Source organism: Festucalex cinctus, chromosome 6 (genome assembly GCF_051991245.1).
Source record: "Festucalex cinctus isolate MCC-2025b chromosome 6, RoL_Fcin_1.0, whole genome shotgun sequence".
NCBI lineage: Eukaryota > Metazoa > Chordata > Actinopteri > Syngnathiformes > Syngnathidae > Festucalex > Festucalex cinctus.
Window position 1 is genome coordinate 13,910,158 of NC_135416.1, and position 66,591 is coordinate 13,976,748.

The 66,591-nt window shown below is 38.4% G+C and overlaps 2 protein-coding genes across 3 annotated transcripts; both read right to left on the bottom strand.

Annotated features, from left to right (window-relative positions):
* Nucleotides 1-4,653: 4,653 nt before the first annotated feature.
* On the bottom strand, nt 4,654-28,882 carry tacr3a (tachykinin receptor 3a). Its single transcript, XM_077524091.1, has 5 exons — nt 28,277-28,882; nt 23,075-23,263; nt 22,777-22,927; nt 9,702-9,898; nt 4,654-6,843 (listed from the first exon to the last, which is right to left on the bottom strand). Exons 1-5 carry the CDS (start codon nt 28,642-28,644, stop codon nt 6,519-6,521), a joined length of 1,230 nt encoding a protein of 409 aa, XP_077380217.1. The 5' UTR covers nt 28,645-28,882; the 3' UTR covers nt 4,654-6,518.
* An 8,555-nt stretch (nt 28,883-37,437) lies between these two features.
* cnga1a (cyclic nucleotide gated channel subunit alpha 1a) lies at nt 37,438-44,747 on the bottom strand. Of its 2 annotated transcripts, none has more exons than XM_077525130.1 (8): nt 44,466-44,747; nt 43,907-43,977; nt 43,757-43,819; nt 43,581-43,643; nt 43,347-43,451; nt 43,101-43,207; nt 41,070-41,680; nt 37,438-40,994 (listed from the first exon to the last, which is right to left on the bottom strand). In XM_077525130.1, coding segments are annotated over exons 2-8 (1,878 nt in total). In that variant the 5' UTR covers nt 43,909-43,977; nt 44,466-44,747; the 3' UTR covers nt 37,438-40,067. The 2 variants fall into 2 exon arrangements, with proteins under 2 accessions (XP_077381256.1, XP_077381257.1); XM_077525131.1 differs by having other exon boundaries at nt 43,581-43,640; nt 44,466-44,745.
* Nucleotides 44,748-66,591: the final 21,844 nt, after the last annotated feature.

Below are 66,591 nucleotides of genomic sequence, written 5' to 3' on the forward strand. Positions count from 1 at the left end.
ACAATGTGTCCAGAAGCCTGATGAAGACCAATTTACCTTTTTCGGCTCACTGAGGTGATGAATGCTCACAGCGGAATGGTTCCACTGACAGAGATGGATAATGGTAAATATACAGCTGATGAAGCCTTTTTTCGCCAAATGCTTTCTCATGGACAACTTGAATTCAGAATTGTCTGCAATGATCAAAGAAAAATCCAAAGTTTAGGGTAGTAAAAAAATATTTCAGCCCATTATAATAGAGAGGTTTACAAAAGGCAGTAATTAAAAAAATATATCAGCATATATCATAGATGCACAAATTTCCTGCTCTATCTCAAAATTCAGCCGACGGGAGCAGCTCTATTGCAAGAAAAGAATGTGTCACTCTTTTTGGATGAGTGAATTCAATCACAAGTTGGATGCAACTCTTCAGTCACGGCGCATGTTCTGAACCACCATGGAAAAGTTGGTATCACGTCTTGAAGAATTGCCAATTTGGTTAACTGATGCCCCCCGAGAGGCCCAACTGAAATTATTGTCGGCTTCCTCCCAAAACAATCGTTTTCTGTACCTCTCCTCTGGTTGAGATCTAATGCTTTTGGACGCTAGCGCTCCCCTTTCTCTCTTGCCAATCCTTCCTGTGTCCTGGTTAGGCAGGCGAAGGCTGTCTCCATGGCAACGAGACGATATGCTTGATCATACCAGATGGAAAACTCATGGCATGCGCACACATTCACAGTAACATACCACACATACAATCCTATATCATCGCCTACTGTTGGCTTCCAACGTTGACTTAAAATTCAGCACATTATAGCCGGCTATAAAAAAAATCTTTAGTTGTTCAACGAAGTGATACAGCAGCATCAACAATGATGAATTAGCAGGATCAATAAGCAACCAGCTATGGTTTAAATCAAAGGTGTCAAACTCAAGACCTACTGGCAAGATCCTCTCCTGTGTGTCATTTAACAGTATATGTGGCCCATGAAAGCTTGCTACAATTTTTTTCTGACTTATGTTCAATGCTGATGAAATATGTAATAGGATCAGCCAATTCCCAAATAAAACAGGTCAGGGGACAAGAAGTGTAACTGCCTTGCACTGTGCAGTCCATAAAAAAACATTGTGAAGCTCAGCTTGTGGCTGGCAGACATCATGGCTAGCCATATATTTGAGCGGGGGAGCGACCTTTCAGATGAAGCCAAAGCAATAACAAATGCCATCTTTAGTGTTTTTATAGCATCGTAATTCACACTGCTCCAAATGTAACTACAGTATTTGTGTTATGCTTTCATAAAAACAAAGTATTTATAAGCTGTTGATGTTTCATTTTAATTGTTGTTAAATCTGTTCCTGTTTACATAGCAGATAAAGCAACATTCATCTTTTAGACCCAATGTAAAATGAACCCTTAACTGAAAACCACGAAACGAATCGAACATGACTTTTGGTGTAGCGCTACACCCCGATCATAAATGTATGTGGATTCACTGAACCAACCTCACCCCTGCGTGTAACCATGACTGTGATGTAGTCCGTGATGAAAGTGAACAAGTTTGACACTTTTGGTTGAAATGGAATTGGCTGAAAGGCATTTGACAATTGACAATTGACAAATTGACAATTGACAATTTGACAATTGACTTACTAAATGAGTGTACTATAGGTGGTGGTGAAAGTTTATTAGTCGCTATAGTTCAACAGCTTAAAAGTTTATTATACTGCAACAGTTTAATTCATTTCGTATTACTGTTCCAAAGTCTCTGCTACTATGCAGCTCTTGTTCAATCTAATCCAATAATGTAATGAAGCTGATTATTTTTTATGGTCATGAATATTCCCAAAGTGTGGTATCTCTTAATTGCCTAGTTACCTGCATGTTTTAATAACTCAAACCCTAATTTCAGCATGCATTCATATGCTGTGAGGGAATGTTCATTTATTACTTTCATTTATCTTGGAATGTTTCTCATGATGCTATACTAGTGTGAGAACACATAATACTGTATGTAACTGTAAATCTTTGTTAAATATGTATGAGGACTGCACCGCCTTTCCGCTGAATAGCTGCGTAATAAATTCACAAAAAGATTTTGGGTTTCTTACACTTTATTTACTTGTTGCTATGAGTGCAATGAAAAATGTACAATGATCAAATGTAGACTGTTGAAAAAATATGTTTTAGTAGAAAATTACTAAAGTATTTGGATGTCATTTGAAGTCATACGATTGTAAATAAAGCTTGTGATGTCATGAACACATTGTTACAGAAGATGGAACAGTATTCACGGTTCACTCTGAATAACAGCAGCAATAAAAGAATATTGATAGATGTTACTTATAATTATTAATATTTGATATTATTCAATATTAAAATTAAAAATGGATTTTATGCAACACCGAAGGCAATGCCATGATTTTTAAAATCAATTATTGCAATGCATAAAACACAATATCATCCAAGTCACAACAAAGAAGAGTTACCACAGAAAGACACACAGTATACTTTAACATTCATACAAAATCACATTTTTATTTTTTTTTAAACAAATAGTTGACAGAAATACAATAAACATTTTACTTCACATTCTGGTGCCTATACTTTCAAGAAGTCTCTAAACATTCAGAACTTATATTAAAGGGCTTAACAGCAAGAACAATAACCATTTTCCCCTTTAAACTCCTATTACAGCAGGTCTATACTGTATATTAAAGGGCTTGACCAAAGCAAGGACAATAACTCACTTTTTAATTAAATTGATTTTCTTTCCTTATTAGGGCCCGAGCAGCGACCGCTGCGAGGTCCCTATTGTTCCTGAAGGAATTCTTATTATTATTATTCTTTTTATTTGTTATTATTCTTTTCCGCAAACAATCACATTTTTGAGACACTAAACGTGAACAAAAACTCACCAAACTTTACACGCAGATCGGGCCTGGCGAAAAATTTGATATTTTAAAGTCGCCATACATGATAACAGAAAAATGGCTCTGTAGCGCCACCTACATAGCTTAAACGGATCCCTGTCCCGCTACGATTGTCCTACGGCTATGAAAATTGTGTGGCACCTGTAGCATATCCAGATGAACAAAAACCTCTTCGATATGTGTACCCTAAAATAGACAGGAAGTGAGATATGAGTATTTAAATGTCCAATTTTGGGCAATTTTTGCACATTTACAGGGGTCATACTTTTGCCCGCTTCTCCTACACGGTTAACCCGATTGACTTCAAACTTGGGATGTACCATCTCAACACCTGGGACAACACCATGGTAAAAAAATCTAAAGTTTTTGACATACTATATGACGGCGGTGGGGCATCAAATTTAGAGTTTCAAAATTCTTACTTAATGAAGCATTCCCGGCTGTACGTTTCACCTAGAGTTACCAAAATTTGAAGACATATGTAACAGGCCTCAAGGTACAAAAAACTCTTTTTGAACCATATGCTAAACCTAACAGGAAGTCCGCCATTTTGATTTACTTTGGAACGTGTTGCCATTTTTTTGGCCATTTCATAGGGGTCCTATTTTAACGAACTCCTCCTACAGAGTTTATCCGATCATCTTCAAACTTGGTGTGATTCATCTTAAGATGTTGAAGATGAAAAGTTATTGAAAGCTTTTTATTTCGCCGCACGCTGTTGTCGTGGCATGCACTTGTTTGCAAAGGAAAAAAATTCTTCTTAATGAAGAATTCTCAGTTGTACGAAGCAGCTAGAGCTACGAAAATTTGTAGACATATGTAACAGCCCAGAATGTACAAAAAAGTCTCTTGCTGCTTTGTGCTAAACCCAACAGGAAGTCCCGCAGGGGCCGGGCATCACATTTTGAGCTAAAAAACTCCTCTTTAACGAAGCATTCCCGGTTGTACGTTTCACCTAGCGCTATGATAATTTGGAGGCATACATAAGAGCCCACGATGTACAAAAAAGTCTCTTGGAACCATCTGCTAAACCAAACAGGAAGTCCGCCATTTTGATTTACGTCGGCATTTGTAGCCATTTTTTGTGGTCTTTCATAGGGGTCATATTTTCACGAACTCCTCGTACAAAATTCATCCGACCGTCTTCAAACTTGGTGTGTTTCATCTTAAGATGTTTAAGATGCAAAGTTATCGAAAGTTTTTTATTTTGTCACATGCTGTTGCCATAGCGATGCATTGTTTGCCAAGTAAAGTGCTGCTTATTTTTTTTTGGTCTATACATGTGTGAAAACTCATGAAACTTTAGACACACATCAGACTTGTCATGAACATGAATTTTTAGAGATTTCTTGTGCAATTTGCAATAAATCGCGCCCTCTATACATTTTTATGGAGCATTTCCGATTGGATGATTCAAGCGCGAAATAACTAAAGATGACTTGACTTGACCTAGATTTGTGAAAACTCAGAGGCATACCTATTAGTCTAAGACCTACAAAAAGTATTCTGTAGCCGTATGCTAAACCTAAAAGGAAGTCCGCCATTTTGAATTTATTTTGGGAATTGCACACCATATTTTGCGTTTTGATTAAACTTTGCACACACAAGGCTTGTCAAAAACATTTTAGATGGTCCTTGTCCTATTTGACAGTACCCCAACGTGCCAGTACCTCGACGTGCAAGTACCCCAACGTGGCCCGGGTTGCGAGGGCCCTTTATAGCTGCTCGCAGCTCTAGTTTTAACATGAATTTTCATCTATTTACAGCAGTGAAAGAAAGGAAAGCTACAGCATCAAAGGATACACACAGTATAATAGAATGATGTTTGTGTGAAGTTCAGGTTGTTTACTTCTTTTTATTTTTACGAAAAAATACATATTTCATCTTATACTTCTTCATTTACATGTAAAGAGCACTGTTCATGAATTCTGCAGACAACAGCAGTGACCCGACATTCATTTCCTCAGAGAAACACAGTATAGTTCCACACGTACAAAAAGTTCACAGTTAATACAATTGGAAAACAAACTTTGACATACTTACATACAATATTTACAATCATTGTTTTAATTGTGTAAAATTCAAGCCCAAAACAAATAATTGCAAGCAGGGGGCTGAGACGTTCCCAAAATAACGCTACACTTAACCTTTTGATGTTAATTAGTGTTCAAGGATTTTGCCGAGCAGGAGTTCACTGTTGCAGGGGACAATCAATCTGATTAGAGCGAAACTTTATGCAGTAAATTGCAGTATCATTTGAGCGACGAATTAAGAAGATTATGAAAATGTAATACACAAACACTTTGAATTGTACGTATAGACAGCGTATCATGCATGTGTATAGAATTTTCACATGCATGTTTCTTCATGTCATTTTGAAGCACGGCAGGGAAAATACTCATTTCGCAAGAATAATACTTTTTTTTTTTTTTTTTTGATTAAATTGGAAGTCAAGTCAAAAGAATTCCTTACAATATGTTATATGAGCTCCCACTAATTTTAACATGGTATTCTGATTAATTTGTGGAATATGATTTAAATAGCCAAATCTTCCTGCTTAACTCATTCACTCCCAGCCATTTTCACATAAGCAGTCCCGTTCGCTCCCGGCTGTTTTACTGGATTTTGACTGATTTTGCAAGGCCCACAGAATATTGTGTTCAATTGCTATAAAAGCATGGAACCTATCAAAAGGAAGATTAACGTCTCTTCTTTCATCAGGAAAAAAAAAAAAAGTATGTTTCTATCTGTTTCCGTTTTGCACCAATTAGCATTAGAAGAGAGCTAAGTTTCATCAGTTTTCACAAATCTATTCAAAATTGTAAGTAATTGAGCTTTTTTTCTACATGGCCCTGGTTGATCTCCTTTGCTCTGCTGCCACCTGCTGGCCGTTTGTGTAATAACTACCATTTCTGCAACCGTTCTTTGCAGTTGAGAGGCTGCATCAAAGCCTTCTGTATGCTCTAGCATAAAAAACAAAAACAAAAAAAACGTATAAATACGTCTTTGGGACACTTAGAACATTAACTCTTTGACTGCCAGGCGTTATAAAAAAAAACAAAAAAAATCCACAGTGCTAGCCGCTTTTGAGCATTTTAACTCATCTTTCAAGGCAAAATGAATATTGTTTGCCTTTACTACATATACAATGTGGCTACTCAATGAAAGATCGCATTCCATTCATTGGAATTTTACTAATCATCATGAAACGTCTTTGGCAGTCAAAGAGTTTTAAAAAAAAAAACGTATTTATACGTCATTGGGAGTAAATGAGTTAATATGCATCTCAGGGGGCGGCCATTTTGCTACTTGCTGTCGACTGAAAAATACAGTACAGTGCCTATGGTTCCACTTGTGAACGTCACATGATCAAAAAGAGAAGACAGAGCCTTGACGGTCGTTACCTGACCCCTTTGGTACTGTGATGTTATTTTCAGTCGACAGCCGCGCAAGGCAAAATGGCTGCCCCCTGAGATGGATAAAAACAGGTGGATTTTTCTGCTTAATTCATTTTCCACTAACACAATATTAATCAGGATACAAAGGACAATCAGCTTTTGAATTTGGGGGAGGGCGGGGTTCGTATATACGAGAAATTACAATACCACTCAAGAGAATTGCTCAGCTTGAGGATTCGGGGTGCCGCCATTTTGTGTTTTTATGCTTCCAATGCTGCAAGAGGCAGGCGTGTGGCGAGACGTGATGTAGCTTCTCTTCCTAGACGACAGGGACCACCTCCTTCCGGGTCCGCCGCCATCACCGTCGGCGGGATCGTAAACCACAACCATGGTGGTGTCCATTCTGGACAGCGTGTACATGCTGCTGCTCTGCCGGGTCGGGTGCTGCCGGGTCGAGCGAAGTTCCAACTCGTCGTAGCTGGACACCTTGATGAAAGGGCACCAGCGAAAAGCTCGCTTGAACCCAGCACGAAACCTGATGCGGTATCAGAGAGCAGAGAAAGCAAAACAAGTGTCACAAGGCGGGAGACTGATCAGAGAGTGGGAGAAAATGACAACACGAAGATAAAACTTCATGTGTGGCTGTTATGTATGATAATGTATTCTGCGGTCAATGACTATTGAGCAGGGCTCTGGCAAGATTTCAACTGAGATGCATAAGTAAGGAGGTTTAAATTGTTTTATTGTGCCCCCTGGAAAGATTTGCAGTTATATATCGATTTTTTATGTAAACACTGAAGCACCACTTTTGCTGTGACCAAACCAAGACAAATGTGGGGAGAAACTTTAGCTTGCCTATACAATGTAGTCCATTGATTCCGAACCAGTCTTGTGTGAGAGGTCATCAGGTGTTTGACTGGGAATGATCTAATTCAAATTTCAGTTTTAAGTGAGCGCAGGGGCGGAGAGGTGTGGTGGAACGTCAATTCCTGGCCAAATTGGCCACACATTAAGCCAATGTTTACATTTAATTGTACAAAAAAATAACTGTTTTATAATGAGATGCTGTCTGTGTCAGCTCAAACGTGGAAATGGAGTGGAGTACACTGACTTAATAAAACCCACAGAAAGCAGAACTTCTCCTTCTGAACATCCTATGAAGAATGCAAAAATAACAAACGCTATTGTTGTTTTTCCATGTTACAAAGATTTTATACATTGTATTAATTACAGATTTGTTGTTGGACAATGGCTGAATTGACACATATTTTTTTATTGTTATTTTTTGATCTGATGAAAATCAAACATCCCATCCCAAATTATTCACAAGTTATTCAGTCCTTAAACATTCAGTGAAAACTAGTCATTTACACTTACTACTTATTTGGAGCACTACTTTTTAACCTTTGCTTGTGTCCCATTATTTTATAGGGCTGTAACAATAAGGGCAATATCGTTATATCGTGATATTAAAACTGCACAATATCGTCGTCGTCATGTTCACGATATTTGAAAGGAACACACCTGTTAAAAAAAAAAAAAGTCAGGTTGATTTCCATTTATGCAGTTCTAGCACCCTCTGGTGGTGAGTTTTTTAGTGCTATTTAATTTTAATTTGTGATGTTTTGGTCCTTCTATGTTTAAAATCTATGCTAATTGTCAGATGAAGGAGAATGTAATATGCCTGTGAACCGATTCAATATGTGGAGGAACTCAAGTAAGCACCTCAATATTGTAATTAGAGATTGTAGGTGGTTTATATGCATTCCTGTTATGTACAAAAGCACAATATTGTGCTTTTTTTTTGGTATGCGCTCTTTTTTTGTAACAATATTGTGACCTTTTTAAAATATCACCAACCTCACCACAATATCGTGATAATTATCGTATCGTGAGCTTCATATCGTGATAATATCGTATATTGTGATGTTTGGATATCATTACATCTCTATTATTTTAAAGTAACAGTACTCTTACTTGAGTACAATTTTTGGCTACCCAACTCTGGTGACAGGCTCAACAATTAAATGTTCTTCCACAAGACGGCAGAAGTTACATCATGTTCCTGTGTCATGGTGATATTTTTATTTGTCAACTGTAAAATATTTGCCTTGGCTCAATAATGGTAATTTTACACTTTGTGACTCACTATGGCTCATCTGACCATGGAAGACTTGAACATTAGCTGCACTTTAGATGTTATCGCTAAACATATCACAAGTTCAACTTTTAAAATGAAGCACTTTTGCCAAAATATTTGTTTTCTGACCATTTAAGGCCCCGTACATCACTTCTGTGTTTGGCAAGCATCAGACTCAAGTCTGTGTGTAGAACAGCAGTAGACAATTGTACAGTCAGGGACACATAAAAACAAGCTAAAGTTGCATTTATTATGTGGAATCGAACGACCACACGTCACGTTTGTTTGTCATATCGTGCATTATTTACATACATGTGCAAACTACAACTAAAACTTAAACTTAGCCCATGTGATAATCATGCAATCCTCGAGGGCTTCCTCGCTAAATAAGCAACGATTTGTTATTTTTATCTAATTTGGACAGCAGTAAAATCGCACTGAATGTATGTAGCTTGAAAGAGTGCTTAAAATTAGCTAGCTGTAAAAATCAGTAATAATACAGTCATTCGTTAATTCGCTCACAAGAAAAGTAAATGTAAAATTAAAAATGTTAAATGCCTGTATGTAAATTTATATTAATTCAGATACATATAAGGTAATTTTTTTCACCTTAAATTTAGATTAATTGTGATTAAGGGTTAATGAGACATGTTTTACCAACTTTTGCAGGACATTTCATTTCTCAGAATACATTTCAAGGACCTTTGCCAAAAAAAGAAAAAAAAAATCTGGCATGTTTATGATACTTATGTAAATATATTCTGACATAAATGACAGTTTGTATAAAGGGAGAAGGGTGAATTATTGGCTTTGGCGGTGGTCTACGCTCTGCTGAGTGCCCTTCTCCTTTCCGAGTCAATGCTCCCAGACAATCCAACCAGATATAATACACTTAGCCCTTTCACTTTTCATTAGGATGCAATGATTAAAATCTAAAAATATTGATCGTCAAAGGACATATGAAGCTATATGTAACATAATCTTTTTGTGAAGCATATGATCTTAGTTCTTGCATTACTGTTGTGTAACAAAATCCAAATGCATGCGCGTGAGATAACCACACAACTGTACATCCCATCTCCCAATCTGTATTTTGCTATGTATTTCCTTAAGAGAAAAAAAAAATGTTCAAAAGGCTATCCAAGACGGAAATACATTTATGGTTTGTGTGGAATACTGTTGTAAAAAATAAATAAAACATCTGCACATAATTGCCGGAAACATTTACTTTGCAACTTTACACTGTAACTCACCTGCTGTTCAGGCAGCAGTAGATAATGGGATTGTACATGGTGGAGCTCATGGCCAGCCACAGCACAGACAGGTAAACTTGTTGGATGGACTTCCACTTGATCAGATGCTTGTTGAGGCCCGTTACAATGAAGTAGATATGATAGGGCAGCCAGCAGAGGGCGAAGGTTACCAGGACGATAATCATCATCTTCACCACCTGGTTTAAAAAAATAAAATGATAAAAATAATTTAAATTGTACTTCTCACTTTACTAAACAGAGATAACTGCTTAAATGTAACTAAAAAAAAAAAAAAAAAAGAAAAGAAAAAAAAACACTACTGCTATATTGTGTTATTGTTTTGCATCACTACAACCTGCTGCTGCACAACCCATACTGGATCCAGATCACCTCCCACGACCTATGTGTTAACAAGGCCATGTTTTCTGCTCCAACATTCAATCATGCGGCCGGCGCTCTGACACTCTCTTTCAACAAGTCTCTTCTCTGGATCGCAACTGTTTGATGCCTGGCAAAACACTCTCGGTGAATACCGTGGGCTTCCTCAGAAGCAGGCTACCGGAGACAAAACAGACATCGGCAGGTCCCTCCTGAAATGTAAACTCATGCAGAAACTTGAGCAGAAACTGACGCACCCGCCATTTTGACAAATGCTCACGACATTAAAACAACCAAAAAAAAAAAAAAAAAAGAAAAGCAGCTTGTGAGCCCTGAGGTGGTGGATCGACAGCTCCAAAGAAGTCAGTAAATTTTTAATGGAAAAGAAATGAAGACTTAAGAGTCAAGGATGCAGTTGCCAAAAGTCACATTGTTTTTTCATTCCAAAGCGACACCAATTAACGTGCTTTAAATCTTTGAACATATTAAAGAGTGATGCACCAATGCAGATATCAGTATCCGTGTCAAAGCAGTATTGCTGTCCCCTCAATTATACTTACAAATTTTAGATAGAAAAGTACACATGGACAGTATTTACAGTGTTACCTGTTGGCTGTAATAAAAGGTAAAAGTAAAACTACAACCCATGTGATGCTGAAGAATTTATTTCTATTTATTTTTCCACCCTGGCGCTGATGCTGCTCCCTCTACATTGTTCAAGTGTACTCCCAAGTACTTATTGCACAATGTCAATCTCTTTCCATAGCTTGAGTGGTGGTCCTGGTCCGCTTGAAGTCAAAAACTAGCTCTGTGCTCTGCAAAATGGATGATGAACTCGGCTCGGGCAGCAATGGAGGTGGCTGTCAAGCATGGTCTACTATCTTTACGGCTTTTATATAGTGGCTCTTAATGTTCGAACTGAACTACCACATAACTGAAATTCCTTGCATTAGAAGATACACTAAATTAAATTTAAATAGATTAAAACAAAACACATTTTCGTCACAATTGCAAGACAATATCAAGTATCACAGCCACAGGTAAGAGTAAAACACAAATGCAGTACACCAAACCGCAGTTGTTACTGCTAATGACTTTTTAATGCTTTTGAGGTGACAATTGCAGTGAAAACCAAGCGAGTCGGAACACAGATCAAGAACAAGTGCAAACCAACTGGACATGTAATGCTTCACAATCCACTGGATAGCGATAAGTCAATGAAACGTTTTGACACATTGCAAAAATGTATTGATACTTTGTCAAATCTGTGTCACTGAATACTGACACCTGCTAGACATTAAAAATCCCTACAGGCAAACGAGTTGACAGCCTCAACTGACACTGATTTGATGACGTTGTATAATGCAGTAGTGTTATTTTTCTTTCTTAAAGAGGCAGAGGAGGTTAGAGGCAGGCAAAGTTGTTAACGGGAGATTAACATCAGGAAGAGTGTTGAAGAGTCTTGCGTGAGAGCATAGAATAGAGCATAGAATGATTGAGCAAGGAGATGACAAAATGGTGGCTCATTGCTGATTTCAAGCACCTGCACTCCCAGGCGAACAGAGTGGCGAATGAGGTGGGCGGGGCTTACTGGCAGAGTTTGGCAGTGGAGATGTGAATGGAAAAACCCGCAAAATCCCGACTCTCTTTATCCTGTGGTCTGAGGTGTGTTAAGACCGGATTTGCCCTTGAAAAGGGTTGGTCTGTAATCTTAAATGTTAAAAACATGTTCATTATTTCCGACGAAAAATCTTCATGTGTTATGGAATTGACATCTACATCGGTTTCACTTTGGCAGAGGTAATAATAACAAGCATATAATATCAAGAAAATCATCAGAGTCATTGCTGTAGCAAACCCAAATAACTGCTTGTGAATTCATCCAGTCACTTACTGGACTATTCTGGTTGTCTACAATGTTTTGCCTTTCATCTGAGCTGTCTTCATCAGTTCACTGTCTACTATGCACAATTAGTCTGGAAAGCTGTCATCTTGTGTTAACGCACAGGTGTCACACTCCGGCTCTCGTGGTCGAGAGTCCTGCATGTTTTAAAATATGTTTCCCTCTTCCAACACACCTGATTCAAATGATGAGGGTCATTATCAGCCTCCTGCAGAGCTTGCTTATGAACTGTACATAGAACAGTAGGAAAACACTTTTTGTTCCCCTTGTTGGGTGCCGGGAACATATTAAATACAAAATCAGTATAAGTGCTCCCCTGCTTAGTACCACGAGTCCCCATGTAATCCGTGTTATGAGGTATGTGGAGGTTGGAAAATGTATGACATTAGTCCTCATATTAATACTATCCCAATCATATCTTCTCTCATCAGTGCAATATGGGAAACAGTCAAATGTATTCAACAAGATAATAATTCATTCAACCTGTCAGTCTGCGCAGAAAATGATGAAAGGATTGCAAAGAGTTTCAAAGGACCTGGCAATTGAAGATCAATTTCACTTTTATTCTGTCTAAATACATTTATATTTCAATTAGGGAGGCAACTGAACATCATCCATAACAGTTTATGAAAACTATTACCATACAAATTGCATATCTATCTTTCTGTGACACAATTTTTGTCTTTGCCATAACCTGTCTCTAATATTAGACCATACAGGGCATCAAAAAGAATCACACAATGAAAATGTTAATGATACAAAGAAGAAAACAAAAGGCAGCTAATTTTCCAAATCACTGACCATTTCATCTCAAACATTGGACTTTTGGTTGCATGGCCACCAAGCGTGTATTTTCACACGCTGGAACGTGAACAAATTCTGCACATGTACTTCCAAATGTCAATCACTTATGATCGGATTTAGTGGAAATGAGGCGGAAAATCTTATTTCACAGAGCTTGCATTTGTTATTATCATTAAATAGTTTATTTGTGATGAGCCATGCACTTTTGCACAGAGCCGATAAGTACAATTAATCATTATAAACAGCACACGAAAAATTATGTGCATAATAAATAATATAAATCATCTGGGTGCTATAAAGAAATGCCATTTAAGCATAACGATGGCCAATTTTATTTTGTTTGTTTCTGGTGTAGCTTTTGTACAGGATCAGTGACTGTCGTCCTTTCAGCAATATTTAATCTATTGTTGATTCCAGACCTGACACAATTGACATATTAAATTAACCCCGTGTCTCTAAAAACAATATTGTGGGTCATGTTGTAGCATTTAAGTTAGCAAGTACCACAGGAAAAAGTTGTGACATGCAGAAAAAAAATGTCCACATTTCTATCATGCATAATTGATGAAGTTGAATGGAAATATTATTTCAAAATTTTTGAGAAATAAAATCTGAAAAATATAGCGTCGCTGCAACAACAGCTACAAGCTTTTGGGCATATGTTCTCTACAAGGAACGTTTCATATTATAATCTAACCATGTTTCTTGACCTGTCTGGCACATCCTTGGTCTTCATTATGCTGTTGTTCACCGGTGTTCCCAACAAACCGCTTCACCGCATTTATAGTGAGAGTAAATTACACACAAGTGGACTGTGGTTACTAATGAGGTAACTTATGAAAGCAATTGATTGCACTGACTTGTATTGAGCAGGATCAGTGCAGGGGCTGAATACAAATGTGCAGCACAATTTTCAGGTTGATGTTGGCCTAAAAACTGTTTCAATCGGTTTCATTCCACTTCACAATTATGTGCTATTTTGTCTTATTCATTCAATATTCACAAAAATAAATGAAAACCCCCTATATAGCTTGGACATAATTTGAATTCCTGTATAATAATAATAATAATAATAATAATAATAATAATAATAATAATAATAATAATAATAATAATAATAATAATAATAAATCCTAATTATTTCATATAAATCTTTTTTTAAAGTAGTGAAAATAGTTACTTTGCCTGGTAACGAGTTACTTTTATTATGAAGTAATTCAATTACTAACTCAGTTACTTTTTAAGCAAGTCATGAGTAACTAAGGCTAATTACTTTTTTTAAAGTAACGTTCCCAACATTGTCTATCACACAAAATCTCAACAAAATACACTGAAGTCTGTGATTGTAAGGTCACAAAATGTGTGAATATGTTTTCAACATTGTAGCTTTAATTGTCTTTCAAAGGAGGAAGCAGTATTACACAGAGTAGCTGACATGGATTATTATTTTTTTATATTATTATTATTTTTATTTCATTCATTAAAAAAAAAGAAAAAAAAAAGAAATGATCACAGTACACGACACGCTACTCCAACATACAGCATCTTATGATAATGATGTCTTTAATACTGTTTATTTCATCTAAATTGAAATGAGGGGAAAACATATTAGAACCATACTGATTTGCTTTGTTGAATAAAACTAATGAAACTCAAATGCTAATGAGCTTTTTAATGCAGAAAAAGGATCCAGAGTTACAATGTAATTGACCAAAACAGTCTCAGGGCTTTCTCCACAGCTAGATTTATGTTCGTTCATTATACCAATAAATGACCACCCATTAATTATCTCGCAGCCAGAATGAGTCCCGCCATCTACAGTCTATTTGCAACGTGATACAGCGCGGAGAGACCGTTATAATGATACCTAAGTGGGCGGAGAGAAACAGGGGTAATGAAAATAAAATAGAATTTAAAAATAATTTTGTTATAATCCTTTGGGCTGAGATATCTTAGTCACTTTTTATTAGGTGAACTTCAGCCACATGTTGCAGTTATGGTGAGTGAGGATTTTAATGTATATTGAGTGCTTCAGTTGTAGTGGCTGGACTATGCTGTCTTTATTTCACATCATGCATTCAAACGTTTCTTTTTTTTTCTTATTATTTTTCGTCCAGATTCAACAGGGCCGAGTTGGCATTGTTGTACTTCATTCCGATTGCATCTATTTATAGTGTCAAGTCTTTCAACAAATGTACCTCATGTCCAAAGCACCCTTGGTAGCGCACTACTGCTTGCAATTCTCAAGTGATTATTCGTCTTTGTGAGGGTCGCTCTTCTGTTTGGGAACCACCAGAGGTTGGACAAGGAAGGTGAAGTTAAATGTTATATGTTCCTGCTTGGTGCTCTGCCAGGCACTGAGCTAAATTATATCATCCTGCTGATTGCACTAAACGATGATGTTTTTGGAGGAATATTATCATGTCTAGGGTCACGCCAGGGTTAAGTTTGAGTTCATGACCTGTTAAGTTGGGTTCAAGACCGTGAGGTCAAGTGTCTGTTATGTACTGAGGTAACAAGTGTCTGTTTTGAACTGATATAACTAGCATCTTGTTTCAACTGGTTTTAGGCTATGTGATGTTATGTGATGTCAAGAATCTTTAATACCTTTACCTGGTCAACAGCCGTTCAAATAATTCTATATCAGTCATGTTACCCACATGTCTAGCCACAACCAATCAGATCGATTCCTTGTCTATATAAGCCTCCTGAGAATTGTGTGTCTTTGTCGGATTATTACTTCTGTTACCACTGTCTCTCTGTACAACTCTTTTTGTTTCTTGTCTAGTCAAGTTTGTTCCATGCCTCTCGATGTGAATAAATAGTTAAAATCTTATTTGTGTCTGCGCTTTGGGATCCAACCTTCAGCACATCACACTGTAGGTCCAGTGAGCAAAGGATTGTTTTACTTGACAAATGTTTATAGTATTACCTGGCTGTTTTCAAGCGCTTTGACCTTGCATGTAAAAAAAAAAGTGAAAGAATTTACAGCACACTAGGCCTATGTTAAGACATAATGGGGTTGTAATTCAACCATTCATATGAATTAATGAGCCGTGGAAGCTTTCGCATCAAATGACCAGATTCAAAGTTCACAAGATTTGAATATAATTTCTCTCTTCTCTGTTTGGCATTTCTTTTTTTATTGGTTATTTATGATGCCACCACAGAAGAGTACCAGGAATACGTTACGGGAAATGTGATGACGATAGAGACATAAACGCATCATACGTGATAGGAAACCGGTACACTTGTCTCTTTCTGGTTGCTACATTATGAGCTAATAGTGTGTAAAACTGACATAAAAATCCTCCATACGTGTTCATAAATAAAGTATTATTTACATAAACAAAGCATCTGTACAGTGGTGCCAATGCCGGCGGATCCTGATTTTTGTTTTTATTGTTTTTCAGCTCAAGGCTCCCTGAGTGTCTTTGCCAATACGGTTGACTGGTTTGGGTGCTCGAGTAGTGTCATGGAGATGCACCTGGCGGAGTGACAATTTGGTGGCAGAAAGTCGATTTAAACTTTACGCCTGCTCAGACTACGTCTCTCGAGTACCAGCGCAGTTAGACAGCTGGTGGAATGCGAAAAATGTTAGTATGCACAGGTGGGTAGTAATGAGTTACTCAGTTACATGTATTTCAGTAATTTTTATTGAAGACAAATATACTTCCAAGAGTAGTTTTACCACACAGTGTGGGAGCATTTCTGCGGACACGTTGCTTATGTACAGGAAATGCAGCCCTGATTGAGTCCTGGCATACATGAAGAGAAAGAATTAACTGAAATATGACGTCTTGGTGCTTTCGCTTTCAGAAACTGCCACCTATGGTGATTATACTGGGAGGCAGCGCCGAGCGAGTTACGCCACAATTTGTGAATGGATTGTGCATGTTTGGGCTAAAGTGAAACAAATAAATCAGACTTTATGTTCAAGCAGTTACTTAGTACTTGAGTATTCTTTTCAGCAAATACTTTTTTACTTGTACTTGAGTGGTTTTTATTTTTTTTATTCTTATGATTTTTAAGTTTACTAGAATAATATTATTTTGAAGGAACGCTACTCTTACTTGAGTACAATTTTCACAATTTTGGGTACAACTCTACCCACCTCTCTTTGTATGATTTATGTATGCTTTGATTGGTCATGATTGAAGTCTGTTGTGACCATTCCCATAGTTTCGCAGATCTAACGGCCTGTCATCGTTTGCGAAATTACCATCATTGTGGTCTAAATTGCCTCCATGCAAAGGTATGCCAAGCTTTGCACAGGCTTTAGGATGATCACAAAAATAGAGCCGAGGGAGTCAGTACAATTTTTTTTTTTTTTAGGGCAATTGCAATGGTCCCTGTGCAACCCCTCCTTGAGAATTCACGTAATTGCCACCAAATTTGAACCAGGTATACTAGAAAGCATTTTCATCGCAGCGTGTTGCTTGGCGCAAATGTTTGATAACTCACCATCAAAAACAGTCTCTGACAGCTTGCCTCCGACAACTTTCGATCTCGACCGATGCGGTGTATGATGACGGCCCCGCACTGAGTCCATCCAATCATTTTCCATAAGAGGTGAGGAGATGATGAGAGGATGTTGCAATAGTTCAGATGATCACATCTCCAAATTGCATATAACAAGCCCAATTCTGAATGATATGGAGGGGGTCCAAAACTACCTGAAATTTACTAGCTTGTGCCTCCTTAATTGCTACAAAAATACGGAAGATAATTGATGAATGTGAAATTGGTTAGTGCCAATCATGAAAAAATATATTTTTTTAAAGTCCGAAAGGCCCGTGCCCTGAAATGAACAGGAAGTCAGACATTTAGTTTTTTTAACATTTCATATGCATGTTTGTAGAGAATCTCCATTATTTGTTTCTAAGTCACAACAGTAAGAAAACGATCACAGGCAATACAAATGATTAAATGTGGCATTGACTGACCCTTAAAAGTTGCTTCTTCAGCAACTGATTGCCCATAAACACCGAGCCTCAAGACAGGACTCCCTTGTCTAGTCATTATCCAAGAGCAGCAGGTCCAAAAATGCTCATGGGCTGCATCGCAATACTGCCACCGTCCAACACAGCATCAATTCACAATCTAACCAAGGAAACTAACCAAGTTGGTGTCTCACCAACACTCAAATATCCTCAAGGGGAAAGGTCAGCCCTGTGTTGCCTACAACAAGCAGTCCTAGACTTATAACATCATTAGTGCTGCACTCTGGGTTGACATTTGAAATACCAAGCCCTGGGCAAGGGTTGTGTTAGGTCTGTCTACCAGTGAAGATGATGAGAAATCACAGCCAGCAATAAATCGGTGACCAGCCACCTCACTGACCTGCCACATTCTCCCAAGAAGCGTGTGATGGAGGCAAAACGCAGGAACTCTATTTTTATAGACTACATTGGTAAAACAGGAGCACTTTCTGCCTGAATTTGTCCCTCCATCTACTTCATCAAGTGACCTTTGCTTCCGTAATCATCTTGTCAACTGAATTACTTCATGTAGTGAGTGGTTTACAGATGTGATTGCCTCAGGTAACATGATTAGCTCTCACCACTCTATAGCACAAATCTATCGAATAGCTTTTGGCCAAGTAGTATTTTTGTGCAACAATGCAGAAGTGATTATCGAAAATGTGCAATGACTGGGAGTACGTAACGATATAGAATTCATGTGAAATGTTGAAAATGTCTGTAGTTAGAGTACAGTTTCACTTTAGTGGTATTATAAAACAATCCTAATACGATTTTTAATTTACAAGCATGGCACATGCTCCTTTGTGTCTTGAAATTTTCTGAAACAATTAAAAAAAATGTGTATCCACGAGCAATAATAATAATAATAATAATAATAATAATAATTTTTACAGACAAAATGTCATGTTGAGCAGGTCGCGGAAATGGCTCTTGTAGTGCAAATTGTTGTCATCTCAGGTGCTTTCTTTAGCCTCTTCTCAGGGCATATTTTAACCTTGCTCTCGCAAGATGAATTCTGAAGCGCATATCCATCTGGATATTGCCAAGTTAGGCATACTGTATTTATTTCTGCTCAACAACTCGAACGGTAAAAACAGCAGACGTGGCCGAGAGTACAACACGCAACTTACAACAGAAGAAGTAAAATTGAATACGACAGGCAACGCACCACTTCCTGTGGTCGTCTATAAAATAAAAGCTTCCTTTTTACACAGGAAGTAAGAGAGTGATAAAACAAATGCGTAACAAACACAATGTCTATTTTCAGAAATTAATGCCTCAAGTTGAGGGAACGAGCATCTTGATAGGTGGGCACACGTCCCTAATGGCCAGCATTGAAGGTGCATATGTGATTATTATTATTATAATTGTTGTAGTCGTTATATTTTAGTTGTTAGAATCACAAAAACAAGAAATTACTGCTTTTACTGATAGAAAAGCACAATTAGTTGGTCGAACTGTACCAAGTCAATAGACATAATGAAGTGGTGAGCAAAGTAGGAGCAGCAAAAGCTTTTAAAAAAATAATAAAATAAAATAAAATAAAAAATAAAAAAAAGACTATATAATCTATCTTCACGATTCCTGCTGGTATTTTACAGTCAGAGTGCTCTTTATTTTGCTCATCTTGGCTTGAAGCATCTTTTAACCTGTGCCTTCCTCTCATTTGTGGTCATGTTGCACAGTGCCGTTTTTTTGTCATGAATGTCATGTTGGATTTTTTTTTTTTGTCCTGCAGGCTGAAGTCAGAGTCGGTTACAAAAGCAAGAGCTGCCTCGGGCAAGACTCTCAAGCATAATAAAACCAGCTGACCTAAAGCAAATGTACACCTGACTTTTGGACAAAACAAAACACGACACACACTGCGAAATGTTCAACATCAAAAATGAAAATGCCCACTCAGTGACCTGCACTGAAATCTCTAATGCTATTGTTCAAAGCCAACACTGCAGATGAACTATTGCACTGCTTTTCCCACTAAATAATAAATGCATTTCTTTGCTGTTTTGTCCTGGAAATGATTTATTGTTTGTGTTTAATCCAATTGAATCTCTTTTGACAGCTTGCCTGAGGGGATTGAGTTACATGCACAATATGATAGTCTGCTACAAATTTACCAGGTTTTGCTCAACACACAGTTGAGTGTTGAACGTTTACATACTTCTGTCAATGTTACTTTAACACCGGGTAGTGTGGATGCAGATGGACACTTTGTCGGTGTTCAAATGAACATCACAGGTGTTCATTCAAACCATCATATTTGCAGTGAATCAAAATGACGTTTACCACATCTGCCTCGCAGTCAGCAAATCCTGATTTCGAAACTTGAATATTGACCTCCTATATGGTATACTTCCGCTTCCTCCTATATTCCAGAAGTCAGGTTAATTGAAAACTCTGAGGTCCAAACTATAGGTGTGTCTTTATGTCATGTACCTTGTAATTGCTGTTGTCTGGTCCAGGGTCTAATTGGCCTCTCTCAATTTGAGATAACTCAATCGATAGATGGACACATTAATTAGCACTACTTCAAAAAAGGTACACTTAAAAACGGCAGCTGGAGCCCAGGAAAAAAAATATAATTAGTGGCCACTTTAAATTATATTGTATCTGTGTTATCACCAAGTTGTCAATCAACAGACTTAAAAGCGAGTTATCTTAATAGACATTAACATGGCGTAAAGCTGTTAATTACATCTCGTAGGAGTCTGGCATGCCATTATGAGAAGATCAATATTTTAACAGAGAAATTAAATTAACAACACCTGAGAATTAAACTGACACGCCGAGGGAGTAAGAGTCACATGTTGTCCTTGGCTGCTTCAGGCTTTTCCCAAATCTGAGTGGGAACAAAATGTGACTTGTATGAAGAAATAAGTGTCAAAACGCTGAGCAGAATTTAACAACGACTTGCTTGTGGAAGATGCTGCATGTTTTGACATTTAGTTTCTGATACAATTGACTGATTAAGATTGCTACTGACGATGAGTTTAGAACAGAGGTACGCAAGTCCGGTCCTCGAGAACCCCTATCCAGCCTGTTTTCTATGTTTCTCTCCACCAACACACCTGATTCATGATCAGGATCGTTATCAGGTTTCTGCACAGCTTGCTGATGAGCTGTTCATTGGATTCTGCTACATTGGCAGGAGGGAGACATGGAAAACAGGCTGGATAGAGGATCTCCATGACCAGACTTTGGTCCCTCTGGTTTAGAGTGTGTTATCCACTATTCTCAAGTCATACTTTTTTCTTTTTTTTTTGTCTTGAGGAGGCAGGAGAGCCATTTTCTGCAACAGAGTGAGTGCGCTGAATGCAATTAGTCCACCATCTTAACTCATTGACTGCCATTGACGGAAAAAGACGTCAAATAATGCATTTTTGCTGGGCTGGCAGTGAATGTGTTAAACACAATGTGCCAATATATTTTGTGATTATATTGCAGCATCTTTTTTTCCTTTTTTTTTTTTTTTTTTTTTTTTTAAGGCAAATGTTTAAAAATCCATCAATTTTGGTTACATCTCATCTTAAGTCATTGACTGCCATTGACGGAAAAAAACGTCAAATAATGCATTTTTGCTGGGCTGGCAGTGAATGTGTTAATTGATTTAAATTGTCTTCCCTATCTGAATGTGCAGCTTCAGTAAGTGAGGGAGACAGTTGAGAGGAACAAAGCCACACTCATGTAGGATTTTAAACACACTAGTGGAAGTTGATGGAGAACATGAAAGGGAAATATTCCACAGTACACAAAAGAGTCACGTAATTATGAGAAAAGATCACAAATGCCCACCATGCAGAACCAGCTGCTATGGTGAGCCCAGAATGAGGACAGGCTAACATTTTTGGCCAAGCTGTGTAAATGTTACCTGGCTGTCCCAATTGCAAGCACACCAAGAGAGGTGTTTTTTTTTTTCTCTCTCTCTAGCTGGAAATAATGAACAGCGGCTGAATACTTCACAAATCCTGCAAGTCCTGCAACCCCTAGTTGCTATGTCTATGCAGTTAAATGGCGTACATGTTCTTAACCTTTTTTTTTTTTTTTTTTTTTTTTTTTTACCTTGGGGCCCAACTGGCCCATTCAGAAATTGTGATTTACGTTGACTTATTGTTTGTATTTAATAACTAAATTAAATCTAGTTGAGGTTTATAAAATCCCAACCAAATCGCATGATACAACTTTACCGGATCAAGAAGATGTTTTGCAATGAAAAATAAATTTAAGAGATGATTTAAAAAAAAAATAAAATAAAAAATAAATCCTAAAAAATTTCACACGTCACACACACATACCTCAAGTTGTAAAAAAAAGACAAGCAAAGCTTTGTTAAATTTTGTATTTATCCTCTTTGTTTTCTTCTATGCTCTTATGATATACTCATTCTGGTTGACTGTTAACATGTTTTTTTTTTTTAAAAAACATCTTGTGTGTGCTGACAGTCCGTGCTTGTGTGACGTATTGTTTAAGTGACGTCAAAGTCGGGCAGTATTTGGCTAATTGTTGCTGTTGAAGCTTGGCATGCATCTAAATGAGCTTGAAAAGGCACCTCTCCATTTTTGTAGGCGTGTTCTTATTTTAATTCAATGAGGCAGTGTGGACAGATTTTTTTGATATACGGGGAAGGGGAACTATTCGGTTTTAAAAATACCCTGCTACATGTGTACAAAGCGTCAATTGAATTCTACCTGCGGCCCACAGTTGCAAAACTGAAATTACTTTGCATCCCACTAGATGGCGCTCGCGGCCCAATGGTTATGAATCACTGGCGTAGACTCAAAGAATATAAGGAAGCTCAATCTGTAGTAAAGTTTTGCATATATGCAAATAACTTTTGGTGTCTGTTGCCCTTTACACGTTTGAAAGCATCTCAGAAAAGGAAGCGACTAATTCTAATGATTAAATCATCACTAATCTCCACATGTTGACAATTACCCTGCAACCTCGTGAGTCACACTATCAGAATTTCTTCATATATGGTACACATTTCTCCTTCAAGCATGCTCACCTTTCTTTTAGCTCGCAGCTGTCCATGATAGTTGTCAGACGAATCTCCAGGGATTGCCCCTCCCCACAGAGTGACCCCCACGATAGAGTAGGTGATGCCCATCACTACCAAAGGCAGCACGTAGACCAGCGCTGTCACTATGATGTGGTACCTTCAGGGACATTTTTTAACAAAAAGGAATGTCAACGTACAGCTGCGTTCTAACATTTAGCAACATAGTGTTGTGTTTTTTCCTTTTGATTTTCTAAACGAACGTCACCATGTTAATGTCTCAGGCTGAATAAAAAACGTTGCTCACATGACGGGGTCGTCCTCCATGCGAGGCCATGCCACGTAGCACAAGGTCCTGCGAGGCAGCACTCGAATTCTGGAGAAATAGCAGAGGGGAAAGGCCAGAACCACGGCCAGACTCCAAATGCAGGCGATGACTCCGGTGGTGGCCTTGGCTGACAGACGCGGCTTTAGTGGGTGGATAATGGCCATGTACCTATGGGGTCAATAGTCACAAGATTTAGTGACTCATAGGATAATTAATACTTGACATGCATTTCTTCAATAATTGGTCTTTATGTGGGAATAGACAGCTTCATTTGATCTGAAGCTGTTTAATGGATTTATCAGAGCCTCCAAAATAAAACGAACCTTCAAAGCAAACCAGGCCACGCATGCCTTCATGGACTTTAGCCATAGTGTCACACAAAAGTAATTAATTTGACACAATGGTCACAACACACAGGGTCCCTGTTCGTAGAGTTCACCCACTTGAATTCCGTACAGGCAACATGGGTTCATTTCACACTCAGTGACGATGTGACTGCGAGTGTAAGTGGATGTCAGCTTCTATATGTGTCCCTTGAATGTTTGGTAAACAGCCCCAGATATGGTCCCAAAGTCATCTTAGATAGGCTCCAGTTCACTGTGACCCTGAACAGGATAGGATATAGGGGGAAGAAAATGGATGGATGGTTGCACATAATGCCGGCTTCCTTTTGTGTGATGTAAAAATGTGACCATGACTCTCCAGAATATCAAGCACATTTGTCTGCTCGTTTTTAACAAATGAGCGCTATTCACAGGGTTTAGGGGCTCTTCAATGTTCACAAATATTTTTTCTTATACATTATCATTTAGGACATAAAAGGGAAATGTGCAGTTTTCAAACATCAAAGACATCTTTTAATTTTCAATCTCCAAAATGACATTTCATGTAAACAAACTGCCCGTTCTGATGCCTTTTCAGTCAAAAATGTGTCTTTACGAATGACCTTTGAGAATTCTACTTGATTTCCAATTGCCCAGGCTGACATTTGTTAATTGAGTCTTCATAAAAGGCCACTGACCTGCTTTCACCTCGGTGTCTGGAAAGCAAATATAATCTATTTACCAGTAATTAAAGAGTCATGTCAGAGTGCATGTCAAAGCACTGTGAGATACTTTTATTGCACACCAACCACATGAAGATTATTAAGAATATCTTGAAAAAGAAGTCAACCCCCAAGAAATGTCTTGGCAATAATACAATATCTTCTATGCAGCCCTACTAGTCTAACTATGGTATTCCGGTTCATATTGTGTTAGTGGAATGTGAGTTAAGCAGTAAAATCCAGCCATTTCTATTAATATCAGAAGGCGGCGCGTGACATCACAGTTGATCGGGACTCAGGTAACAACCAATCATGGCTTCATTTTCCTTCATAACTCATATTCCACAAATGTAATATTAATCTGAATGTCATGTTTAGACTAATGGGCTCACACATAACATATTTTCAAGAAATGTTTAAGACTGACTTCCCCTTTAAAAACTACGAAAAGACACAAATGCACTCACACAATCACTTGAAGAATTGTTGGAACACAAAATACAGTAATTCCAAAACAAAAGACATCCCAGAGGCAGATTAATGACCCCTGTCATCTTTAAATCTCAACCTGACATCTTCATCATGCCAGCGACACAGAGTGCTTTAGGAAAGCATCCCATTTGAAAGCCTGTCACTGCACCGTGATAATAACAACTCACAAGCACTTTATCATTGTCTGGTGTTTAAATAGCAGCAGTTACAGGGAAGAGCGAGGGAAGATGGTCGCCCTCCAGTCAACCTTACTTCACAAGATCACGGACTTGAAGAGTTAGGGACGGGCAGCTAATAGGCAACTAACGATTCAATAAACACTGAGCCATGCCGTCGACATAAATTTCTATTTAAGATTTTTCATGTTTTATTCTGAGATTTCCCCCCATTTTACTTGTATAGGCCTACTACAGGTTTATCAGCGTTTTTTGAAGATTTTTTTTCCCCTAATTAAAATTTTTTTTTTTTTTAAATTAAAAAAAAATAACAAGTTTGCCTATCCCCAAGTTAGAAAATGCCAGTTTTGAACTTATGTTGCAGTTTTATTTATGTACGTATTTATTTAATTTCTTTTACTCTTCTTTTTTTTTGATCTGTTGAAAACACAAGCACATCTGATAATCTCCACAGTCCAAATAAAGCAAAAAATGCCAGTTCCCACAACCTTATTAATGTTCTAGTTTAGGGATGGGCCTAATATTCGAGGAATCAATTAACTGATCATTAAGCGCTCTATAACATGGATTTTATGCAAAATGGAGTATACTATTGTGTGTCTATGCAACATGACATTCATGCTATGGCACAACTCTCTAGAGTAGCAAGTTGAGTTAGAGTACTTAAAGGGGCTGTCTGCCGGTTTCACTCAGGAAAATGCACTTCTCAATTCATAGATATGGGCTTTTCATAACGTGTGGGGGTGATTTTGTCCTAAACCCCCTCACCCCCAGCCTGTATTTTGCCATTTTGTGTTTGTTTTGTAAACAGCGGGCCGTTTATGTGGAAAGACAGTGTTTACACCCCTCCAGCCAAACGCAGGGGGGGGGGCTTATTATTACGGATTTTTTTTTTTTTTCCACGTGTGAATGAGTGAGTGAAAAAAAAAAATCATGCTTGCATGCTTTCAAATTGGCGCGGGAGTGACGTCACGCAGCTGGCACGTTTGCGACACGCCACCCCCCGCTCTGTGATTGGCTGGAGTGGTGTAAACACTGGCTTTCCAAAGAAACGGCCCGCTGTTTGCCAAACAAACACAAAATGGCAAAATACAGGCTGGGGGTGTGGGGGTTTAGGACAAAATCACCCCCACACGTTATGAAAAGCCCATATCTATAAATTGAGAAGTAGTTTGTTTGTTTGTCTGTATTTAAAAACTGCATTTTCCTGAGTGAAACCGGCAGACAGCCCCTTTAACAAAAGCCACTAACTAAGCTAATTCTAATCAATATCATACTAGCATACCTGTTTACTATGATGCAAATGGGCTTAGATTTGTGTTCTATATTGCACAAATACAGGCGAGCAGGCCAAACACATCCAGGCATGCTAGATGAGCTGTCTGAGCAATTGGGCGCACAAACTGTGACTGCACCCCTGAGCTAAGTTTGGGTGGGGTTCGGCATCGACCTCAACAGCATACAAACTAGCATCTGTGCAACAACTAGCTTCGATTTATTTGACTGGCTGGCTGATTCCACAGCAATGTTACTGACTCAGAAGGAAGCAGACATGATGCTCTTTTTTTTTTTTTTTTTTTTTTTTTTAATCAAAGATACAGCCACATAAAGGTGAAAGCAAGGACAAACTGATGGCTGATCATGAACTGTGGCCTTGTGCCATTTCAAGAGAGTGGAGAGCGAGGTCCAAAAATAAGCATAACCTGGGGTTACATCTACACACGCAGGTCACGCGGAAGTTCTTTCCCTTTATTTTATTGATGGAATCGGAAAGACACGACAACACAGGAGACCGTATACATGGAAGCTGCACAAATCAAAGTGAGCTTGCCTGTAGGAAACAGATTGTTCCCTCTGTGTGTGTCAAGGAGGACAACGTCTCACGCCATATCCCATCAGTGACGCACACAAAAACGCACATTCTCACTATGATAATGAAGTCATCATCTTCGTATTGAAACATGTCGGATGACGCGATAACGCTATTCATGCCGAGTGGAAAGCGAGTCTGATAGCGATCGCCACATGACCTGAAGCCACAGAACATAATGGCCAATGAGGATGGGCATAATAATTGATTAATTGGATGATTGATTGTTGAGCATTATGTTGACTTGATTGTGTGCGATGGATGGCAAAAGGGAGTGCACTACTTGGCAGCAGCGAACTGACGTGCTGCTGATTCATTCTCTACTTCTTTGCGAGCTAAAAAAGAACATGCCATCGCTTTAGGTATAGGAACTTCATAACATTTATTTAATCAGTCCCGGCAAGGGCACATATAAACAACCATTCACACCTATGGACAATTTATTCTTCAATTAACCTATCATGCATGTTTTTTCGAATGTGGGAGGAAACTGGACTGGACTACCAATAACAAAACCCACACAAGCATGGGAACAACTTGCAAATCGCCTACAAGAAGGCCGTCACCAAACTGTGAGGTAGATGTGCTAATCAGTCACTCATGCACTGTGCCGCCTACTCCTAAGTTAATCATGGAAACTGAGTGAATGCCCATCCCTTGTTCACACGCAGTCAGTCAGTGCCGACTATGAATTAGTGCCAGCGAAATGTAAAAATAATTGTGATGGACGGCCTCATATGGCAAGTGAGAAGGCGGTCAGTCACACTTGAAACTGGCTCCCCTGCATGATAAGCACTATAGGCTACAATAGGCATGAGCAACCCCACCGTAGCTCACACATCTAGTATGAGAACAAATTGTAAAACACATTTGCCAGACACCCTCCAAAGAGCAGCTTTCATGCAATTTGAGTTTTTCTTTTAAGCTCAAGATTCCATTTTAGAGCCTCTGTTGATGAAAAGCAGCAAAGCCCAGGGGAAGAATGGGTGAAGAAGATATTGAGAATTCATGCTGAGATTGAATTGACACAATTTGGTTCTTTCTTTCTTTTTTCCCCCCCTTGACACACTTTGGAGTTTGAAGTATTTATGTGCTGCTGTGATCTTGCCTCTGATGGGCTCACTTTCATATGGACAATAGAATTCCTCCACTGTTGGATGGCAATACCCCTACACAAGACTGTCATAATATTAGGTACACATGCACAACTTCCATCCATCCATCCATTTTCTTGACCGCTTATTCCTCACAAGGGTCACGGGGGCTGCTGGCGCCTATCTCAGCTGGCTCTGGGCAGTAGGCGGGGGACACCCTGGACTGGTTGCCAACCAATCGCAGGGCACACAGAGACGACATGCACAACTTAATAAGTTATTTATTTATTTTTTTACAAAGCTATTGAGAGAGATAATTTGGTTACAATTAATTGCACCCTAAATAAAGGGGCAAATAAACACCTCTCAGTACGATGCACCAATCTCCAACCACAATAATAAACATATACGTATTTATATATATATATGCATTATTATGAAACTGTTGTTTTGAACCTCTACTGAATATTATGAACGACTGGCGATACTATGACGAGCACGCACCTGTCCACGGCGATCGCAGTCATTGAGTAAATGCTGGCGAACACGGACGTGACGGGGAAGAAGTTGTGGAATTTGCAGTAAGCCTCCCCAAAGTACCACTCCCCGTGCGTGGCGTAGACGAAGTTGATCAAAGTGTTGAAGGCGGCCATGGAGGCGTCGGAGAAGGCCAAGTTGAGCAGAAAGTAGTTGGTCACCGTCCTCATGCGCTTGTGTGCCAAAATGATCCAAATGACGATGAGGTTGCCGAACACGGCCACGGCCAGCACCGAGCTGTAGGCGACAGACCAGAGTGCGACGCGCCACGGCGGCTGCACAAACTGGTTCGTGTAGTTTGATGTAAGGTTCGAGCCATTTTGGGAAGCTGCCATTCTTGTCTCCTTTCCTCCCGAAGGGAAAAAAAAAAAAAAAAAAGGCGGATGATGGAGCTACCAAGAAAGACGCACGGCAAAGTGGGACTGGAGAGGTTTAGGTACCGCATCCATAATAACGAAACATCGTCCTCCCATTTGATTGCTGTCTCCCGGATAATTTCTTGTCCAAACGCGGCCGTTCCGGACGTGTAAGTGTGCGTAAATGCCTGTTGAATTGGACTGTGAGAGCAGCAGCAGTTGACGCCGTGCGCACTCGCTGACGCACGAGTGGAGTGGGCACACAAACCGGTGGAGATTGATCGACACTTGTGGTTGTTTTAAACTTCATGAATAATAATTGCAAGCAGGACTGCATGCGCGTTATCACTCAGCGTTGTCTTTAGTTTGTTTTCAGCCCACCTAATCTCGTGTGGGCGCAGCCATACAGGATATTGAAATATTCCAGGTGTGTGTGTTGCTTCACCCCTTGGCTGCAATATCAGATGAATAGTATGGATACAAAAAAAATCAAACTCTCCTTTTTAGAAGGCTGGCCATGTCAACACAAACACAAGGATTTTGGAGGCACAAACAAATTGCTATTTTTGTTATACATCCATCTGGTCAGGATGTGTGTGGGCCCCCATGGGCACTGATGACAAATTGTGGCCACCCTCCATTTAAGCCATAGATGGTACAATAGTTACAATAAACCTTAAAGGCAGGGCACTATATAAATACAGGATATATTCACATGAACTCTTTCTCAATCTACACCTCTGGGCTTCTGTTAAAGTGTGGTGGTGATTTTTTCAGAGGGGGCGGGGGGTGTCTGCAGAGAGGCCGGGCGAATTTGTCGGCTGCATGACGTCACTCTCGCGGAAACTTGACTTTTGTGTGAGTGAGTGAGTGAGTGAGTGAGTGAGTGAGTGAGTGAGTGAGTGAGTGAGTGAGAAAAAAACACTCACTCACTTTTGTGCGAGTACGTGAAACAAAACTCGGTGCGTGCTGTCAAGTTGCCGCGGGAGTGATGTCATGCAGCCGACAAATTTGCCCGCCCCGTCTGGCGACAGTGAGTGACACGCCCCGCCACCCCCCGCTCTGCGATTGGCTGGAGGGGTAAACAACTGTCTGTCCACAGAAACGTTCCGTTGTTGACAAAACAAACACAAAATGGCAAAATACAGGCTTTAGGAAAAAATCACCACCACACATTAACAAAAGCCCAGAGGTGTAGATTGAGAAGGAGTTCATGTGTATATATCCTGTATTTATAACCCTAACGCTAAACCTGCACGAGAACCAAAACAGAAAAATTGCCACTACATCACCGTTTTCGTTATTTTCAGTTGAAAACATTCGCTTATTCCCTCTTGAGGTTGAAAATGCCACCCTGCTGCTTTTGACCCTTTTCAATCTCAACCACTGGTGAGTCACAATGACCTGTCTTTGCCTTTGTGTTTCAAAAAGTAGCACAACTCCATTATGCTTTCACGCTACATCATGGCTTGCTGGGCACTGGGCAGTACTTTTATTTTACTGAACCGCAGGTCTGAGTAAAAAAAAAAAAGCAGCAGGCAGGATGGACGTCATCTTCATGAATAAGAGTCATGAATTGCTGCACACGGTGTAGCACAGGTGGCATAGTAACTGTTGCTTCCATTCAAAAACACAAAGGAAGCAGTGAACCACAATTTAATTGATGAGGTTTGTGCTGTGTGCCAATCATCACTGCATTCTGAAAAACAGTCACTACCTGCAGTCAATATTCGGGTTTAGGACAAAATTCTGGTTTCTGAAAGATTCAGAATAACCAGAGAAATTCGTTACATGGTAATGTGATCAACGCCCGTCTCTAAACCGCGACACATGGACAGCGCTATGACGCAAATACATGTCATTTCCGCTTTATTATGTATCATCGATAAGACATTATTTTCATATCACTCACCACATTAATAAAGAAGTCGTTTTCTCCTTGCTCCAGAAGTTTATTATTGCACTGCTTTCACCATTTTTGTTTATTTCTGCTTGTGTATTTCTATTCTATTACATGGCAGAATAATATTAGCTCATTTAAACGTCTCTTTCCTTGGATTGCTTTTATTGTAGTACCAGAATACAGGAGTGTGGGTATCAGTGGTCACACAGATGCTGCAGCATCAATAAATATCTCAACCTTCTCATTCCACTTCACAAAGAGATAAAGGAGCTCAGGATGAGGCTTGAATTCGCACACAACCACATTATCTCCATAGGAGAAAAAAAATATTAAATGGACTGAGCTTAAATAGCTCCTATGGTGCTCAAAGCACTTTACACTGCGTCAAAAATCACTTCGTTCATCAGTTGAAACACTCACCAAAGAAGTGGCAACAGTTGCTTGAGAAAACTATTATCTTTGCTGTATACATAAAACTACTTTGTATTTGCATTTATGAAGCTTGCATTACAATCAGATTTTCTCCAGCATGCCAGAAATCGAACTAAATAACCTTGGAACAGAAATCAAGAACTTAATCTTCCAGACAGTACTGCTATTTCTCTCCACAAAACTGCTCATCCACTTGAATAAAATTCTTTTTAATGAGTTCTGTCCAAGGTATCTGAAGCTATAAAATTAAAATATTATCAGCCACCATACTCCAGTATTTCTCACTATTAGTACTGAATCCACTATTATAATAAATGTTGTTTTCATTCAAAACCTTCAGCTTGGTTTATGGTTGACACATGTATATTCAGTGTGGAAATAAGATGTGCAGATTCAGGAAAACACAAGTTTTGCAGCATTTATACCGTACTGTGTGTGGCTTGCATCCACTATTAACCTATATAAAAAACACACACTGTTGTCAGTAGTAGCGCTTGCTTTTCCGCCATGCTTTTCACCGTCAACGTCTAATTTTTGTGGGTGCGCGATGCTGAAAATTTAGACCATGGGGACGCTGCGTGGACAGGTGTGGTGGCACCAGAGCTGTGCATAAACCGTTAGGCATAAACCAAGCTCCAGATTTTACAACTCTTAATCAGAGAGACTGGACATCCTTTGTAAAACTGAACGATTCATCCAAAATTTCAAATACAGGCAGTAGAATAAAAAAATCAAACAGAATATCCATCCAAGTTCCAAGCAATACACAAACATAATGTACTCTCGAATAATCCACATCAGCAAACAAATAAAGACCTACAGAATTCACAAGCACAATTCAAAAGTCCCATTCCAGTTTTTAAAAAATGTGTATTTGGACAAGCTATTATCTGATTAATATAAAAAAAAAATATTCAACATGTAAATGAACTTTGCTCTGATTGTGCTACAGTTGTCCTTCCTCTGATTGCTAGCTGCTGATATGTGGCCATTTTGTGGCCATCATGTCTCTTCATGTACAAAAGGAATATGCAATATTACCAGCTATACACAATGTGAAACTACTCAAAATCCATCCCAGCTGTCAATGGGCAAGTAGACATGGTTCACCCTGATCTGGCCACCAGCCAATCGCAGCACTCAAAATGCAAACGAAATACAATACATTTTCCAGATATACTATAGCAAAGAGTGCTTTGCAACAAGATCTTATTTGACTAGTCAAATAACTTAGATACAGGTGCCATGAATTCACCAATAACTCTTCATGAGTTCTACAAAGGCTCACTTCTAAAGCTAAATAATACATCACAAGGACCCAATGGGTTTGCGGTTGCATTTTATAAACACTTCTGGCGCATTTCACAGCCCCTGCTGTACTGACTTCTATAAGAAATACAAACTACTCTACATCTTTATCAATTCCATCGATCCATACCTCTGCTCTGCCAACCTTAATAGGGTTGCGAGCCTGCTCCTTGAACTCTTTTCACTGGGTACATATAAACAAACAACCATTCACACTCACATCGCAGAATCATGCATACTCTGTTTTGAATCCACATCCTCAGAAATCTGAGGCAAACGTGCGATTTCATTTTCACAAATTCCACCACATACAAAGACCCAACTCAACTTGAGCTATTATTATCACTAATAATACGGTTTTAAAAATCCTCAATATACCTCTAACCACTAGATTAGAAACCATCATCCACTCTCAAACACATCTCAATCAAACAAGATTTATCAAAAATACAGATAGCATTTGAAGATTAATTAAAACCAGAAATCTATCGCACCACTCTAATAAAGACTAGGGCTGAAAAAAAACCTTTAAACTGGCACACAACTACACAATGACGACATAGGTACAACAAAAAAATAAATAAATAAAATAAAAATTGTAAACATGCAGTTGTTGAACACAGACCACTCCATAACAGTCCCAAATGCTCACTGGAATACAAACTCCAGTATAAGATAATACACAGAACACTCTATACAAAATTTACAAAATGAGACTGGCAATCACAGACACCTGCTCACATTGCATAATATATTCAAAAGATGATTACTTTCACAACTGCTGGAACTGCCAATCTGTTTACTCTTTTTTTTTTTTTTTTGATTCTGTAATTTAAATACTTGTCACCATTGCAAGATCCCTCAAAACTTATTTGATTGGGAGGCATCTCAAATAAGAAAAAATTCTACCAAATACATACTGATACAAGAATAGCTTGCTCCATTCTTGAAATGTTGTCACGGAAAAAACATCACATGAATTGGAAATAAATAATTAAAATGAAAAAAAAAAACAAAAAAAACAATAAACAACAACCACTGGACAAAGCTCCTATCAGAATCCATATTGTAGAAACCTACAAAAAACAATCACTTAAAAATCTAAAAAATAGCAGAATGGTAACATTGTACTTTGAAAATTAAATATCACAGTTATACCATGAAAGATAACAGAGAGATAATACATTATATTGTGCTGATATTTTATACCAGCCCTACTATTCTACGAGTACACATAATTCATCCTAATGGCAATCATAAAAGTATTATCATCTACTCTAACCATTAAAAAGCTGTCATGGTAGCCTCTTTCATACAGTGATCCTGCACATCAGAGTCGAATAAGTAGATGCAATATTTTTCAGTTAGGTTTTGTGGATTCAGCTCTATATGTCTATCATTGTGAATGAGGCTAGTGTCCAGCTGCCTTGTCTCATTTTTATCTTCAAATCTGTTTGTAAACTTTAGTTAATCAGTTGTTTGCATGTTTGTTTGTAAGCAGAAATATAAGGGTTTCAATTTGATCAAAAAACAAAACTTACTTTTTTATGGAAGACAAAGATGAATGAAACAAGTGATACTTCAAACATTCTGTGGCTTAACAAGTGTTACGATCCAATGAAGTATCAAAGTAAGTCAGAACATTGTGAAAGCAGCCCACTTCATATCACAGAGGCTGTGCTTAACACATTCATTGCCAGACCAGCAAAAAAATTTGACGTCTTTTTCCGTCAATGGCAGTGAATGAGTTAACCTTTTCCTGACTGGCCCGATTGCCATCAGGTAATTATTGTTGTTTTCTCATTGAAATGTCACCACTTCCCTGTATGAAATGTCAGAGAAGTAGCTGCAGTGCTGTCATCAGCTCTTTTCCCGGAAGCTTTTATGGCGTGCGTCACAACGTAGGTTGCACTTCTTGATGAGTGCAGCTGGACCAAGGCCATCCATTGATTGGCCAACCAAAAAGTATTACCTCTCAATTATTTTTCAATTAGTCAGGACAGTGGACATTAACATCAGAAGATGATGTTCCTATTAATGAGCTATGTGAAGGCATTTTGTGGCAGTACAGTTCTTTCACTTCAGAGTGCAGTGGGACGTTTTGGTGCTCAGACGTGATGTCCCTGTTTGTCTGCGCGTGTGTGAGGTGAGACATAATTGAAGACCACGTTGCAGCGAAGCGTCGGACAGAACATTTAATTAAACACATAATTTCATAGGTTAACCTTGTGACGAATGTGTTTCCACTGATATGGAATGCGAGCACCTCATTACACCGTAACTTTGGCACCAACGGGAGCACAGTATGCAAATTAACAATCAGTTTGTTGCCACCACGAAGTGTCACGATTCGGCGTGGTGCAGAGGCGACAAAAGCAGGTGAACACCAGCCAAGAAGGTGCCTGTGGAATATTTATTTCACAGAAATAAAAGGCAAACAAGGGCGCTGGACATACAACTGAGATGCTTGGAGCACGAGGCATGTTACATGTGACTAACTTTGACATTGACCTGAGCACCAAATGAACAGAAAGAGGAAACTAGAAGATACACGGGACTAATGATCAACGGGTAAGCAAAATATGAGTCAGGAAGGAGCTGAACATGCAGCGTACCAAAAAAAAAAAAAAAAAAAAACTCAATGTGCCATCAAATCCAGTGAACACAAGTAAGGGAACCTCATGAGATTTATTCTTATGTTTCACCACTGTCTTTATAATTGAACTGCCATGCGTGTAATTTCTTTTTCGCTCACAGGCAGATGGAGCCTCTCTTGGAAAGAGCTGCGCTGGCCGTGCAATGGCCCGAACATCTCTGAAAATTGCCTGTGAGTATCTTAAGCCCCATTGCATGTCGTTTTTCTACTATTACATACAAATTACTTTTGATAATGTGATGTCAACCACTTGTTTGATATCGCTCTTACTCATGTCTTACTGTCATGGCAACACTTTTTTTTTTTTAAATGCCCAGTTTCAGATATATTTGCATGAATGATGTTCCACTCCCTGAAATTTCACATTCAATTATACCAGCTGGAGTCCAGTCATTCGTCTTAAAGGCCTGCTATTCTCACAAGCCATCATGAAGGTGCATTTGTGAACCATTAACAGAGGAAATAGGACTTTTGAGAGTGCCAATCAAGAAAATTTGTGATTCAGTGAAGTGTCTTTGCTGATACGTGCTGCATTGATTGCTTACAGATGAACATGTTTTATTTTTATGTCTGCTTCTTTTCCCCTGCACTCTTTTATAAAATTTGTATAATGTTTTTCTTGCAGCACATTCTTTGACTGAAAATATGCTTTAATAATAATACTTGACTTCTGTTCAACATAATTTTTGTCAGAAATTGTTTAATTGTTGATAAATGAATTTGAGGACACACCAATGCATCAAATCTTATTGCAGTGATTTTTGGATACCAAGCAAATATGAAAAAAGAGTAACAAACAAACAAACAAACAAACAAATAAATAAATAAATAAATAAATAAATAAATAAATAAATAAATAAATAAATAAATAGAAGAAGAAGAAGAAGAAGAAGAAGAAGAAGAAGAAGAAGAAGAAGAAGAAGAAGAAGAAGAAGAAATATGCTAATTTTAATTAGGCATTTTATGGCCACCTATCTTTAAGACCCATGTTAATGGCCAGATGAAGGGGAAGGTAACACGTTTGGGTTCTCCACAAATTATGACCTCAGCTAAATATAATTATATAGGCGAGACATTCAATATAAAATGACTGGCGAAGCTAGTTTCGTTATTGCTGCTTTTATATACAAAAACGCAATATTGTGCTTTTTTTCGGTCTTTTTTTGTACAATATCGTCAGTTTTGATACAGTATTGTCAGCTTTTTCTATATTGACAACCTCCACAAAATCGTGATATCGTATTGTGAGGTTCATATTGTGACGTTTGGATATCGTTACATCCGATTCCCTAGTTTTTCTGTGTTTACAAAATACTTAAATACTATGCAAGTATTTTGGAATAATTTGTTGGCCATGGTAAGCATTGGTTTGATATAAAGATATGGTCAATGGAGTTGTTCAAATATGAAAAATGTGGGGCTTGCTTCAGGCGTACGGGGTACCGAGCCTCCTCATACGGTGTTCAGAGTTTGGTTCGCGTTGCCGGCAGTAAGTCGGATTCGTTTCCAGTGAGGGATGGACTCCGCCAGGGCTGCCCTTTATCACCGATTCCGTTCGTAATTTTTATGAACAGAATTTCTAGGCGCAGCCGAGGTATTGAAGGGGTCCGGTTTGGAGGAGCTGGTTGAAGTGGCTGGGGAGAGGGAAGTCTGGGCTTCCCTCCTAAAGCTGCTGCCCCCGCGACCTGACCTCGGATAAGCGATAGAAGATGGATGGATGGACAATCATAACAACATCACAATAAACACAATTAATAGAGAAATGTATACATATTAAACTCTTGCCATCAGAAACAAAGCAAATTGCTAATAAGCTAGATGCTAAAACAAAATGCTCTGACTGTTCTGGTTTATTTATACTTTGAATGTGAGTCTGCTCATGTTCCATAACTATACTACTCTTGTTTCCTTTACACCACTGTAAAGGCGGCTCCTTCTTTGGACTGGATGTCACAACATAGCCACAAAAAAAGCTAAACCCATGACCACAGTTGATCCTTTTCTGCTAAAATATTTATCCGCAAATATTTTGGTTACATTCCAAATTCATCCATTTTGTGTTCTCGCCATTCCTGTTTTGAAAGTCACATAAGTATATACGCTGACATGATCGGATTTGATTAAGGGACTATGCAAACATTAGATTGTGGCTGTTTCTCTTCATCTTAGCAGACATATCGTGTAGTGAGCTGAGTGTACGCACACAAACACGCACACACATACAGTGTTACAGCAGAGTATGTCTTTCCCAAACAAGGAGACTTAGAGAAGCCCTTGCAGCTTTAGGGTACTTCCTTTTCTGAATAAAATGGCGTTTTCTCACCGGTATGAATTTTGTGACTTTGTGCTGGAATGTCACCATAACATTGTACTTAAAATTTCCTTTTTTACTGCTTTTGTAACAGCCACAAAACACAAGCAGGAGTTTGATTGAAAAGAAAATGGAGGGATATTGCTGGACAGCATGAGTGTATACATGTCAGCCCTTTATTGAATAACAATAATTAATTTAAGGATGAATTGTGCGGGGGGGCATGGGGTGAAATCGAGCATCCAAAGCTAGAAACAGCAAATGCAACATTCACAGTGTTGAAAAGCTGCAATACAGTACTTCCTTTCTTCTTAATGAAACAACCTTTTATACTATTTTTTTGGTAATTGTTTCTTTGCTTATACTGCTTCGACAGAGTTAAACCCACTCGGGCAATTAATTCCCAGAAGACACCTCTTCTGGGAAATCAGCAGCAAATGTCCCAGGATAAATGGCATGTACTCCATCACAACACCTTTCTACAGGCTTCATGACAACATGGAGTAAGTACGTGACGTGAATATTAGCGCAATGCAGTGTATGCTGCAGATACACATGGAATGTATGGAAGTTTGCTCAAAGGATGGCAGCTGATTATGGGAAAGGCAGTGAGACATGATCCCTAATCTTTTTTTTTTTTCTTTTTTTTTTACACTTTTCATACAGAGAAGCAATTCAAAATGATGCATTTCCTGGGGCTACTGAAAGTAAGGGAGGAGCCCTTTACTTTATTATTTTTTGTTTTATTTTACAATGGACATGCAACACTGTTTGTCCCAGTTGTATCACATCTTCAGATCTAAAGGCTCATCAGCGCCCCCTTCTTGCATATGGCGGGTATAAACAGCTGCCAACAAACCATGCATGACCAATCAGAGCCATTCACGGCAAAATATCCACTGCCTTGTAGTAAACATGCTCGCGCTTGTAGCTAGCGCATCTCGGGGAACTCGCTAACTTGGTCTCAAAATAACCCGATTCTAGGAAGCCTAGGAGCAAAAATAAATAATAATCTGAAGTATGTCTCAGTCACATCCCCCTTAATTGCTCCATTGTTTGAATTCACCACCTACAGTCGGATTTAATTGAACATCTGCGTGCCACTATCTTTTGACGAATGGACCCACAGCCTGTTATAAAGCAGGACAAATGACAACAATTCAATAGATGACACAAAGCTGCTTTCCGTGAATCCACCGAATTTAAAGTCGTACTCATTCAGCTCTTGCCAGCTCCCCCAAATTGCTTTATTTTCATCTTGGGCTGGCTTTGTCCATCATTTGACTCGGGCTTGTGATGAGAAGTGTTGATGGCATTTAGTCATTAGCGCCCAGGGACCAACACAAAAGATGGTTGATCGTCACACAGGGTTCTCTGACTATTATTCAGTGATTTGTTTACGTCTCTCAAATTTCCCCTTAGAGGTGGTTTTGTGAAATGATTGCTGAGTAACTTTACTATTGTTTAAGGCTTTTATGAGCAATGAAGAAGCCAGTTGACTGCACGGTTGCCTATAGTCATGTATAGCAATTTCTTCCCACACGTTTAGCTTACTGTGCTGCTCTATAAATATCACATTTGTCGTTTTAGCGATGCTCTAGTGACCATTTAAACATAAAATGAAACCTTTAAAATTGTTCTTTAAAAATGTTGTAATATTGCCTTCAACACAGGATTATGTTCTTATTCAAGTCTTTTATGCAAAATGCACTTGTGAATTTAGCGACCGTAAAATCAGTTTAAAGTAGTTTGCATTAAAGTGCCTGTTAATCTTGTTTGGGCTTATGCAATTATCCATCCATCCATTCTCTGAACCGCTTATTCTCGCATGGGTTGCAAGCTTATGCTATTATTGAGCAAAATAATGATTTCCTATAAAAATAATGATGTATCCCAGCGGTTCTACTTAAAAATTACTTAGCTCTCCATGTACCAACATACCGATCATTAAAATACTGCAACATAGTGGGCCTACGTGTACATGAAAAACAAGACATCTGCTGTATTCCTAAAAAGGTGTATCTAATATTACTGTAAGCCACTATAACATGTTGTACTTTGAACAGTTGCACTGTTGGTCAAAATACAACTGTACACAAATAATGATTGTGGTACAATGTATTGCACAAATTAAATGGATGACACCACGGTATTTTAAGCCCTTCCAAAAGTTAACTATAGGCATATAGTGATTAAATCTTACCTTTGACACCATGGCAATGTATTTTTTATTTGTTTTTAATGAAATATTACGTGTTTTGCTGGTTAGATTACAGTAACAAAATTATTTGCAAATTGCGAGAGTCACCACTTTCTGTTAATGTGTTTTAGAAGTTGTGCATTCCATTTTATATACCTTAAAAAAAAAAAAAAGGTTTAGGTCCAATTTTGATACTAAAATTCAATATGAATGTTTCAAACTGCGTTATTGTTCTCTCCACAAGTTTACATTGTACTGACCTTTGTATAGTGCTCACTGGTTGACTGCAGGTTAATAACAACATTGTACACTATAGATGAATACTAATTATATGAATTGATGAGGTTGTACAAGAGATAGTAATTACAGTGGTTATGTCAAATTGTCAATACATATAACATATTTATGCCAATATCAATACGCCCATTGATTTACCAATGAAATTGTTGTTATGCATGCGCATTACATGTAGTTCCATGGTTACATCAGCTGTGCAGTTATTCTTTGTCGGTTTGATCTGAATACATAAAATACACTCGTGTTCAAGGTTCCATTCAGAAATAAATTATTTTGTGTAAACCTTGAGTTTTAATTATTTTTTGAGGTCGTCATCTTTTTCTTCCACATGCTTTGCTTCAGTCTTCTCTTCCTCTTCTCTCACTTCTTCCTTTTTCTCTTCGCCTACTTCATCCACTCCAGCTTTATCTTCCATTTTCTCCTCTTCCACTCGAACGTCCTCCTTTTTCACATCCTCCTCCCCCTCGTCATCATCCTCTATCTCCTCTCCGGTCAGACGCTCCAGGTCATTGATGCGATGCCACAGAGTCTTATCGGTTTTCTTGTATTTCTCCAGAATCTTCTTCAGTTTGATCTGCATCAAATCCATCGTACTGTACAACCTGTTGACTTTTTCTTCCAACTCTTTGGCCTCCGGCTTGATGTTAGCCGGGTCCAAGTCGATCAGGCCATCTTTCATCAGGATCTGTCGGCCCTTCTCCTCCAGCATGCCTTTCGCATCCGGATACTCCACTAGAGACTCCATGAGGTCATCCTTAGACAGACAGAAGAGATCTGAGTATCCGATGCTGCGGATGTTTGCTGTCCGCCTGTTGCCTGCTTTGCTGCCCTTGATGTTAAGGATACTGATCTCGCCAAAATAGCTCCCGCTCCCCAGCACCACAAACTGCGTAACGCCATCATCGGCAACCACTGCGAGTTTCCCATCTTTGATGATATACATCTCACGACCGATATCGCCCTTCTTGCAGATGTAGTCTCCAGGGCTGAAGACCTGAGGGCGGAGCTTGAGCACTAGTTCGATCAGGAGGCCTGCCTCACAGTCTGCAAAGATGCGAACTTTCTTTAGAGTCTCCATGTGAACTTGGATGGCGATCTCGGCTTTCAACTTATCAGGAAGATACCGTAACACCTCACGCTCATCCTGCGCCCTGCCATTGTTCCACAGGTAGTCGAACCACTTAATGACACGTAATTCCAGCTCCTTGCTGACCTTCCGAACCTGTAATTGATAGTTTCATGCAATCAGTTATATTCAAACAGAGGGAAATTGAAAAAAAAAAAGTTGATTTTCTACCTGCATGTACTGCTTAATGTTGTCAATTCGAGCCTGGAACTGGGCTTGGGCAGCGTTCATGTTGGAGATCATGGTTGCGATATTTCCCACAATTGTGGCAAAGATGAGAACCCCAACTAAGAAGTCCACCACATGGAAGATAAATTCAGAATCGAGGGCTGGTGGTGGCGTTTCTCCAATTGTGGTCAGGGTCAATGTGGACCAATAGAGGCTGAAGGCGTACTTCCGCATGGGCTGGCCAAAAGCAGGCTCCTCCGGATCGTCAATAGCTGGGTAAACCCATTCGTCGGACCCAAAGCCAATCGACTTGGAGAATGAGAAGTAGAAGCAGGCGTTCCAGTGGATAATGATGAGAATGTACATGATTAAGTTGGCAATGCGGAAGATGTTGGGATAGTTGGTTTTAGTCTCCGTCTTCGTGAAGAACTCCATCATGCGACCGATCCTTAGAAGCTTATTAACTCGAATCTCTGGGTAGTCCAGACCCAGAATGAGATACAGAACATCAGTAGGCACCATGGAGACGACATCCAGCCGGAATTGGAAGCTTTTGATGTAGCAGTCGCGGAGCAGCTTCTCATCTTTGACCATCAAGCCTTGCTCAAGGTAACCTGCAGAGGTACAAAGTCAGTCGAAGGATATTTGGCTTGTTCACCATTAAGCATTAGCACATGGATGACATATAGCAGCCTAATGAACACCATTAATATTTAAATAAATAATCTTGAGATGCTAAATGCGCAGCAGCTTGGTGTTTATTGGCGTGCAGAGGCGCTGCAGACCTATTGCTTTCATTGTAGTAGAAACTGGAAACATCATTTTTTTTCCCCCTCATACATTTCACTCAACTTTTATCTAACTCAGTTTGGTTTCTTGATTTTATGTGCTAATAAAAGTTGCTTGTTTGATTCGGTAACCAGAAGGCTGAGGCTGTGCATAATGTCAATGTGTGGTTATTGTTTATTTCATATACTTAAAGGGGAACCAACATCCCACTCCCCCAATTATTATTTATTTATTTATTTATTTATTTATTTATTTATTTATTTATTTATTTATTTATTTATTTTTGCAAGAATACGCAATAAATTTCATAGAGAAGCTTTTACTCTAAAAAAGACATGTATATTCGGCTTCAGTCTAAGCAGAGTAAACTGTACATTTGCAAGGGAGTAAAATATTCACACACACAAAAAAAAATCACTCCAGGATTGAGGAAAGATCGCAGAACCTTGAGGGTGGGAGACAGCCTATCTACCCACTGAGCCATACCGTTCCAACTGTGTATCAGTATATCGCCGGTGGAATCCTTGTACCTCATACTGTAGATGCGTAAGGTTGTGGATCGTTCCTCAACCCTTGAGTATTTTAAAAAAAAATATTCTACTCTCTTCCAAGTGTAAAGTTTACTCTACGAAATTTACTGTGTTACATTGCATGTGCCAGGCCCAGCACTAGTCAAACAAATTTCGGATGGACGTCATCTTTCACAATATTGTTGATCTGTACTGATGATGATGTACAATTAGAGGCTTCCCTGTTGCCACAACCCGCATGTTTTTATTTATTTATTTATTTATTTATTTATTTATTTATTTATTTATTTATTTTTAATAATGGCTCGTTGGAACTTCAACTGTGTGAAGCTATTAGCACCAGAGATGTGAGCAGATTTTGCCTATTAAACAGCCTGGTGAGTAGCTAGGCTAGCCACTAGCTGCTTATACAAGCTGATACTGTATATGCACTGTAAGACATGATATCAGGCAGGATGCCTGCTTGAACGACGTGAGAACAGCCGAGTCACCAGTCAGCCGAGATTCCGCCCGGAAGCGATGGTGAAATGCTTGTCATTGCTAAATATTTGATAACTGTACGTTTTCTTAGCAAATAATACTGTCTGGAAATGGCTGACATTCCCACAACTCTACAGGCCCTATTTTCATTCCCAGCGCAAGTCTAGCGCAAAATTTTGACAGCTTGGGTTTCGCCCATCGTAGATCATGTTTTTTTTTGTTTTTTTTTCCCTACCTGTTCTGGTCCTGACGAACATATCAGCCAGATAGATGAGGTCTGAAGTGTAGTCAAATAAAACCCAGTAAAGGATGTAGTTGTGCTGCAGCTCCTCGAAGCACGCCCTGTTTGCAGGAGCAACAGAAACACAGGTGACTAATTATAACAGATTGTTGTACGATTACCCAATTCACATTAATAAAACATGTTTTTAAAAATAACGCTAGGCTACCATGCTACTAAAACTATTGTGAAAGCAGTCACCTAGCGATAATCATGGTCCAGTTGTACATGACTGGCAATGTTACGATGAAGAGCCAGTTGTAATAAAGATTTCCAGCAGGGTTGATGACAAATAATTCTTTGGGCCTGTTAAAATAAATAAATAAATAAATAAATAAATAAATAAATAATAAAAGACAGAACAGAATGACTAAATACTTTAAATAACATTTTATCCTGATTCGTTGTTCTAGTGGTGATGGATGATACACTTACTTATCTACATCCTTTTGTTTTTCCTTTTCATCTGCTCCCTTTTCTTGTTTTTCCTTCTTTCTGCTTACACAGTGAGCAGTGAATTATTTTTACATGAAATCAAATCACTTTTCTCCAACTTCTCCCAATAAAGCATGAGATTCACTTTCTCCTCATGACTCCAGAACTGTACTTACTCGTCATTGTTGTTACTGTTGTTCATGTTGAGGAAGTGATTGGCGAGTGAATGAAGTGTAATCCTGCAGCAAATATAGTTTGTGAAAGGTCAATAAGTGCATTCATAAGAATAAGACGCCTACTTGACATGTACTTAAAGATCCGCTTACATTTTGAGCCTCCTTGATGGTCCTGAGTCAAGGGTCACATTGAGGTCACCGACGTGGTCATAGTTGCAGAACTGCAAAGTATCATTCAAACATGGATATTGTAAGATTTACAACAATGTAAAATATGGAATTAGTAATGTACTGTATTGCAGCATAAATGGATACTCCCGCCACTAGTTGTTTGCAGTTTTGTTTTATTGATAAAAAAAAAAAAAAAAAAAAAAAAAAGTGTTTCCACCTTTTGTTTGGCTTCTTTGGATTAGGGTTAGGGGTTACCTTTGTCTGTATAATATGTATGAATGGGTCAAACAGTGAAAAAAAAAGTAAGATATTGCTCCATTAAGTGTACTTAATTAGATTTTGGAGCAAAAAAAATACATTTAAATTCTGTAATTAGGCCAAAAGTTTCATTAGTGTTCCTCATATTTTCATGACTGCACACCTGATTTGGAGTTAAGCATACCAGCCTATATTTCCCATTAACTGACAATGTGAAAACAAAAACAACAGAATTTCTTTTTTGACAGCTCATGAAAAAAAAATAAAATAAATAACCTACCTTGTCCTCCAGCAAACAAATCCATTTTCTTGTCTGCAAGAAGTACTGACATGTGCAGCAGAATGTGCAAGAAGGTCCTCAGAAGCTAATTGGACAAAATATCAACATGGAACACTGACACATATAAAGCACTGGGGCTAAATTAATAGTGTCACACCGACTTAGCGACCCTGATAAGGATTAGGAGGATTAGAGGAGGCTGAGTGGAGAGGAGGCAAAGTCCACCTTGTAGCCCCCGTGCAGCGATAGATACCTTCAGAAAGTGGACAACCAACGTACCGAAACCCATTTAGTGATAAAGCTTCTATTTTTCTCCTGATATTTTCTGTTCAAATGTGCAACACCAGAACATTCTTGTCATCCCACACACAAGGCCACACACACTTCTGCTTTGTCAGCACTCTCAGCCATATCCAACTCTGATCCGATTAGATGTTGCCAGATAGGGGAGGTTTCATATCAGGTATACCTTCTCCTCCTCTTTAAGTTAAAGAAGTGAGATGAAAGTGGTATTGAACCCCTGGCAGTGTTGAGCAGTGCAGTGGCTTTTTCTTTTTTCTTTTTTTATCCTTTACTTTTTTATCTTTCTCTCAGGGCAATGGTTGTCAACTCAGTGTCTCTCCTTGTTGGCTGCTTCAGGACACATTTTCCCTCCATGTTCTCAGCACCTTTAAATAAACAAGGAAGGATGCTGTAACTACTGATTTTTAATCACTCATATTGGCAAGCGATTGCTCGGTTTTTTGGCATTATAACGATAAACTTTCATGGTAAACCTTAGTGGTCGTAAGGGACCTTAATAGCTGCTCAGCTGTTGATCTTGACTAGTTAGAAATTTAGAAATGTATTAGTCACTCACGTCATTAGGGGTGTGAATTGCCTCGTACTTGATGATTCTATCCGTATCACGATTCATAGGTCACGATTCGATTCAATACCGATTAATCCCGATATGAATTTATAAGTCGATTGTTGCGATTTTTTATTTTTTTATTTTTTTACTCAATTTAGAAAATACCTTTCAGTAAACTTGTACATGTACCCTGTAAGATTTGTATGACATTTTATTATTTATTAATCTGAAACCTTCAGTTTTATAACTGTGAGCCACTGTATTTAACAAACAGGAACTGAAATAAAAATATTCAGGCTTAATGTTCCATTAATATAACATTCTTCCATGCTTAAAGTGTGAAAGTTAGACGTTTTGTTGAATATTTTTCCATCAAAAATGGATGTTAAAAAATCGATTCGGCTGCCTATTGAATCGATTCGAGAATTGCGTGCTGTAGTATCGCGATATATTGCCAAATCGATTTTTTTTTAATACCCCTACACGTCGTACCTGATATTGAAGCCTGTGACAACTCATTTGCAAATCTCCTCTGTGTTGAATGAAATTGTTGTCGGTCCAGTATTTTATGTCACACCAATCTGAACATCTGTTTAAATGACAACATTACAATTTTCTTTACACCTTGTTTGTCGCTGTTAACTGGAGCAAAACCCAGCTGACTGTGGTTGGGGTGTGTCTATAGAGAGACAAACATTCCCAATTCCACTTGGGGCCAATCCCAGCTAACATCAGGTAAGAGGCAGGGTACAACCTAGCAAAAAAAGGGACTTTAAAGCAGTTCAATGCAGAAAATGTCATTTTGAGTCATTACTGCCACCTGTGGCCTAAAAATGAAACTGCTCACTGTCTTCCCTTCTCACGTACACAATGTGCACATCATGTCACATCCTCAGACAGATGGCTGGAAATTTGAACCCAAATCCAGTCGGAAAACTATTGACTAGGGGCTTACAGGAGTGCCCATTGTGAACACTACAGCTGGTGTCAATCTACTAATTAGAAGATGTTTGAGTCTTAAATGGTCAAATTCCTCCACAGGGCATCTTTAAAATCACAAGTTAAGGAAACTATGAGCAAGCAAATATTTTACTACAAAATTACAGTCTGGTTTAAGCAGGGATTTGGTGAATGCAAATGCTCGACAGTTAAAGGGAAGAAAATTTTCAATTTCCATATGAATTTTCTCCCATAATCAAGAGAAGAGATCCTTAAAGCAAAAAAAATGAAATAGATTCACCTTATTTGCTTTACCGGGCAACAAATACAATTATATGCATGTTATAGGAGGAAGCTGGAGTACCATAAAGCCACAAAAGCATAGAAAAAAAGATGCAAACTGCACACTGTGATGAGATTTAAACCTGGATCTCGTGACGACAAGGCACGTGCTGCCATTACAACGTCCCATTTTTGTAATTTCTCAATAAATAATGCATGGAGCTTGATGATTAAAGAAAGAGCTGGTTATCTATAATGATGTATAATTATGCACTTTTCCAAATTAGCATTAAGCCTGCATGTGTCACATGCTTTTGTCCTTTTCCTTCAGATTGTGTGAGTGTGTGAGTAAAAGCTATAGAAACCACCATTTATGGAATTTGATCTTTATTTAATAGGGTATGGTAACTTAAATAACATAAAGTGATATTGGGTTTGTTTAGAACACTAGAAGTACTGTATATGGTTCCACAATGTCAACATGCACCCCCAAAACATACGCTTCCATCTATATTCATCAGATCTGTCCAAATTAATTGATTAATTGACAAGTAATCAATTATCAAATTAATCGACAACTATTTTAATAATCATCAAGTAATCGTTTGGCTCCATTTTGTAATTGAAAATTGTCCACTGATTTCTGGAATCCTACATGAAAAAAATACTGATGATCTTCTGTGTTTTAATCAAAATAAGACATTTGCAAACATCTGTTTTTACTTGGGAAAACAATGACCTAACCCGTAACATAGTACATCAACCCCCTTTTTTAAAATCACTATACTAATATGAAGTATTCGATTAGTTGATTCATCAATTTACTAATCGATAGATTAATCGATTGTAAAAATATTTGACAGTGACACTTTTTGGGACTGAAACTATACAGCGACCATTTTTGCTGATACAGGGGTTATTATAATTATATTTCAGCAGTGCCGGCGACTTTTCGAACTGCCGCGTCAGCAGCTTCAGCGGTTTTTGGGGCGGCATCCACAGCTGGCACATCAACTGCCGCAGTCTCTGCAGGGGCATCAACCACTGCTGGTACTTCAGCAGGAGTTGCGGGGTCTGCTGCAGGTGAGTCAGCCTCGACCGCAGTCGCCTCTTCTGTTTCCTCTTCCTCTTCTGTCTCGTCAGAGTTCACACGGATAACAGGTGCAGCAGCTTTTGAGGCAGGCTGGGCATCCTAATTGAGAACATTTTACTATCTTAATCACAAGCATTGTTTTAAAGGCTTTTTCATGAATGCCAAATGTTTTAAGCGTTTATCTTTTGCACCAATACGAAGAAGTGGCGATAATTCGATATGTCAATCAAGCGTGTCACCTCATCCTCTTCTGATGCATCTTCAACCGGCTCAGCAGCAGCCGGAGGACGACGAGCAGCAGCAGTGGCTGCCTGAGCCGGTGCAACAGCCACCTGCTTAAGAAGAAATGAATATTATTTAACATGTCTGTTTCCAATTGGGAAAAAGATGCATTGAATGCAGCAGTGAACACTTTCCTCGGCCTCAGCGTGGACAAAATATTTACTATTAATACGCAATAATTTCAGAAATAGTTAGATTTACAGTATACTAGGGGTGTTAAAAAAAAAATCGATTTGGCGATATATCGCGATACTACATCGCGCGATTCTCGAATCGATTCAATAATCAGCAGGATCGATTTTTTTTTTTTTTTTATTTTTTTTTTTTTTTTTTTTTTTTTTTAGGATTCACACCTTGAGCATGGAAGAATGTTATATGAACGGAACATTAAGCCTTAATATTTTATTTTAATGCTGTTCAAACATGAAACAGATTACAACCTCTATAAGACTGAAATTTCAGATAAATAAATAATACATTTTCATATAAATCTTACACTCTACAAGCTTACTGATTAGTATTTTCTAAATTTGAATGAAAAAAAATCGCAACAATCGACTTATAAATTCGTATCGGGATTAATCGGTATCGAATCGAATCGTGACCTGTGAATCGTGATACGAATCGAATCGTCAGGTACTAGGCAATTCACACCCCTAATGAATACAGTTGCATCTTCAAGTAAACATAGTAAATATAATTTCAATGTGACATCATCAAAAATATCTGTATCTATGGATGGATTCACCTTTACTGATTCTGTTTGCAACCTCAGCAAACAAAGGCAAATCTATTAAATCAGATTAATCATATCTCAAAAGTCATAATTAAAACTCAGCACTTCTATTTTGAAAACAAACATTGCTGATGGATTGGATTGGATAGTTTATGCACAGACAGTAGTTTAGGTTTCTATCTTTTGCAATTTACAACTTAAGCAAGATGTGTTCAGTTCTTTTGATTGTTTGGAGTCTTACTGGAGAAGCTTCATCAGCAGCATCTGCTCCAGTCGTTTCAGCTGGAGGAAGAAAAGGGTTTGCCAACATCCCCTGAAAAAGAAAACCAGAAAGCTGCAAACAGATTTCCATTTTTCTTTTGTATTCAAATGAAGCTTTCAAACCTGCTGCTGGTACAGCCTGTACATCTCCATCAACCTCAGGGCCTCATTGGCATGCGCCGCGATCTGCTGGAGAAATACCAGACATCTTCAGACTCGCTAGTGCAATCGAGACAATTACCACTGCTGTTTCATGCATCTATCATCCCATGATGTTCAATGACTTACCTCATTGCCTTGACTCTCCAAAACCTACAGGAGGAGAACATGGGCAAATAATAAGCGGATTCACATCGTTGTGAACAAATGTAAACATATTTGGCGTTTTTTAAAGTGAAGACAGACTTACAGGGGCAGCCGAGCAAGCCACAAATAGGCACATCATGACGACAGCTCGCTCCATTTGTACTGTAGATAAGACATATAATACTGTTATTGTTTTTTTTTTATGTCAAGTCAAGTCATCTTTATTTATATAGCATCTTCAAACAGCCTTAGCTGTCACAAAGCGCTCTACAGAAACACAACATAAAACAAACATAACATAAAACATAAGACTAAGTGCAATTTCAGCAGAAATTGTGTGGGAATGCTGAAAGCTGAATGCTAAGCAGAATGCTAATAGCTGAATGCTAATAAAGGAAAATAGAAAGATAAACTATGTGAAAATTACAAAGTAATTAACTATTAATTTTCAGTCTTATTTAAAGTCTCACCTTCTTTCTGGTGTGGAGAATTTGAAGATGATGTGTCTCTGGAAGGGCGTAAAGTACCTGCTTTCTCACATGGAGACCATTTATATACAGTACCTGCATGTGCTAGCCAATCAAAGCCCACCAAGAGCAAAGAAGAATGTGTTTGAAGACACAAGTATACTTGGGGAAAAGAGGTGCATGGGGTCAAGGTTCTTCTTATCTTTAATTACACGTTGTGTAATGAACACACGTCTTTTTCACTTACATAATTATGGATGCCCGATTCGATCAAATGAGGCAAATAGGTGAGAGGAGATGTTTTGGTTAATTTAGTGCATCCAAAAGTGTGGAAGGGGCACAAACTGACTGGTGTTGGAGAGCCAGTCATGACTTGAGGGAGTGACGTCCGTGCCCTTAAAAATGTGAGAGGTCCTGTTGTGACAAGCGTTTGTCCCCGGGGGGGGGGGGCATCACATTGAACTGTTTTTGCACTTGCAATTACATTCCATGGTGTCAGTGTGTGTCATTATGATGAACGGAAACAACTATGTACAGAAGTGGCTCCACATTTAAGTAGTTTTCCAGGTAGTGTCAGTTGTTCTCTCCATGGTGATTGTACTTGTATACTTGTGTTTATATTTTGGTCAAAATATTTTATGCGGCAAAGTCACAGGAGAAGGTTCTTGGTATGTCCATGCATAAAAGGTGATATAGATGGCATACAAAGTGAGGGATACAGTACATTTACAGAATAGCTTTAGCTATAGTTCAATGTTCTTAAAAGCAACATTGAAAGTCAATTAGTGATATATTGCATTTGTAGAATGGTCAAATTACAGAGGCAATACCAAACAAAGGATCCTTACAATGTATTTTATAGAGTAGGATTCAAATGCACAAGTAATGTGTGTAAATGAGCCTTTATTGTAATATTTGCAAGTAATTTTTGGATAAATGGATGGATGGAGGCTATAAATGTGGAAACTGAAACCAAAACCAAGTTGCCAAGACTTTGACATTTTTTGACTTTGCCAAGACTTTCTTCTTCTTCTTCTTTGTCGTCTTCATCTTCTTTTTCTTCATCACCATCTTCTTCTTCTTCGTCTTCATCTTCTTTTTCTTCTTTGTCGTCTTCATCTTCTCCTTCTTCTTGTTTGCTGTCGTAATCTTCTTCTTCTTTGTCATCATAATCTTCTTCTTCTTAAGCAGATTTTTTTTTTTTTTTTTTTGCTGTACGACATACAAACATGGCAACAAATTCAAACATTTTCAATACAAATCAACAATAACTGCCAAGAGAACAGTAGTTTACAAAGAAAACAATTACAAAGAATCAAACATATAATGCACACATACAATTTTCGCCGGAAGTATGGAAGTAGGCAACTTGGTTTTGGTTTCCACAACAAAGATTTATAAATGTGCATTAATCCACCAGGACTGTATGTATCTGTATCAGATTCTGGTTAAAGCTCCCCAATGCAGAAAATTTAATTTGGAATTGCTACTGCCACGTGCGGCCGAAAGAAATTACTTACACAATGCGCACTTGATGTCAGATCCACAGGCCAAGGGCGGGAAATTCAAATCTGAATCCAGTCTGAAAACTATGGGGTATATGCCACGGAAGAGGCGGGACGTGATTTTGCACAACAGTTTATTTCTGGTCCGGGTTGCGAACGCGCAACCGAGGGGCACAAAGTCGGAAGCACAAGTATTTTTGACGCAGTCCACACGTCGCAAGCCGAACCGGAAACAAACTGATGTGCAAAAACAGTCCCGCCTCTTCCATGGAATATACCCCATTGGCCGGAGGCTTACAGGACTACCCATTGTAAACAGCTGGTGTTAATCTGCTAATTAGAAGATGTTTGAGCCATAAATGGTCAAATAAAACGGCTATTGGAAATATATTTTGGGGCAAATTGCTACATAGGGCAGCTTTAACTTAAGTCATTTTAAACAAAACAAAAACTTCAGCATAGTTATGAAGAGGACATTTAATTGTCCTGGTATGCTGTTGCAAGATCACACGATCCGCTCCCATTAATTTCTGAATGTAGCTGTTTACTTTCCTTGTACTGCTCATAGTGGGATTTTTTTTTTTTTTTTTTTAGTACTCTGAATAACTGAACAGCACATTTGAACAACGTTCTGGGTTTCTGAATGGTCTGAGTGAAGCAGTGTGCTCAGAGCATATTTGAATGAAAACGGATTTCTCTCTCTCTCTCTCTCTCTCTCTCTCTCTCTCTCTCTCTCTCTCTCTCTCTCTCTCTCTCTCTCTCACTCTCTCTCTTTCATGGCAGTTCACTTGACGAACATCCTTGAACACAAAGCACCCTACAACTCTTGGTATACTGCTACTGTGAATGAATTTAAGCGAGACAATGATCATCTTGATGAAAAATGGCTTGCTTTTCCCCCACTCTCTCCATGGTCCTTCCTATACTGTATATATGCATGAAAGGTACTTCAAGCACTTGGGGTTGGTTGTCATGGTTACAATCATAATGGAAAACCGAGATATGAAAAGAGGTCTCACTCTCTCAAAAATACAAATGTGTTTGAAATGATAAAGAAAGTGTGATAGACTAATTTTATGCTTTGATAGTTCTGTTTTTGTTTACCTTTCAAGAACGACCACCACCAAAGTTAAAAAAAAATAAATTAAAAATGTGATTATTTTGTTTTAGATACAGAACCCAGCCAAACCCCTTTTCCACTTTTTTTTCATGCATTGTATCCAGGTTACTATGTTACTTATGTGGTCTTAATGGTCACACACAAACATATGATCAGGGATGAAACACTGTCTCCAAGTACACACCTGGGAGCATCTTCTTGCAGTTCCTCATAAACATACTTTCCATGTGTCGATGTCCTACACGGTCCGTTATGCATTTGCCACATAGACCGCACGCCTCTCAGACACTGAATTTAAAGGAATGAGGTGAGCCAATTCAATTGGCTGTGTTCACTCCAACACAGACCCTTTTTTTTTTTTTTTTTTTTTTACTGTGCCTGGCTACGAAAATACCAAAATGAAGAAAACCTCACCAATGCGCACAGCTGGACTGCACTTTGCGCTAGAGTGCGAAAAGAGAGCACTAATTATTTAAAAGGATTCCAGAAAAAAATATTGGGTGATTGGCGAATTTTGCTTAACAATTATACTTGTACTTTGGTTATTTTCACACAAAAAAAGCACATTTATTCTTTAGTTATCTAAGGTACTCTATGAAGAATATTGGAAAATCCATTCGATGCAGATAATGTAGCTTTCTTTTCTCCACTGAACTTTAGTAAAAAGAAGTCAACACTTTCAAGCATTCCTGGCCAATCTAAATGATGAGTCATTTGTTTGACTGTCGAGGGTTTCTCTTCCTTTACATCATACCTTCAGACACATCTGTAATATGAATGTTGATTAGAAAATTATATATACTATATTGTAGTTGCCCACATACTATAACAATACAGTGAAACCTCAATTTATGAACGCTCCAGTTCATAAGCAAATTGGCAAACAAAAATCTTAGAAAGAACAATTGCCTTGTTTCATGCACTATTTCTGGTCCACAAACTGTCTTGGTGTGGTCTCAAAAGTCAGTAGTTGTGGTGTCAGATGTGTGAATCTGGAAAAAAAAATAAAAAATAAAAAAAAATAAAAAAGAGGACGAAAAACCTCTTCGGAGAGCAGATGGAAGTAACACATCGCAGCAACTTCTTTGTCTTGGTCCTCTCACATTCACATTTTGCTGGAGGTGGATGTTGAGAAGTGAAAATTAAAATGTAGCACCTGTAATGGAAACATATCTGGCCTCTAAGACAAAAATATAAGAAAATAATGATCCTTTATTCAATGAGTGCCACTAAAATGCAATCTTGACTATTCTCTATTGAATTATGCAAACTTGGCATGTTTACCTGCTGCTTAGAAAAGTCGTACGGGTTGTACTGTGAATGGTACAGCAGAAAAAAAAAAACATTTTTATAAAGCTGGCTATTCTGCTAAACCGTATTAGAGTCATTCAATAACCCAGCAGGGACTTTGCTGAATATGAGTGTATATATTTACCACTTCCACACTCTGCCTGCCAGGTGGCTGTGGAATAGAATACTTGATTAAATCATGAGAGGGGAATGGCTGCAATAATCGAGAGACAAAAAAAAAGGGGGGGAAAACTACATTAACGATATAGGCAATGTTTAAAGTATGTTTAAACAATCTTAACTGGCATAAAGTATAAATGCAAGTTAACCACTACTTACTTACTTACTTTCTTTCTTTCTTTCTTTCTTTCTTTCTTTCTGTCGCACTCTGTGTAGGTAGCATCGTTTGTCTGGAGGCTGCAAAAGTGAGGCAGATAATGGAACACGGAGTAGAAAGAAAAAAATCAATTAGTTCACATAATTCAAGAGTGATGCTTGAAAATCACCACTTAGAAGTGCGTTGTGAGACATGCAGGTGCAAGCAGATGCAGTGCTGGCCAGGCAGAGATACACAAGGACCACTTTCATTTTGGCAACGGATGCGACAGACGTCGCCTTCAACAAAATGCAAGTGCTTCAAAGTAAAAGAAACTTTTCAATGAATGGATGAACATTTGTCACTCACCTTCTGGAGGAATTGCTGTCAATGATGATAATGACGCACCATCCCATTCATTATAGCATAATGTTGCCTGATAGTCAATCACAGTGCATCGGGGTCACGTGTAAACAAACAAAAACAAAAATGTGCAAGGTGAGAACATCTGAATTAGGCTCACCATACCTTAAGTCTAATTGCACTATGCTTGATTACAGCATCTAGTAGATTATTGTTTCTTAGATTGTGTGCAACACTGCTGGCATCATCCGAGGCGGTTGGGGCAATGAAGTCAGTAAGTCTGGAGAAAGATGAGTTAGAAAATCTGTAATTCATATATACTGTAAAGCTCATTAAAATTCCATGCCTGGCTCCTCCGTTTATGCACAAAATATGAAGGAAATGGTCCAAGAATAATCATTTGGTGGCTAATGGTTCCTCTTCTCGTGTCGTCACAAATGTCTTTCAAAGTCGAGCCATTTAAATGGGGTTTTCAGCAGGTTGACCTTACCTCTGAGGCAATTTCAGAACAAAATGAACACAATTACGGTGACTGTTGCAATGCATGAAAGTCTACTTTCTGACCTGCAATTACTTCAAACCTTTTTGATCATTTGATTTGCCAGTAATGGATGTGAGAGATCAGATTTCAAGATGAGGATAATATATTGGCACTTCTGTTTAACACAAATAACTGATGAAAAATAATGATAAATCAATGAAGTATGATGAATAGACACAAATTTGGATTTTTTTTGTTATAGGTGGGTTTCATGTGACGTCACGACAAGCGCCCAACACCAGATGGGGGACAGGAAGTAACTTCCCCATATGAAAAAGCTGAGAAAATGATGAAGTTTTGTGATGTTTATGGCTATCGATTCAAACGATTTTCAATTCAAAATTATTTGATTGACAAATGATTTCTGCTTCAATTTACAGATATGCACAACATTGTCATGATCTACTCCAGTCTGCTTTGCAAGACAAAATGACAAATGGAAACATTAAAGTGTCTTTTTTTTTTTTGTTTAAACATTTATTAATTTTGCATTGTAAGTGCCTTTTTCCACAAAAACAGCATGTGGGCTACAACTGCCTTTTCCCCCTTCTTCTTCATTTTTAATTTAAATGAAATCAATTTTTGGATATTAATATCGATTCGATTCGATTAATAAATGAGAATCTCGATTCTTTTATGAATCGATTTTTTTTGGCACACCCCTATTAGCTATCACAACGAGTGAGGTGCTTCTTCCAGGAGGGCCACAACATACGTTAGACCTCTGAGAATGGTTAACCTAGCATTACGTAGAAAATAGCAGGTAAAGTAACAGTTAGCCAGCTAGCTTGTAGCCTGATGCCAGTGTTCTGTTGTGTGCATTTGAGTTGAAAAGAGAATGATTCTGAATCACATTTACTCACCCGAATAAAAACAAGACGGCAGTCATTTAGTGCTTCTTTTGATCCGAGTTCGCTGACCAAACCACACACGAAATAGCTGTAAGCCTCCAGGCTTTTATACACCTTCATTTGGCTAGCGGTGTAGTACGATGTCTGAAAGACGAGGTAGTTCGTGATGTCGATTGCCTTCACAGTTCACACCAGGCAAATCCGACATAAGTTCAGAAAAATCTCTTTTTCTCAGAGTGTAAAGATCATATCCGACATATTTTACTATTTTTAGAGCCGAGCAGCTACATCCAAGCTCACCCAACGCTTTTGCATGTACCGGTAGTCACTTTCTATCATTTTCAATTGGTGTTCCTTACTTCCTGACTCCCAGTTGAATTCCGTGCGCCGCCAGAATCACGTGATTGCAACCCACCTATTAGGTTAAAAAACAACAAAAAATGTGCCAGACTTCATTTGAGTTTTAGTCCATACAATACATGGTGCATCATAACTAACAAAAGCAAACGGGAGTAGATATAACTCAACTGTCGTGTTAGTGTGCTTGAAAACAACAATATCCAGCCTTGAACCTATTTATGGTGTCTCACAAACATTGTGCCCTTGTGTGGGTTGGAGTGTTTGTCCTGCGATCCCCTCCGGGCCCAGTTTGCTTGCCCAGGATAAATCAGGCCTGCAGTAGGGCCGACATACTGAACAGTTCCTGCAGGCAGGTTAGCCACCCATTTGGCTGGCTTGAGCCGCCATCTGGAACACGGAGCAGGGAACAGATGTAGTTAGAGCCAAGTGTGGATGAGGAATAAACCGTCACCGATTTCAGTGAGCTGAATGAGCGAGCATGCCCAAGGGGGGGGAATAAAGCTCTAAGCTCAGACTGGCTGAAAGGGAGGGCTGCTGTGAATAAAAATAAACATCTTGAAATCAGACAATACATCAGATGATTGACAATCTAATTTTACAGCACAAGGTTACCATTGACTGCCGGAGCATGAGCACAATTTGGTGATGCTGGAGAGCCAAAGAAGACTGTTGACATACAACAAAAATGATGTACTGTTTTGGTTTGTTTTGTTTTTTGTTTGTTTGTTTTTTTGTTTTTTTGTTTATGGCATCTACATGATCACTTGGCTGACATGCAGCATGTAATTAAGAAGTTTCTCTTGGGATCACCAGAGGATGTGGGGGTGGACTTGCAGGTGTTGTGTCAATGGTCTCTGGGAATCCAAGTCGGAATTTGATTTATTGGATATTAAAAGTCCAGACACCCTTGTTAATTGCCCGGACACGATCCAGGAAACAATATAACCAAGATAAATCATTTCAAATCTTTTTCCTACCATTTATTTGACCTCTAATACCAGGAACTAGGCGGTCACCGAGGGCGCCATCTAGTGGAGGGGGCGGCAAATTGCAGGACAAAAAAAAGTCAGATTTTCTAAAATGAAATATGTTATACAGCATATGTATTTTATATAATAATTTTTTATGACTTCTAGTCCAAATAAATGACGATAATATGAGATCATGATCTGCCGCCCTGACTTGAGACCCGCTGCTGTTGTTAGCAGTGAAAGGTAGGGGGAGGGGTCACGCATCATCTCAGTGTGTAAGCAATATTGATAGATGGATGGCATGCTTATGTTGTTGTCAATACATCAAAAACTTTTACAATGAAAAGGTTCAAGCGCTCAGGTGCTGCATTAAGAAAGCACCAAAAGGAAGTCAGTTACTCATCATTGTCTACAAAAATAAACATGAGAATAAAACTATTTGAGCTGTTCTTGAATGTGTAGACAAATGGGGCTGTAGTAGAATATTTAAATTAAATAGGACAAGTACATGATGGGTGTACTCACTGCATGGGAGTCCTGACATTGTAATTGTAAAACAAGTCAGGATTCCAAGCATCATTATGAGGAGCTGAAGAAAATCAATGGAGTGGAGATGAGTTCCCTCTGGATCAATGCTTGCTTTCAAGGGATGTCCTCTTGGACCACTTTAGAGCAAATTCAATAAAAGTAGAGGCAGGCACATTATCTATGCATTGCTCAATGAGTGAAACAACCAATCGGGCATCACAAGACAAATTGCCACTTACATCTCAATAACGGTGAAGCGATGAGGTGGAAAGCAAGAGAAAAATCCAGTAAATACCCCCATCTGCTTGTTTTGCACCATTATACGTCCGCAGTTCAATAGACATCGCATCAGCACCTGCGGGTGCAGCTGATGTGTCATTGCCTCACGAGCGGTGTCAAAAGAACGCGGGAAGTAACACGTGGGTGGGATGAAATGGCAAACTGCGCCCATCTCAAAAAATACTCTTTTACAAAACAACAGGAAGCTTTGGTGGTTAGTGGGATCTTGAGGGATGTGATTTAAACTACAATTGTAGTCGGTGTATGTATGCATGTATGTGTGTGCGTGTGAGTCTTCTGTGTGCAATGAGCAGGGTTCTTATTTTGCCTCAAGCTGCAATATCCATTAAACAAATCATTCTCCTGCATAGATAACCACAATTCAATGACAGATGAATTTTGTAGACAGAATAGATAATATTATAAATGTAAGACTGGGGGGGGCAATGTCAGTGGTAATGCAACAGTATCAATTCATGTAAAAAAATAATAAAATAAAATAAAATAAAACTGTTCTCCATGATGGACTCAAACATGACAGCGAAGCAAGACAGATGTTTCCAAGTTTTAACAGCTGTTAAGAGATTGTTTGGAAATACAAGTGTTCAGAAAACACATGTAATGACAACCCTTGACCTCAACTGCCTCAAGCACATTGCACTGATGTCATTTCAACATGTACGGTCATGAGTTGGGGCTTGATAGACTACATATATCTTTGCATATGTGTTTATAAAATTGATTGTTCTTTCACTACTCAATATTCTCTAAAACATTGCTGTGGCTAAATGTTGTGATGGCTGCCCATGATGCTGAGTCATGATTCATGGATGAATGAAGAGATGGATGAAGCAAAGATTATTAAGGATTAAGGAATGATTGTCACTTTAAAAAAAACAAAAAACAAAAAAAACAAAAAAAACTCCATTATGCTACAAGATGCACAATTTTAGAAACAGCTCCCTGGCCAATGCAAACCCAAATTGTATTAGCATGATAACTAGTGAGTAAAAACCCATGAACCGGCACATTCCTAGTATCATTTGAAATCAAGCTAGCATCCAAGTAATTTTGTATTTTACTGTCCTACGCAAACACGACATCACACTTCAGAAGTAAATGTTGCTAGCTAACAACTGTGTGCAAAGCCAGTGCTGGATAATTTAATCACATAGACACACAAGATTAAAGCAAACACAGATAGAGAGTCAATGGCATTATCACTTGTGAAGTAAGCAACCAAAATACACTTGTCAACTGAATTAATATAATAACATTACTGTCATATGCTAATGCTGCTAACATTGTTAGCTAGCATTAATCTGTGCTAACACAGCAGCTTTGCTGGATATGTTTATTAGCTCACCTGTTTTGTAACAGTGTAGAACAGTTCACTCTGATACTTTTTTAAAGACCGAAAGATTCTATTACTTACTATTTACTTTTTTTTAAAAATATCACACCTGGTTACTAGGCAGGCACTGAAGAGCACAACTATTAAACATTAAAAACGAAATTGTTCATACTACATTTCATTTCACAAATGATCTTGAAGACAGAGTGAGCATATTTCTGCAATTTTCCAGACCATCACGTCATTGTAACATTCCACTCCACATATACAATAATCAATGTATGAGTCTGGCTGCCTTGTTGTTTAGAATATTAAAGAAAACAATGTCATCTGTTGGGGTCTGCGGGACTGCACTTGACTGGAGGTGGAGGTGCCTGTGGGGTTGGGGCAGGTGAAGGTGGCAGCCACAACTTGGGAAATAGAGGCCAGCAGGGGAACGCAGGCTTTACTGCCTCTCTGAACAAAACAAATAAACCCTTCCAAGTATTCACAAAAGACCGTTTTATCGCCATCTGTGTCCAGAATGTCAGTCTCACCTCATGACTGTGAGACTCGTCACTGTCAGACTCGCTGCTGCTTTGGTGATGACACACTGTGGGTGTGTTGTATCAGCTACATTTAAAGTCAAAGAAAGGCAACAAAAAGGAAGGAGAATCATAGAGGGGGTTTATACTTACAGTGATAGACGAGTGGACCAAATAGAGGAGCAAAATAAGAAGAAACTTCATCTTCGCCTTGAAACTTTCATTCAGAGTTCAGACTAACAAAACCACTAGAAGAAGTTTGAAAATGGGGAAAAAATGAATGAAAGTTCAACTGATTAGGTTCAGCCTTGAAGTCTGACATTCCCTGAAACTCCACGAGCATTTAAGTAGCTCCAGTGGGTTTACATTACGCTACATTTCATCAGGCATGTGGTTGGCTCAAGAAAAAAAGACAAATAGGTGTGATGCGATTTCATCAGCCTTTGGAATGACACGACATCGATCTCAAAGTTGAAAGCTATTGCACTCCAAAAGGTCGTGGAATTATTCAAATACAATGGGATCTAATAAATCTAGCGCAAACCCTAACTGATTACTTACTCTAATTGAACAAGATCTTTCTCAACTATTGCTTCTGCTAGTCAATATTAGTCTATATTCCCTTAATAGACTTATTGACGAAAACATTCTCTGCAAATGTATTTCCTAATTTCCATTGGCGCTAAAATTGGAGGTCATTTGAGGTTGTTAGCTCTCTCTCTTTCTCTTTCTTTTTTTTTTCTTCCACTTATTGAATAAGTTCTGTTAATATTCAAGTTGGGACACACTAAGGGAGATTGAAAAACAATGGAATGTGAATGGATTATTTTGTTTTCCACTAGAACTTTGACAAGTATTATAATATGATGTACATATTATTTTGTTAACAAAAATGTTTTATCCAATTTGAGTTTTATTTACCGGTATATTTCATTAGTTTGCATTGACTATAAAAACAGTGATTGTGACACATACAAGTAACTAGTGTCAGTATTTTATAATCTGTTAGTATTTCTATTCAAGGCTATTTTTTTATTGCATTTTTCATAATGGAGAACACAGTCATAGAATTTTGAATGGAGCAAGGAAGGTCGACTGCATATTATTTTGTTGTTGTCTTCCAGTAGAGTGAAAAAATGAAAACGACAAAATGACTCAATTCAAGAAATTATTGTATTTCATATAAACAAGCCATACACCTAAATGCTTTTTCATCAGTTCTCCCAATTTGCAAATATTGGTGCTCGCTCATCATAAGTGTTGGCTTCATACAAATTCTTCAGTGTAGAATAATTATGTGTATGCAGCAGAAGCTCTGCTGCAGTGAAAGCGAGGTTATAATGATGTCTCTAAAGTCGTGCAAAACTTTTGAAAGTGTCAGCATTTCACGCAAGACCTCAGCGTACCTAAAAACATCTCAAGGATTAACTCTGGGTGCTTTGCTTTTTCTTTGGGCTTTTTTTTTTTTTTTTTTTTTTGCAACACTTATTCCGAGCAGGACCAGAGGGTTATAAGAGATGATGCACTTCAGAAGAGATGAATACACATTATAGACAGCACAGCTCCATTCTCACTTGTTTTGGTTTGTTTGTTTGTTTACTGTCAAGTGTGGTTTCATTATTTTTGCACTTGTATAACCGTTAAGAGAGTTAAAATGGTCGTTTTAACTAGCATTGCCTGTGCAGTTACTCAAGGCTTTATGATGGTGGCAGTTTGACCCTGGTAACAGATTTTTTTAAAAATATATATTTCCATTAATTCCAGCGAATGGCCAGAACAGATTTAAAACAGACCAATAATAATGTCTAAAAAAAAAAAATAATAATAAAAAAATACAAAATAAAAAAAGAACAATTTCATTTTCATTTCTCACAGTTTCTATTTATTTGTCATTTTTACTGTGCATCTGTCTGACAGTGTTCTATTTCCAGAAATGTATTCATCATCAATTCAATTCATATTCCAATTCTTATTCCGCGCAGGTGTTTGTTGCAGAGCTTTCTGGCGACCCACCTGGGTCAGGCAGCCACAAGCTGTTCATGTTCATCTACAATATGTTAGCCTGCTTGCTAAAACATGACAATGAACTTGGATCATTATCAAGACACGTGCACAGATTATACTGCCAATTTTTTTTATGATGCTGGAAATCCCAAAGCTTTCAAAGGCATTTCTCTTGATTACAGTTTTTGTGTTTATGAGGAAACACAGTTGTGTTTGTGTGGATGCTTTGACACGTGTGGTGCAATTTCTCCTTTTTGTCACTGAAATGTTGATATTCCGCTTCTCAGCTATAAAGTAAGAGAACGAATGAGCATCGATAGCTTGCTTCAGCCCACATTTGTTGCCTCTGGTAATAATAAAAGTGTTTCTCCACATTCTAAATAAAACAAGTATGCAAGCGTGTGGAGCCTTTGGGAGGAAAACACAGATGTTGATTTCCTACATTTGAGAGGAGGCTCTATCATTATGGCTGCTTTTGCTGGAACAACCTCTCTGATTTGAAACGTGGATTTGTTTTTTTTCTCCATGAATAAAAGCTTTTCGCCAGGTTGTAATGACAGGAACATGAATCATCGACTTTTGCAGCCTATTTTTCCAAAATGTCACCTTTTGCTACTTTGTGTGCATGTACATGTTCATACAAAGATGTTTGAAAAGGAACACATTTACATCTTTTTTTGCATAGAAAGGTCAAACCAACGCAAAAGCTGCAAGGTTACTCTGACATTGCTGTATTTAAGGGGAATTGCAATACTTCATAAAATTGACTTTTTAAATTGAAATTCTTTGTATACAGTACATTTAATTGGTTCTTTTGAGTGCTTTCCCATTTACCAAGTATTAAACTAACTTTTAAAAATATGTGAGTCATCCAAAGTTTCGCACAATTGTGGAATGAGGAGTCAGCTAAGTTACATCCTGACTATCCCAGCTCTGCCATGTCAATGCCAGAAGGTAAGCAGAGCTGCAGTGTTTGAACAGATTACCCTTCGTAAACAGTATTAACAGTGATAGGTTCTAAAATCCACATAGTGTTTGTTATGAGGGGAAGTCAACCCCAAAGTTTTCTTGACACTAGCATGTTTTGTGAAATGTCAGTTCAGCACCCAAATCTACCCGGTTTTAGTCATCAACTGAAAATGACATCACAGTTGCTCAGGGCTCAGTTAATGACCAATCATAGCTGAGCTTCAGAAAACAGGTGAGCCGTGATTGGTCATTACCGGAGCTCCGAGCAACTGTGAGCATTCAGAACAAAGCTCGCAGATGGGAGCTAAAACGAGAGTTTTATTAGGAGCTTGAGATGGCAACATGGACCAAAATGTATCCCTCTTCAATTTCGATGAAGTTACTCCATTTTGGGAATGAGTGCTAGCTTGGGCAATAAGACATGGATGATGTTTCCCATAGTATCGGTTAATTTTGTTTTACAACATTAACATAATACAGTATCTGTATTCAGAGTGCTACGGGGCTGCCTCGAACACTGTTGGAAAATGATCCATTTTGCATAATGCACTGGTTAAGCTTAAACTCGGGTGGTCATTAAACTATGAATTGTGTAAATTTGAACTCTAGTGGAGCAGCCAATAGTTTCTGTTGCACTTATTGATTTCAAAGTTGTTCTAATTCCAAAACAACTTCCTCATAAGAAATAATGCAGTATAGAGCACATGTTATTCATTTGTTTATTTTTAAACTCTTTAACAATAAGTAAAACTACTCACCCTTTAAAACACTTGACAGATACTAACAAAGCAACACTTAGTGGCGATTTATTGGTTTTGTAGTAAGTGTTGTGTAGGGTGTCATAAGTATCTTTAGCTTCATTTGTGATGTGCTCATTTCCTAGGTGAAAAAAAAAAATGTTCTCTGGTTATCATCCCATATGGAGTCTATTCCAACCAAATTTAGGCAGAGGTGGGTTACATCCTGGGCAGGTTGATCCTGAACCTCTTGACTATGAGGCAGATGTGCTGTGAACACTAGAGCACTGATGACCTTTGTTAATACATAGTGTTGTTATAGAAATCAATTTAATACTAAGCCGCAAACAGGACATGAAGAAAAAAATTCCCCGATGCCTTGAAGATAAGTGTCTTTTGTTTTTTTATATTCAGTTCTCGTCAGTAAGCAATAATACGCAGATTAACTTTATAGCTCATCCCCAGCATAAAAATGAAATTGAATTGAATTCAATCATACTATCTCTATTGCTCGAAGCCAGTGCATTGTGAACGTCATGGCTCACCTGTTTTCTGGGTTTGGTCACGTGATGTTCCAAATGCGAGTCTGAAGGGACTTTGATGACAATTACAGTCGACAGCAGAGGGCAGTATAATGTCAAAATGGCAGCCCCCTGAGATTTCATAATATTGTGTTCTAGCTTTGTTTTTGTCTTTTATTCCGTTTTCTTTTAGCTTTTAATTGTTTTTATTTTTTGTTGTTGTTGTTTAGTGTTGAGTTCCAGTGTTTCCTGGGTGCCTTTCCTCACAGGGTTTCTCTGTGCCCCAATATTTTTTTCTATGTGTGTATGTAGTTCTTTTTATTGTATTATGGAGGCTGTAATTGTTTAGCACATTGAGTTCCATTTTAATGATTGATTGATTGATTGATTGATTGATTGATTGATTGATTGATTGATTGATTGATTGATTGATTGATTGATTGAGATGTATCAAAATGGCTGGATTAAACCAGTAAATCATCAGAATACCATGTTAGCACATATATTACTGCAAATAACAATCATTTATTTATTTATTTTTTTCCATGCACAAAAGCGCTTAGTGCAAAAACGGGCCTATCTTCATTTTCTTGCTGTGGCAAGTCTAGTTTACCGTGCTTAGGAATTTGGCAGACAGTGCTGCAACTGCTGGGCGTTCCGGTGGACCAATGGCATTTTCTTTTACATGCACCTAACAATTTGGCTAAAGAAAGTAGGTTAGAGCTTAGACTAGCTAAATGCAGGTATAAGTTGTGGCGCAGGTAATGCAATAGGATTTTAGTGGATTTGATCAAAACGCAGCCAGAAAGATTCTGCACTTTGCCTAGGCCTGAAGAATAAATGTTAATTTCATGCGTCATGTCAGATTCACTAAAATTTGTTAGGCTCTTTTATTCTCTGAACAAATGCAGTGCTACTACATATGGCACTGCCAATAATTTGTTTACGCTGCTTTTCAATTACAAGATAATTTAGAAAGTGTTGAAAGACTAAATTCCATTTGAAGACAAAAATAATTAAACAATTGTAATGTTCTTATTATTTCTGTTGATATGTAATGAAAAAGGTGAATTATGTTTTTCACTGCAGTTTGTGTCCTCACTTTAATTTAAAAAAGCTTTGCTGGGCTTTCTTTGATAAGACAGGACAAAGCTGCCTTTTTATTTGCTGATTATTTATTTTGAAAGTGGAGTGACAAGGATTTAGTGGTGATATTAAAGCTGTGTTCTGATTCTGATCAGAAACAAATATTTCTGTGTATAGTTTACCAAAGCATTTACTGAGTATGTGTGTTTTGTTTTGTTTTCCCTCACGGAAATGATTGGAAAGAAACCTAGCAAGCAATCAAGCAACCTAATAACTGCACTGTCATTTAAGAATGATGGAGCAATCTGGGCAAGAGCATTTCTGCTAGTTATTACTTATATAATAAATGTTGCAATTTGGGCAGAAAAAATACATTTACAGTATGGCAGAGAAAAAGGAAAAGTGAGTCAGCTGCCATGATAATGTTAAAAATAACAAATAACACATACACATCACTTTCCTTGCATGATGTTTATTCACTCGAATGGTGGCTGTGAAAAGCAAACGCTCGCCGGTTCTCAGTGAAACGTGACAGTAAGCCACAATTGTTGACACAAGTCACTTGTTGCTAGCCAACTGGAGCAAGTGTATCCACAGTTGCAGTCATGGTCATACTGGTGGCGGTTGTGGTGGTGGGCGTGGTTGGTTGGAGAAGGGTCAAAAGGTTTTGCCTCAACTGCAGCAATTGGCTTAGAACCTTTTTTTTTTGACAGGTGAAAAGAATCACTGGATACTCGGCTTAATTCACTTGTTTTAGAGCAGCATCTAAACAAATAGTTTTCATTCCTCAACTGGAAATTTCCAATACAGTAAATCTGCCAATTGACAATAACACCATGATAGCCAGTTTAGATTAAGCTTTATTAAATGTTATCACAGCAAGAAGAGTACTGGTTTGGGCTTCAGGCAGCAAGAGAGATATAGTTCAATTTCCTTCCAAACATAAAGGCACAACTTGTTTTTTTTTTTTGTTTTTTTTTTGTTTTTTGTTTTTTTCCACCACTGCAGAAAGAAGAAGTTAGGGACGTAACAAATCACCTTGTGTTCTTTTTCTGGCTGAAATTCAAGGCAGCACACGAGATGTACATGTACAGTACGTGTTATGAGAACCTTTTGAATGCTTTTAACAGTAACATACAGAATTCATGAAATGCACGTCCATCTTGTTTTCGGTGTGATCAGCTGGTTGTGATTTTCACACTGTGGTTGTCTGGGGACAAAGGTTTTTGTTGTTGTTTTTTGCCCTGTCTTCATAGACCGCAGTAACCATATTATATAAAGAAAATGTTGGGATTGACTACATCTTCATTCTAATAGGCTAACGTTTTCAAATTAGACATTACAATGACTTACAAAGCATATGGTATTGAGAAAATGTCTGCTTTCTGTCTTGCTTCTCCTCAGTGTCCACCCCGGAGCTCTTCAAATTCTACCCGCATCATCATCTTCATGGCAGGTGATTGCGTCGTCCTGTGGCAAGCTGCTATCGCCCGCTGACTTCTGATTTTAGTGTCCGCCTTCCTGCCAACAGTGAGTTCTCAGATCTGCATGTGTCCAGCATTCCCAAGCGTGGCCTGCTGCAAGCAGC

Coding starts and splice junctions, on each gene's coding strand:
- tacr3a (XM_077524091.1), bottom strand. CDS start 28,644: ATGGCAGCTTCCCAAAATGGCTCGAACCTTACATCAAACTACACGAAC. Junction 22,928..23,074: donor ATGGAGGACGACCCCGTCAT/GTGAGCAACGTT, acceptor ATGTCCCTGAAG/GTACCACATCATAGTGACAG. Junction 9,899..22,776: donor AGCTGCGAGCTAAAAGAAAG/GTGAGCATGCTT, acceptor TTTTTAAACCAG/GTGGTGAAGATGATGATTAT.
- cnga1a (XM_077525130.1), bottom strand. Junction 43,208..43,346: donor TGGACCATGATTATCGCTAG/GTGACTGCTTTC, acceptor TCCTGCAAACAG/GGCGTGCTTCGAGGAGCTGC. Junction 41,681..43,100: donor GTTCGTCAGGACCAGAACAG/GTAGGGAAAAAA, acceptor GTACCTCTGCAG/GTTACCTTGAGCAAGGCTTG.